Below are 72,089 nucleotides of genomic sequence, written 5' to 3'. Positions count from 1 at the left end.
TTCGAGACCACATATCCGAGTCAAAAAATAGTTAAATATTATTTTCTGTGCTTATGATGTGTGAATTAGCATGTGTGAATGTTTCGTATTAAAATTTAATCATATGTGTACTCAATTTGATAAAAGGGCCTAATCGCGTAAAATGTAAAAGTTGCCTACTGCTTGGTAAAAGTGGTTATTTGGCTTAGCTTTATAATTTTGAGGTCCTTATGTGGTTATTTGACCATGGTTTTGATTAAATGACATTGGTGGACATTAGTTGGTGGAATATTAATGTTATAATTCATGTATAAAATGGTAAAATGTTTATTAAAGTAATTAAAATAAAACAATAGCATGAAAATAAGTCATTTGGTGTTCTTCATTGCCAAAAATCAAAATAAAAGAAAAGAGAAAAGCTTTGCTAGGGTTTGGCACTTGCAAGCTTTGATTTAGGTATGTTTTTGCTTCAGTTTTTGATAATTTCTACGTTTTTGTAATCGTTGCTTCATAAATTATCAAGCCCATGCCTCAATTTCTGATTTTGATAATGAATTTGAAATGTGCTATGGATAAATTCATGATTTTTATGTTGTTATATGATGAAATATGAAAGTTTAATGTTGGGTTTATATGTTTTGTCTTTGAATTTTTTATGATTTTGAGTAAAATAGGCTAAATTATGAAATCTATAAATTGAGGGACTAAAATGTGAAATAAATGAAATGTGTGGACTTGTATGAGAGCTATGAAAATTCAGCTAAGCTTGTGTACAAGCAAACTTTGTGTATTTTGTGATTTTCTGAATTAGGGACTAAAGTGTCGAAATGCGAAAATGTGAGGGCTAGTTTGCATTATGCCTTAATTGTGTGTATATAGATTGGTTTGAATTATTTGGTGAATAAATGGTTAATTTTGAATACATATAGATCAAGAAAAGAGGAATTCGGATTTAGACAGAGGGAATCGAAGGTTATAGAGTAAACAATCCGAGTCGACAATTTTAAGTATGAGGTAAGTTTGCACGTAAAACATGATGTTACAAATATATTTTTGATGCTTGAATTATACATAGATTGTATATATAATTGATTATGGTTGAATATGATGATAAATCAAGTGTATTTGGCACTAAGTGTGCAATTCAAAATAGCTTCGGTTATGTGAGGCACTAAGTGTGCGATACCAAGATAGCTTCGGTTAATTGAGATGGCACTAAGTGTACGAAATTGTTCTAGCTTCTGCTAACCTTTAAAGCACTAAGTATACGGATGTTAAATCATGATTAATCTTCAGAGAGTCTTAAAATATTTGAACGATAGGTGAGAATGAAAATGAATAAATACGGGAAGGTTCAGGTATGTATGATACCTATGTGATAGATGATGTTATGCATATGAAGTTCATTAAATTGGTATAAATATATGAATTGTGTTGGCATAGAATTGATAGATGAATTGAGAATTAACAAGTACTCATGTGTTTATGTTTTATATTTTATAAACTGTTGATGATTTTTGGTACGAGCTTACTAAGCTTTTGAAAGCTTACTCTGTGTATGTTTGCATTGTTTTATTGATACCGAAGCTACTGTGAGCTTGGGGATCGTCGAGGATCGTCACCACACTATCGAATCCCATTTTGGTACTTTAAAAATGTATATATTAAAGTATGACATGTATAGGCTAAAAGTGTTTAGATTATGTTTTGTGATTGTATATATTTAGCCATGTGATATGGCTTGGTATGGATGTGATTATGATATTGTTTTGGTATATGAATTATGAGGCAATATGATATATTTAGTGTGTTTGTGGATGAATATAAGAAATGGTAAAATATGTAAGCTTTTGGCATGTGTTAGCTATGGTAATTGATATGGTTTGGTCATGAAATTGAAACTTATGTTTGGTATGATTTTATTTTAGATATGTTATAATTTGGTTGATGTATTGAGATGGAAATTTGATTGGCAATGATATGTCATGAATGGCTTATTTTTTGGTTGTGAATTGGTCATATAATGTTGTGCAAATATGCTTGGTTTGGAGCTTCTAGGTTTGACCCAATTGGGGTGGCAAGTTGGCTATTCAAATGGCCTATTTGTTGTCCACACGGGCAGGGACACGGGCGTGTGTCTTAGCTGTGTACGACACACGGCTTTGTTGCACGGTCGTGTGTCCCTTGGGGTACCCTACAATTTTAAGTCAGGCTCGAGCATAACCAAGGCACATGGGCGTGTGGCTAACCGTGTGGCCCAAGTCAGATTCGACCATGGCCAAAGCACACGGGCGTGTCTTGTGGCTGTGTGAGCAAGTCAGTATGTATGCCCTGTTTTGTCACAGCCTAGACACACGAGCGTGTCTAATGTTGTGTAAGGCACACAGCCTGTTCACAGGGGCGTGTGACCTATACTTGTTTGAAAAATATTTATATTTTGGAGAAATTTTGTATGTGTTCGGTGTAGTCCTGACCCCTTTCTAATGCATGTCTAAGGTCTCGATGACCTATATAAGGGACTCTATAGTGATGATTGATCTTTAATGCTTCGATGCTTATGAAATAAATGTTAATGTTCTAATTTGTCTGGTAATGCCTTTAACCCTAGTCCGGTGACGGATACGGGTTAGGGGCGTTACACCATTGTTGATAATGTGAGTTTTATGAAGTTTGATGATAGTAAATGAAAGATATGTGTTAGATTACTATGTTTTGTATTGGGATTTTTGATGAACTTGAGTATTTTGGACTAAATTGTGAAAATGAGAAATTGAGGGATTAAAATGTGAAATAAATGAAATATGTGGATTTATATGAACTACATGAAAATTCGGCTAAGCGTGTATAAGAAAATTTTGTGTATTTTGTGATTTTATGAATTAGGGACTAAAGTGTTAAAATGTGAAAATGTGATGATTGGTAAAATTCCCTAAATGTGTGTATATGGATTGTTTTGAATGAATGTGAGATTGAATAAGTCAAATTTGAATGTGTTTAGATCAAGAACCAAAGAAAACAGAATTAGACCGGGAAAAGCCGAAAGTCATTGAATAGTCGATTCCGTTCGTTTGAATACATACGAGGTAAGTCGATATACAAATAAATGTGTTAAATTGAATTATTAATTGTTTATATGATATTTGAATTGTGATGAATGGATTTGAGAGAAAAATATAAGAAATCCGAGAAAGTTTCAATAATACGATGACATCGAATGTGACAACCCGAATTAGGGCCTAATCGGAATAGTGGTTTCATGACCACAAATCCGAGATAGAAATAATCGATTTAATAATTATTTTGGGGTTTATGATATGATTTCATGATTCATGAAAATTTCGTGATGAAATTCTATGCATTTCGCGCTTAAGTTGAGAATAGGGACTAAATCGAATAAATTGTAAAACTCGTGTTTTAGAAGTTTTTAGTATGAAATTGCTTTGGGATATTAGTTAGGAGGTCTTAAATAGCAATTTGACCCATTCTTAAGTTATGGACAAAAGTTGGACATGGAGGGAATTTTTTTTGAAAGTTTAGTAGTAAGGGCATTTTGGTCATTTGTATATTAAATGAAATAAAATGGGAAAAATAACACAAAATTGGTTATCATCTTTATTAGTTGCTGCCGAAAATTGCTCTCCTCCATAGCTAGGGTTTCTTCAACTTTCAAGCTTCATAATCAAGAAAGGCGTGGAATTGACCTCGAACGGGGAAAGGAGAAAGTTTTGGACTAAATTGCAAAATTCCTATATTTTGCACCGAGGTAAGTTTGTATATAAATAATACATTAATTTCATTTACATTTTTATATTTCAGCCTATTATATATATTAGCTGATGTTGAAGTATAAATCGACTATTGAAAGAATGGAAATAAATAATAAAGAGAGAGATCCCGGTTGAACATTCGGAAAAATCGAATAAAATAGAGGGAGCGTAGCTAGGTCACATGTATGGTGCCGAGTGCACATCATGTGTACAAGAAGGCTACGAGATACTATAATGTAGCTAGGTCACATGTGTGATACAGGATGTATCCCATGTAGACAAGAGAGCTACGTGAGAGATAAATGTAGCTAGGTCGCATGAGTGATTCCAAGTGAAGGACACCATGTAGACAAGAGAGATACGAGATAAATCGGCTAGGTCGCATGAGTGGTACTAAGTGTTCACCATGTGTACAAGAGAGCCGAATTAAATGAGATATGATGGTGGGGCTGTGTGCTGAAACTATCAAGTATCGAGGATTATTCCGAATTGTTCAACGGGATGGTTTTGTGGTGACATTGTAGTCATAGACCTACACTTGTGATGTATGAAATGCGATGAAAATGATTTGTAGTATATATATATGTAAGTTAAAATGAGGTTAGTATAAAGGAGTGTGAAAGAATGAAATTAGCATTAAAACTGTTTTGGACAGTAGCAGTGACATGATTTTGGAAATTCACCAAAAATAGAAGGAATTTAATTAGAGGTTGAATGAGATGTGAAATTAAATATTAATGAGTCTATTTTCATATAAAAGAAACAGAGCAAGCAAAGGAATTCTATATTTTGAGATATTTACAATTGTGTGAGACTTGCTCAGGATGACTATGTAATCCCCTGTTTCAACTTTGAAAAATAATTAAAATTTGTACAAAACGAATTAAGAAATATAGTTTATATGCCTAAATTCCTTATTGAGTCTAGTTTTAAATGAAACTGGTTTCATGGTTATTTGAATTGTGTACTGAGAGAAATTAAATTCATAATGAACAGAGGTCAGATCAGTTGAGCTGTGTAACAGGGGAAATTTAACTAATAAACTGTACTAATTGGCTGAACCAAAAATTCTAGAAAAAAATTAGTAAGAATTTTTATGAGTCTAGATTCAGGGAAATTTTATAGATTTGAATTTCGAGTTTCGTAACTCGAGTTATGATTTATTTAGTGATCATGACGTAGGAGGGACAGCTTGATCAAATTGGAGTAAACAATAAAATTAAAAATATGATATAATTGAGTTATGTTGTAAACATATTAGATTTCTTATTTGTTATTTATATACTTACTTACTAAGCCATAAGCTTACTTTCTTTTCTCTCCTTTGTCTTATAGTGTCGTCCAGCTAGCACAGGACTCAGAGATCGTAGAAGATCCGCCCGCACTATCAATACTCTTGGTATCTGAACTCAACATTTTGAAATATGGCATGTATAGCAGACTTAGTTATTTTGTTACGTGTCATAATTGTCTAGGTTCAAATTACTACTTGTAGTATCAAACTAATCATTTTGTACGAAGCCTCTGAAGTTGGTTTGTATTGTTAATGGCATATGTTATAATGATCAAATTGCACGTCATATTTTTGTTGGGTTTTGTTTAATAGTATATACTATAATTTGTTAATACCTCGTACCCTGTTCCGGCGACGGATATGAGTAAGGGGTGTTACATCGAAAAAGTCTCGTACGAACCATAAAAATAGTTAGGATACATATGTCATGACATAAGAATTTCGATATATGATTTTGTGTAAGACCACGTCTGGGACGTTGGCATCGATTTGAGATTTATGTGTAAGACCATGTCTGGGACATCGGCATCGTATTTGATTTCCTGTAAGACCCTGTTTAGGATAGTGGCATCGATATTTGGTTACATGTAAGAACACATCAGGGATGTTGGCATTGTACGAGCTTTTCGAGCTATTCGCTTATCCTATTTGATTCTGAACGGTTCAACGGGTATTCCGAGAAATGAGTAACTACGTGAATGTGTACCCAAATTCAGGTATGTTTGAAAGGTATATTATAACAGAGAATGAAAGGTAAGCTTATGTTTATATGTGGATATATGAAGTATGTATGAGTTATATGAAAATGAAATGTGTTATGTGTTATGTATAAGAGATTTATGAACAAATGATCTATATGAGATTTATAGATATGTGGTTATATCTTGCCTTGAGTTATATGTAACAGCCCTAATTCGACCCTAGTCGGAATGTGGTTTCGGGACCACAAAACCGAGTCATAAGATTTAGTTAAAATTTTATTTGCATATCTTATATGTGTGATAGTACTTGTACAAAAATTTGATGTTTTAATTTTATATTAGGAATGTGAATTTTGCTTGAAAGGATCTAGTTGAAAGACTTGGAAAATTATGATAGATAAATAAGTAAGGACCAAATAGTATTAAAGTGGGAAAGTGTTGTCCTTGCATGTCAAATTAGCCAAACTAAAGCATAGTGGCCGGCCATGCTATGGGTGGAAACATGTCTCCAACATGTTATGCTAGTGATGTATGTTAAGAAAAATAAAATAATGAGCATGGTGATTAAATAATAAAAAGAAGGGTGATGAAAAAAAAATAATATGGTCTCATCCATACCCCTTGTTGCCGTGAATTGAAGAAAGAAAACAAAAAAAAGTGTTCATTCTTGAACATCTTTGGCCGAATAGAGGAAAGAAAGGAAGGGGAAAAGCTTGAGAAAATTGGCTATGGTGGTTTGCTAGACTAAGGTATGTTTGATGTTGTCCTTGAGATGCATGCATGTTTTAGTAATTGACTTGAGTTCTAAATAGCCCGTGTTCAAATCTTGAATCTTGTTGGTAACATGAGCAATCGGTCATGAGAAAGTGTTCAAGAAATGGTTGTTGTTCATGTTATTTGGATGAGAAATGGTGAGTTTTGTTGTTTCATGTTAAAGTTAGGTGAATGATGATAGAGGAGTGTTTGAACTATAAAAAGAATCGGCTACCTTGTTATGAGCTAGGGCCGAATGTGAGTTTGGTTGTGTTTGAATATTACATGCTTGGTAGAATGGTGGATGAAGGTGCCGAATGTATGTTGGATTGATAGAGTCTCCAAATTGATTTTATGTGTGTATGCATGACCGAATATACGTGGTCACATGAGTAAGGAAATGAGTTATTTGATATGTGGTAAAAGTTAAGTACTAAATCGAAGGTTGCTAAAATTGCCATTTCTTTAGCCGAATATGTGTTTGATCAATGAAGGAATTGTTGAAGAATATAGGTGAACTTGGTGAGAGTATTCGGCTTAGTGTATAAATGATATAAAGATTTTAGGGAATTTGTTTTGGTTAGGTGTATGTATGATTAAGTATATTCGGCAATATACTTAAAGTGGGTACATGATATTACATTATAATTATTGAGCTTAAGTATATGGATATGTGTATATGTGGTCATATAATGACATTTTGGTTTGAAAATTTAATGATATGTGATTGCCGAATGTGATAAATAAATTCATGTTATTGGGTTAAATATTGAATACTCTTATTTGTATTATTTAAGCTCAAGAACCTAAAGGAGAGGCGTCCAACAAGGGGAAATCGAAGGTCATCGAGTAGCCGACTCGGAATTTATTTTACCCAACATAAAGTAAGTCATTAAGCATATAGTTGGTATTAATTCAAATGGTCATAACATTTATGTAATGATGCTGAATGGAATGAATAAATATATATATATGAATGTACGTATGTGGTGATGAAAGTGTTGAATGAAAAGAAAAGAGGTGAGATGTATTGAGTTGTTGATCTCGGCACTAAATGTGCGGGTATAAACATTTATGACCATGAGATTGGCGCTAAGTGTGCGGGTTTAAATTGTGCAGCACTAAGTGTGCGAATTGAATATGTAGCACTAAGTGTGCGAGTTTGACTATGTAGCACTAAGTGTGCGAGTTGACTATGTAGCACTAAGTGTGCGAGTATGATTATGTAGCACTAAGTGTGCGAGTTGATTATATAGCATTGAGTGTGCGGACTTAATAAATATTCTTGAATCATTATGGACACTAAGTGTGCGACACTATTGAGTCGATCACGGATAGCGGATCGGGTAAGTATCTTGAGTTCATGGCTAATAGGTGCTATGTTTATATTTGGAGTTGAGCTTGGTAAGTTGAACCTATGTGACAAATATACTTGAAGTCACGTACATAAGATTTATCGTGGAATGGGTGAAAGGCCGTTTAGTTGAATGATTGTAACGAAAATAAAATGACTTATGAAAATGCCTCGAATATTCTATTGATGAGTATATGGAATGTGAATGCATGATTTGGTATGAGATTGAACCGATAGGTCGGAGGAACTATGGTATGGTTCGGTATGGATGGAGTAACTAGCCTCGTTCCATTTTGTTTCCTCTTGTGATAATGTTATTAATGGATGGTAGTGTATTGCTTATGACTTACTGAGTTATAAACTCACTCGGTGTTTCCTTGTCACCCATACTAGGTTTCTTGGACTCGTCTCTTTTTGCATGGTCGGGCCGTCATCGAAGTCATCACACCGGATAGCAAGTTTTGGTACTTTCTTCTTAGTTGGCTTAGGAGAACATTTCGGCTTGTATAGGCTATTATGTTGTGTTTGAACTTTGGTATGTAAGCTTTTAGCCATGCGAAAATGGCATAAATGTTCGGTTGGGTTTGGATTCATACGTTAGGTCGCAAATCTTGATAATTCGACCTTTTTATGCCATACGTCATGGTTGATTATTTTGGTGTTAAAATTCATGATATGGCAATAGTGTAGTAGGGGGAAGTTTGACAATGATTAGCCTTTGGCATGGTTAGTCATGATCATAATTTGTGATATGCATGATGAATTATTAGTTAGATCAAGGAGTAAACACGAAGTGGGCATAGTTGCTTTCGTAACAGATGCTGGCAGCAGCAGTGACATGAGATTGAAAAATCACTAAAAATAGTAGGAGTGGATTTAATTGATGAATAAATTATGTAATCGAAGTTCGATGAGTCTATTTTCATATAGAAGTAACGAAAGGATCATATGGACAGTATGTTAAGAGATAATCAGGTTCTCGTGGGACAGGGCCAGAACGGTTTCTGGATTCCCTGATCCGACTTTGAAAATTCATTATAAATTAACCAGAGATAATTAGGAGTCATACCATATATGTATAGATTCATCTCTGAGTCTAGTTTCTATAGAAACAAACGGCATCAGTATGGAAGTTCTGTACAGGGAGATATCCAGGTCATAATGCGCAAAGGTCAGTGTAGTCGACCCCAGTAACATGGGAGATTTTGACTAATAAACTGTACTAATTGGCCCGACCAAAAATTCTAGAAAAAAATATGTAGATGGGAATATGAGTCTAGTTTCAGGGAAAATTCACGGAACTGGATTTTGACTTCCAGAGCTCAAGATATGATTTTTAAAGCGACTAGTACGCAGATTGACAGCTTGTCTGGAAAAATTTTAATAAGTGGTTTGAAGTCTGTTAACACCTCGTGTTCGACTCCGGCGACGGCCTCGGGTTCGGGGTGTTACATTTGATTGGTATCAGAGCTATGGTTTAGTCGGTTCTAGGACTACCATAGCGCGTATGAGTCTAGCTATACATGCCTTAATGTTAATGTTTAAATGTGTGATGACTTCTGACGGTTAAAATGTTTTTGTTTTGATTAGTAAATGGACCCCGGTGTAGAAGGAACCTTAGCGGATGACGTTGAGGGCGTAGCGGCTGCTCCTGCACAAGGGACGCCGCCTGTTGAACCTCAGTCATCTGCGAATAATCAAGGTGAGGGGGCTAAACAAGCCTTCTTTACCATGATGAATGAATGGGTCGCGCAGTATGCCCGAACCAATCCGGCTGTCCAACAATTCCCGAATTTGAATAATCCACCGCCGGAGCCAGTAATGCCATCAGTTACTGATCCTGTGAGGCTGAGTAAGCCACCTGTAGACTTGATTAGGAAGCGCGGGGCTGATGAGTTCAGGGCCATAGTTACTGATGATGCTGAAAGGGCCGAGTTCTGGCTTGATAACACCATTCGGGTGTTTGATGAACTGTCATGCACACCCGATGAATGTCTAAAGTGTGCTATATCCTTGTTGCGGGACTCAGCCTACTATTGGTGGAGGACCCTGATTTCCATAGTCCCAAACGAACGAGTAACTTGGGACTTCTTTCAGACGGAATTTCGAAAGAAATATATTAGTCAACGGTTCATTGATCAAAAGCGTACGGAATTCTTGGAACTCAAGCAAGGCCGTATGACAGTATCTGAATACGAACATGAATTCGTAAGACTCAGTACGTATGCCCGGGAGTGTGTAGCTGATGAGGTTGCTATGTGCAAAAGATTCGAAGAAGGATTGAATGAGGATTTAAAGCTACTAATGGGTATTTTGGAAATAAAAGAATTCGTAACACTAGTCGAACGAGCCTGCAAGGCGGAAGAACTTGGAAAGGAGAAGAAGAAGGCTGAATTTGAAGCTAGAGACTACTGTAAAAGATCGACGGGTAAAGCCCCGTTCTCAGCCGTAAAGAAGTTCAGGGAGGACACTAATAAGTCGAGGACGACTGCGGGAATTTCCATCAGAGCAAGACCATCGACGGACTCCCGAGCTACTTCGGTAGCTAGTGTGGGCAATAATCGTCTAGAGAAACCTAAATGTCCCCAATGTGGAAGACGACACATAGGTGAATGTTGGGGTAAGTCTATTAACAGGGCCTGTTACGGATGCGGTTCGAAGGACCACTTCATTAGAGATTGCACGGAGCTTGATGAGAAGAATAAGATTCAAGGTGTAAGACCTAGTGGAGTGACAACTAGAGGTAGACCACCGAGAATTTTAGGAGGTATGGGTGGTAGTCAGAGAGGGGCCTCTGATACGGCTGTTCGAGCCGAGAACCGCACTCCTGCTAGAGCTTATGCCATCCGCGCACGAGAGGAGGCATCCTCCCTGACATCATCACTGGTACCTTCACTCTCTTTGATACTAATTTGATTGCATTGATTGACCCTGGCTCTACTCATTCATATGTATGCGAAACCTTAGCATCCAGTAAGACTCTACCTGTTGAGTCTACTGAGTTCGTAATTCGAGTGTCAAACCCTTTGGGTCAATGCGTATTTGTTGATAAAGTGTGTAAGAGATGCCCTCTAATAATCCGAGAATCTTGTTTTCCGGCCGATTTGATGCTTTTGCCGTTTGACGAATTTGATGTTATTCTTGGTTTGGATTGGTTGACCGCGCATGATGCGGTTGTGAATTGCAAAAGCAAGACTATTGATTTGAGGTGCGCAAATAACGAGATAATCCGAGTTGAGTCTGCGGACTTAAGGGGGTTGCCAGCTGTAATATCAGCAATGTTGGCCCAGAAATATGTGAGAAAAGCGTGCGAAGCATACCTTGCGTATGTACTTGATGACAAAGAGTTAGAAAAGAAACCCGAATCTGTGCCGGTGGTTTGTGAATACCCGGATGTTTTTCCTGAAGAATTGCCGGGTTTGCCACCTGTTCGGGAGATAGAGTTTGGTATTGAGCTTGTACCTGGAACTGCGCCAATTTCGATAGCTCCGTATCGTATGGCACTAACCGAGTTAAAAGAGTTGAAAGCTCAGTTGCAAGAATTGACGGATAGAGGTTTCGCTCGACCAAGTTTCTCACCTTGGGGTGCACCAGTATTGTTCGTGAAAAAGAAGGACGGAACCATGAGGTTGTGCATTGACTATCATCAACTAAATAAAGTGACGATAAAGAATAAGTATCCGTTACCGCGTATTGATGATTTGTTTGATCAATTAAAGGGAGCATCAGTGTTTTCAAAGATAGATTTGAGATCGGGTTATTATCAGTTGCGGATTCGAGATTCGGACGTACCCAAAACTGCTTTCAGAACGAGGTACGGTCACTACGAGTTCTTAGTGATGCCGTTTGGGCTCACTAATGCCCCTGCAGTGTTTATGGATTTGATGAATCGGATCTTCAGACCATATTTGGATCGGTTCGTAGTTGTGTTCATTGATGACATCTTGGTCTATTCAAGAGACGAGACCGAACATACTGAGCATCTGAGGCTAGTGTTGCAAATTTTGCGGGATAAGCAGTTATATGCTAAGTTCAGTAAGTGTGAGTTCTGGTTAAGAGAGGTTAGCTTCTTGGGTCATGTGGTATCCGCATCGGGTATTCGAGTTGACCCGAACAAAATCTCAGCCATACTTAACTGGAAACCTCCGAGAAATATTACTGAGGTTCGGAGCTTTTTGGGACTCGCCGGTTATTACCGACGATTTGTCAAAGGTTTCTCGATGATAGCCACACCAATGACGAAGCTACTTCAAAAGGATGTTAAGTTCGAATGGACGGAGAAATGTCAGAAAAGTTTCGATCAACTGAAAACTTATTTGACTGAAGCTCCAATTTTAGTGCAACCTGAATCAGGCAAAGAGTTTGTCATTTATAGTGACGCATCCCTACTCGGGTTGGGTTGCGTATTGATGCAAGAAGGTCGAGTTGTGGCCTATGCGTCGAGACAATTGAAGCCACACGAGAGAAATTATCCCACCCATGATCTCGAGCTAGCCGCCATCGTATTTGCTTTGAAAATATGGCGACATTATTTGTTTGGCGAAAAGTGCCATGTATTTTCGGATCACAAAAGTCTCAAATATTTGATGACTCAAAGAGACCTAAATCTACGACAAAGACGTTGGCTTGAGTTGTTGAAAGATTACGAGCTTGCCATTGATTACCACCCGGGAAAGGCTAATGTGGTTGCGGACGCCTTAAGCCGGAAATCGCTGTTTGCTTTACGAGCGATGAATGTGCACTTGTCTGTTCTACCCGACAATGTGTTAATAGCTGAATTAAAAGCCAAACCATTATTGATTCATCAAATTCGTGAAGCCCAGAAAGTTGATGATAAATTGGTTGCAAAACGGGCTGAGTGTGTTCCGAACAAGGAATCGGAGTTTCGAATGGATGATGATGATTGTTTGAGGTTTAGAAGTCGTTTGTGTGTTCCAAGGAATTCGGAACTTATTTCGATGATTTTGAATGAGGCTCATAGTGGCCGAATGTCTATCCACCCGGGTAGTACTAAAATGTACAATGATCTGAAACGTCAACTTTGGTGGTCGGGCATGAAACGAGACATTTCGGAATTTGTTTTAAGGTGTTTAATATGTCAACAAGTGAAAGCGGAACATCAAGTGCCTTCGGGATTACTACAGCCAATCATGATACCTGAATGGAAATGGGATCGAGTCACGATGGATTTTGTATCTGGGTTACCATTGTCGACGAGTAAGAAAGATGCGATTTGGGTTGTTGTCGATAGACTGACTAAGTCGGCTCACTTTATCCCTGTATGTACGGATTTTTCATTGGATAAACTAGCCGAATTGTATGTTTCTCAGATTGTGAGATTACATGGAGTAGCTATTTCTATTATGTCAGATAGAGACCCAAGATTTACATCGCGATTTTGGAAGAAATTGCAAGAAGCTTTGGGTACCAAGCTGTATTTTAGCACTGCTTTTCACCCCCAAACCGATGGTCAATCTGAACGAACAATTCAGATACTCGAGGATATGTTGAGATGTTGCGTCTTAGAGTTCTGTGGTTCATGGGAAAGATATTTGCCTTTGATTGAATTTGCTTATAACAATAGCTTTCAATCAAGCATTAAGATGGCACCTTACGAGGCTTTATACGGTCGCAAGTGTCGTACCCCATTATTTTGGACTGAACTTAGTGAAATTAAAATCTTTGGGGTTGATTTGATTAAGGATGCCGAGCAGAAAGTCCGAGTAATTCGCGAAAGTTTGAAAGCCGCTTCGGATCGTCAAAAGTCGTATGCGGATTTGAAAAGAAAAGACATTGAATATCAGGTTGGAGATAAAGTATTTCTCAAAGTTTCACCCTGGAAGAAGGTGCTTAGATTTGGTCGTAAGGGCAAATTGAGTCCGAGATTCATCGGCCCGTACGAAGTATCCGAACGAGTTGGACCAGTTGCGTATAGATTGATTTTGCCCCCTGAGCTTGAAAAGATTCACGATGTCTTTCATGTTTCGATGCTTCGACGCTATCGATCTGATCCATCGCACATAATTAGCCCATCAGAGGTTGAAATTCAAGCCGATATGAGTTATGAAGAAGAACCGATACGTATCCTAGCTCGTGAAGTGAAGGAGTTGCGAAACAAAAGGGTTCCGTTAGTGAAGGTGTTATGGCTCAAACATGGGATCGAGGAAGCTACTTGGGAAACCGAGAGCTCGATGAAAGAACGATACCCAAACCTATTTACCGGTAAGATTTTCGGGGATGAAAATTCTTAAGTGGGGGAGAGTTGTAATAGCCCTAATTTGACCCTAGTCGGAATGTGGTTTCGGGACCACAAAACCGAGTCATAAGATTTAGTTAAAATTTTATTTGCATATCTTATATGTGTGATAGTACTTGTACAAAAATTTGATGTTTTAATTTTATATTAGGAATGTGAATTTTGCTTGAAAGGATCTAGTTGAAAGACTTGGAAAATTATGATAGATAAATAAGTAAGGACCAAATAGTATTAAAGTGGGAAAGTGTTGTCCTTGCATGTCAAATTAGCCAAACTAAAGCATAGTGGCCGGCCATGCTATGGGTGGAAACATGTCTCCAACATGTTATGCTAGTGATGTATGTTAAGAAAAATAAAATAATGAGCATGGTGATTAAATAATGAAAGGAAGGGTGATGAAAAAAAAAATAATATGGTCTCATCCATACCGCCTTGTTGCCGTGAATTGAAGAAAGAAAACAAAAAAAAAAAGTGTTCATTCTTGAACATCTTTGGCCGAATAGAGGAAAGAAAGGAAGGGGAAAAGCTTGAGAAAATCGGCTATGGTGGTTTGCTAGACTAAGGTATGTTTGATGTTGTCCTTGAGATGCATGCATGTTTTAGTAATTGACTTGAGTTCTAAATAGCCCGTGTTCAAATCTTGAATCTTGTTGGTAACATGAGCAATTGGTCATGAGAAAGTGTTCAAGAAATGGTTGTTGTTCATGTTATTTGGATGAGAAATGATGAGTTTTGTTGTTTCATGTTAAAGTTAGGTGAATGATGATAGAGGAGTGTTTGAACTATAAAAAGAATCGGCTACCTTGTTATGAGCTAGGGCCGAATGTGAGTTTGGTTGTGTTTGAATATTACATGCTTGGTAGAATGGTGGATGAAGGTGCCGAATGTATGTTGGATTGATAGAGTCTCCAAATTGATTTTATGTGTGTATGCATGACCGAATATACGTGGTCACATGAGTAAGGAAATGAGTTATTTGATATGTGGTAAAAGTTAAGTACTAAATCGAAGGTTGCTAAAATTGCCATTTCTTTAGCCGAATATGTGTTTGATCAATGAAGGAATTGTTGAAGAATATAGGTGAACTTGGTGAGAGTATTCGGCTTAGTGTATAAATGATATAAAGATTTTAGGGAATTTGTTTTGGTTAGGTGTATGTATGATTAAGTATATTCGGCAATATACTTAAAGTGGGTACATGATATTACATTATAATTATTGAGCTTAAGTATATGGATATGTGTATATGTGGTCATATAATGACATTTTGGTTTGAAAATTTAATGATATGTGATTGCCGAATGTGATAAATAAATTCATGTTATTGGGTTAAATATTGAATACTCTTATTTGTATTATTTAAGCTCAAGAACCTAAAGGAGAGGCGTCCAACAAGGGGAAATCGAAGGTCATCGAGTAGCCGACTCGGAATTTATTTTACCCAACATAAAGTAAGTCATTAAGCATATAGTTGGTATTAATTCAAATGGTCATAACATTTATGTAATGATGCTGAATGGAATGAATAAATATATATATATGAATGTACGTATGTGGTGATGAAAGTGTTGAATGAAAAGAAAAGAGGTGAGATGTATTGAGTTGTTGATCTTGGCACTAAATGTGCGGGTATAAACATTTATGACCATGAGATTGGCGCTAAGTGTGCGGGTTTAAATTGTGCAGCACTAAGTGTGCGAATTGAATATGTAGCACTAAGTGTGCGAGTTTGACTATGTAGCACTAAGTGTGCGAGTTGACTATGTAGCACTAAGTGTGCGAGTATGATTATGTAGCACTAAGTGTGCGAGTTGATTATATAGCACTGAGTGTGCGGACTTAATAAATATTCTTGAATCATTATGGACACTAAGTGTGCGACACTATTGAGTCGATCACGGATAGCGGATCGGGTAAGTATCTTGAGTTCATGGCTAATAGGTGCTATGTTTATATTTGGAGTTGAGCTTGGTAAGTTGAACCTATGTGACAAATATACTTGAAGTCACGTACATAAGATTTATCGTGGAATGGGTGAAAGGCCGTTTAGTTGTATGATTGTAACGAAAATAAAATGACTTATGAAAATGCCTCGAATATTCTATTGATGAGTATATGGAATGTGAATGCATGATTTGGTATGAGATTGAACCGATAGGTCGGAGGAACTATGGTATGGTTCGGTATGGATGGAGTAACTAGCCTCGTTCCATTTTGTTTCCTCTTGTGATAATGTTATTAATGGATGGTAGTGTATTGCTTATGACTTACTGAGTTATAAACTCACTCGGTGTTTCCTTGTCACCCATACTAGGTTTCTTGGACTCGTCTCTTTTTGCGTGGTCGGGCCGTCATCGAAGTCATCACACCGGATAGCAAGTTTTGGTACTTTCTTCTTAGTTGGCTTAGGAGAACATTTCGGCATGTATAGGCTATTATGTTGTGTTTGAACTTTGGTATGTAAGCTTTTAGCCATGCGAAAATGGCATAAATGTTCGGTTGGGTTTGGATTCATACGTTAGGTCGCAAATCTTGATAATTTGACCTTTTTATGCCATACGTCATGGTTGATTATTTTGGTGTTAAAATTCATGATATGGCAATAGTGTAGTAGGGGGAAGTTTGACAATGATTAGCCTTTGGCATGGTTAGTCATGATCATAATTTGTGATATGCATGATGAATTATTAGTTAGATCAAGGAGTAAACACAAAGTGGGCATAGTTGCTTTCGTAACAGATGCTGGCAGCAGCAGTGACATGAGATTGAAAAATCACTAAAAATAGTAGGAGTGGATTTAATTGATAAATAAATTATGTAATCGAAGTTCGATGAGTCTATTTTCATATAGAAGTAACGAAAGAATCATATGGACAGTATGTTAAGAGATAATCAGGTTCTCGTGGGACAGGGCCAGAACGGTTTCTGGATTCCCTGCTCCGACTTTGGAAATTCATTATAAATTAACCAGAGATAATTAGGAGTCATAACATATATGTATAGATTCCTCTCTGAGTCTAGTTTCTATAGAAACAAACGGCATCAGTATGGAAGTTCTGTACAGGGAGATATCCAGGTCGTAATGCGCAAAGGTCAGTGTAGTCGACCCCAGTAACATGGGAGACTTTGACTAATAAACTGTACTAATTGGCCCGACCAAAAATTCTAGAAAAAAATATGTAGATGGTAATATGAGTGTAGTTTCAGGGAAAATTCACGGAACTGGATTTTGAGTTCCAGAGCTCAAGATATGATTTTTAAAGCGACTAGTACACAGATTGACAGCTTGTCTGGAAAAATTTTAATAAGTGGTTTGAAGTCTGTTAACACCTCGTGTTCGACTCCGGCGACGGCCTCGGGTTCGGGGTGTTACATTATATGGATGAAATGGTTTAGAATTGTTTATGTGACAAGTTTATTTGTATATGGCTTACTAAGCTTTGGAATGGTTACATTGTATTTTCAAATGTTTTATAGATATTGAAGCTACTGGGAGCTCGGGGATCGTCGAGGATCATCACCACATTATCCACCTCTATTTGGTTACCTTTTGATAATGTAAATTTGAAATATGGCATGTATAAGCTAAAATTATTTGAGATATGTTTTAAGTTGTGAAGTGTAAATTTAGCCATGTGATATGGATTAGTTTTGGATGTGTTTATATATGACTTTTGAGTATAAACTATGTGATGAAATATTGCTAATATGATGTGTTCATATATGGCCAAGAGAATTGGTCAAGTTGGTAAGTTTTTAGTGTGTACCTATTTTGAGATTTGGTAAGATTATGGCATGAGATTGAATAAGTAAATTAAGGTTATGAATTTTATGTTTAGGTATGACTTTGGCTTATGTTTTGGTATGTTTTAGTATGGATTAATAGCATGAAATTGGTTAATTATAATATGGCATGATTGGTGTATGATTTGGTTGTGAATTGATTGAAAATTTAGTATAAAATGAATTGGTTTTGATGCTTGTAGGGAAGACCCTTTATGGGTGGCATGTTGGCCTTGTAAATGGTATATTTTTGCCCACTCGAGCAGGGACACGGGCGTGTGTCTCAGCCGTGTTGCTCGAGGGTCATTTCAAAATGAGCCTGAGTATTTCAAAATGAGCCTGAGTAACCACACGGTCGCACACATGTGCTAGTTCGTGTGGCCAAGTCAATTTCGAGCACGGGCTAGACACACGGGCATGTGACTGGCCATGTGACCCAAGTCAGTAGCCTCCCTAATTTTCACATGGCCTGGCACACGGGCGTGTCTTGTGGTCGTGTGGAAAAGTCAGTATGTATGCCCCGTTTCGCCACAGCCTAGACACACAAGCGTGTCTATTGCCATGTAGGGCACATGGCCTACTCACACGGGCATGTGACCTTTATAACTTTAAAAATTGTTTAAGTTTCGAAAAATTTTGTATGCAATCGGTTTAGTCTCAACCCCTTTCTAAAGTATGTTTAGCTTGTCTGGTTCCCTTCTAGAAGCACCAGATACAGACAGCTCCTAGTCCTTATCTATGAGCTATCATCAACAACACTAAAGCAACCTATATGCTCTTTCAGTATTTGTTTTCGCCCTCATTTCTCATTTCTTTCTTTTCTTCCCAATTAGTTTTGGAGACAAATATTTGGATTTACGATTATCCAATCCACTTCATCTCCGGACACTTTTAGAAGATAAATGATTTTCTGGGTCTCGTATATTTCTTTTACATGCATCGTACCTATTCTCGCAAGAAGCTTCATATTTGGCCTCTGTTTATGCCCAGGTGAAAATTCTAGCGCCAGTGGATCACTTCATTTGTTGCACTTGGTATTCAGTTTGCCATGTTATGTTCCTATCCATGTAGTTGTTTGCTCTTTCAGGTTTTCCTTGACTTTGGGTTGGCAATTCCCAAGCTCAGTGTACGTGGGATGATAACCTCAGTCAAAGAACTTTTGGAGATGGCCCCCTTAAAGAAGGTGAAAATACTCGAAGGAAATATTGAGAGCCTTGTACTCTTTTTTTTCTAAAGAGTTTTGTCCCAGTTCTTCAGCACAGTGATAAAATATGAGTGTTTGTCCACAATATCCAACCAACCTCTCTTACAAGGGCAGTTGTGATATGATTACAATTTTAACTACCACATCTATGTTTCTCCTTGGTCAATATACTTAGCTTTTCCCTTACTGTAGTTAATTTGTAACCTCATCAATTGCATATGCTTCTCGTTGTTCGTAGAATATGCTTCACTTGATAGTGTATAGAAGGAAAAATTATGATTTCCTTTGTCACTTTGTCATATGCGATTTTTTTTCCTTTCCTTCTTTATTCCCACCAAATTTACCCTGAGTTGTTCCCGGAATAAGTTTCTGTTGCATTTTACACAGGGGAAGCTGTTAATATTTGATATAAAAGGTCTAATTTTTCCTTTTATATGTATGCTATGTTTATTTTACTGTAATTGATCTCAAACACAAAATTGCAGGTGATGTTCAGCACTGATGCGTATGCAACTCTTGAAACATACTACATAGGTCTGTAAGTTATCATCCACAAACATATCATCAAATAGCTTAAGAATGATTGTTCTTCTCAACTTGCATCTAGTTTTTAATGCATTCATTGTTAAAATTCTCATGTCGCTGTCCGATCACTCATAATGCCTTGAATATAATTTTTATTGATGGCTCTCGCTTTCACTTTTGTGTGTGCTTTGTGAGAGATCCAGATTCTTGACCTAGATAGTCAAACAAATTCTTGGTATTGCAAGAAATGATCAATTTTCAAGTTGAAAATTTTTGGTATTTATTGAAGATTCTGACTCCACAACACAGAATTACTCTTCAAAAATAACCCTTCAATATGATGATTGATGAAACCAGAAACTACTCAATTAGATGCTACTTTTGTAGCACCCCAAACCCGGCCCAGACGTTATGGCCGAATCCGACATGCCACATTGAAATTAAAAAAAAACCCATGTTCCCTTTTTAGTGTTTTAAAAGCCGACTTTTGTTAAGCTAACCAAGTGAATGGAAGCTGGGCACCAGGTAGGTATCCATAACAGAGGAGGTGAGCCATGAAGGCTGCTTAAGTACCAAGCTATTCGATTGGATCCAATCCTAGACATGCCCACATCCATTGCCACACTTGGTTATAACGGATTGAAACTTCTTTGAGTGGTAATCTTTGATAAATCGAATATTCGTGACGTCGTGTTATTTTAAAAACAAGTATCGTTTTGAAATCGTGCCCTAAGTCTAGCCCATTTGAATTATTATCCACCAGAATAAAGTTATTAAAAATAATATAATCCCAGAAAATCAAAGAAGAAAATAAAGTTAAAATGGCCTTATTACAACCCAAAAATTAAATAGTAATTAAAAATAGCTTAAGAAAACTAGTCTCTTTTTCAAACCCAAAAGCGTTCACCATGGCCACTCTGAATCCCCTCCGGCTCCAAGACACTCACATCAAGGCCCACTTGCAAGGTTAAAGAAGGGGTGAGTTTGGAAACTCAGTGTGTAACCCCAATAACAAACAAACAGTAAATAACACGGTATCAGTACAATCTGGGCCAAAGCCCTATTTTGTCTTGACATATATTGGGCCGAAGCCTTTCCATAAATCATATCACTGGGCCGAAGCATTTTCATAAATCATATCACTGGGCCGAAGCCTTTTCTTAAATCATATCACTGGGCTGAAGCCTTTACTGTAAACGGTATGGCCCTTAGGCCTATTTCAATATCACATGTAATATCAATGGATGTATGCAAGCCCATTTGGGGAGACTACTCGACCCACCATCCGCTACTCTCCACCCGTACCAACCAACACACCATGTGGGAAATAACTCAACCCACCCAACCAAACGCTCCACTGGAAGCATAGCTGCTTTATCATATAACTGGAGGCCTAGCCTCTTTTAATAACTGGGGCAAAGCCCTTTCTGATAAACTGGGCCAAAGCCGTTTTCGGTAAATTGGGGCAGAGCCCTTTTAGCACTTTCTCCATCAATATAACCCATATCCCATGCAATATGTCATGTATGCAGAATGTCATGCCCATATTTGAATCAAACAACCATAGTCAAGTCATTCATATCACCAACATATATTCACAATCAAATCCGTCAACCACACAGTCCAAGTCAGTCACTTGCCCACAAGGGCAAAACAGTCATTTTTCATATTATAAGGGTATTTTTGTAAATTTACCAAAAATCAGGTTTTTCCATGTTCATTACAATTGTCAATATTTTCGACTGTTTAAACAATGATCTTTAACCCACTTATCAAATTCGGGCTTTTGGGCCCAAAAACCCTAATGGGCCCTACGAATGCTGATTTAGCCCACTAAGCCTGCTTAACCCAAATTTTACAACAACAATAATCGTGTTAACATGTAACTTTTTCAAATTCCATTTTCTATCAATTTTACCCAAATGGGCCTAAAAGCCCATTTGGCCCAATTCCTGCCCATTGAGGCCCAACTTATCATCGTGCACAAAATTGAGTTCTTACCCGTTCCATCGATCCAAACACCAATCTTATCGTATTTGTCGCATCTATACCCACACGCAACATTACAAGTTCTCGAAATACTGGTATTTTAGCATTTCGGCTTCTCAGGAGATATTAATCTAAGCTACTACGAGGGTTAGTACACACCTGTTATGGGTTGAAGTTGAAACGTTTTCATAATCAATCACCTACAATAACCACCACCTGTCACTCAAACTTAACTAATCCAATATCAATAAATGTAAATCCTAAGCACATCAATTATACGGAACATAAGGGCATATTCGTCATTTTACCATACAAGGGTATTACGGTCACTTTACCCTACGGGGCTTTACGGTCTTTTTACCTATTAGGGGTATTTTAGTCATTTCATCCTACAAGGGTGTTTTGGTAAATCTACAAACCAAGGGTATTTCAGTAATTTAGTAAACCAATGGTATTTCTATAATTTTTAGAAAGTCAAGTGTATTTTTGTAATTTTATAAATTAAGGGTATTTTGGTAATTTTACAAATTGAGGGTATTTCAGTAATTTCACAAACCAGTGGTATTTCGGTAATTTTACAAATTAGGGGTATTTTGGTAATTTTAAAAACTAGGGGTATTTTGGTAATTCTATCCTATAGGGGTATTTCAATAATTTCACAATCGAGGGTAAAACGGTAATTTTGTAAATTGAGGGTAAAATGGTAATTTTGTAAATCGAGGTAAAACAGTAATTCTATAAATCGAGGGCATTTCAGTAATTTGGTAAACTAAAGTATTCTAAACAGGGATAACAATACAAATAGGCCTAAAGACTATTCTGAGCCCAAATGGGCCCACACGCTCGTGTGGCCCTTTTAGCCCAAATCTAGCCACAAATATGAGATTCACCTACCCTAGTCCAATATTTACTACACAATCAAACAACTTATCCAATTGGGCTCGTAGGCCCATTAGGCCCACATGACCCCTTTCGGCCCATCGCGGCCCGAAGTAGCCATCCTACAACTAGAGTAGTGAGAAAATACACACCTGATAGGAGACTAGAGTTAATCCATGCTCCGAGCACTCTTAGCCGACGCCCAACCCAAACGAGCACGCCATACAGCGAAAGGGATCAGCCAAGAAAAGGTGCATTTACTCTCCTCATGGTTCCCTCTATTTAAAGCCAGCTTCGCAACCACTCTTATGTTAGCTTCCCGATATGGGATCCCTCCAACATCAGAGTTTAAATTCAACACCAACTCTTGCCGCCCCCTGTTAGCAAAATAAATGCTTCTTTCTTGCCATGGGATTCGAACCCATGCCTCCCCTTAGATGCTCCACACGGTACTTGCCATTAAGCCACAAAGCTTTTTGTGTCATATTTTATCCCCAATTAATTATAAGGTCTAAAGGCCAAAGTCCAGGTTCCCTTAAAAAAAAACCAAAATAAATTGCAAGAGCCAAGGCTTGAACCCAGGCTCCTAGACAACCTTAATGACGCCACAACCTCTAGACTACAAGCTTCCTTGTGTCATTTATTTAACACAATAATTTAAAAACCCTCATCCAAGCATCCAGGTTTTTTTTCACTTAATACCAAAATTTTTGCTAAAGCCCAAGTTTGAACCCAAGATTTCTCTAACACTTCTTAGGGCCATTAACCACCAAAGCAGACATTTAATTGTGTTATTTTATTGCACAATTAAATACCTATATACAACCTCCTTACGGACCCGCACTCAAGGCCCAATACTTATAGGCCCAAATTCGGGGTGTTACAATTTTCCCCTCGAATGTTTATTAATGTAAAACATGTAGACATTTTGCTATGTGGATCTGTGTTTATGTTGGTTGTTTATGAACTATGCACAAATGTAAAGCTTATTTCTTTTTTGATCGAGTATGTGCCTGGCCACATGCATGAGTTTGGCCTGAACCTTTCATTCACCATGTGAGAAAAGAGACTAATTTGTTAAAGCATTGGAAAAGTATAAAGCCTTGACATATCAGTCTATTTATGTGATAAAACTTGTGAAGCATAAAAAGGAAGTATTCATTAGAAAGCAATTGATTCTTCAAGTTTTAGATCCCATAGCTTGCTTGAGTACATTCTTTATAACAATAGTGCGAAATGTTTGACCTATTCCTCTTTCAGGTGCCAAAAGAGCTCATGAGGTTGTCTTTTCTGTCTTACTTGATGCATACATCGACTGTGATCTCTCCATTTTTGAAGCTATTGAAGCATCTAATGATATATTTGCTCAGAATGCAATTCAGTTATACAAGATCAATATTGGCAGGGAACTTTTTTATTCAAAGGCTAGTGAATCTCCTAGCTATATGATAGGGACAAATGTTCCAGAGCATGGTCTTTCCCTTGTTTGTTTAGTGTTGGTTAACACTTCTGGACAACATAGATGCTGTGTAAGGTTTCCTTGCCTTACTATAGATATAAATCAATTATTCTTTGACTTTCCTTTGTCAATATCTTAGAAATGAGGAAAACGAAAAAAATTACTGGATGTAATTTCCAATTTATGATGAAATTAGAGATGAATACTCTAATGTATTGAGGAAAAACTCTCTCAAAAGTATATATTTCTTAGAAATATGTACAACTATATATACATGTAGGATTTAACAACTAAGGAAATAATATCTCTTAATTAGAATATCTAAAAATATCAGTTGTAATCTCTAAAGATACTATTTAATAATATCAAATAATCAAATATTCTCAACACTCCCCCTCAATTTAGTGCATAGATGTCTCGCATGCCTAACTTGCAAGGCAGATTATGATAAGTCTTACAGTTGAGCCCTTTAGTAAAAATATCAGCCAACTGTTTTTCAGATGCTAGGTAATATAGACTTGAGTCACCACTAGCTACTTTTTCCTTGATAGAATGACGATCTATTTTTTATGTGTTTGGTTCTATCATGCTGTACTGGATTTTGAGCTATGTTGATGGTCGCCTTTTTGTCACAGTACAAGGTTGATCCGTTTTCGTTCAACAATTGCAGCTATTCCAATACTTTTTGTAGCCATAAAAGCTCACAAACTCCTTCAGCCATGGCCCTATATTTAGCCTCTGTACTTGATCGAGACACAACACTTTGTTTCTTACTCCTCTAAATGACTCAGTTTCCTCCCACAAGAATATAATGACCCGTTGTATACCTTCTGTCATCAAGAAAACCAGCCCAATCTGCATCAATAAATACTTCTATCTTGAGATGACTATTTTTTGAGAAGAGAATACCTTTGCTCGGTGCAGACTTCAAATAGCACAAAATTCACAATATTTCCTGCATATGAGCTTCGTGAGGATCATGCATAAACTGGCTTACCAAACTAACAACATAGGCTATATCATGTCAAGTATGAGCGAGATAAATTAAACGTCCGTTGAGTCTTTGATATCTCCCTTTATCCATCATTTTGCCAATCTTTTCTTATAACTTGTGATTACACTTAATAGGTGATTCTGCTGGTTTGCAACCTAACATGTCAGTCTTTGTCAGAAGATCTAAACATATTTTCTTTAGGAAACAAAAATTCCCTCTTTCGATCTGGCCACTTCTATTCTGAGGAAATATTATAACTTTCCCAAATCTTTGATTTGAATTCCTGAGCCAATTGTTTCTTAAACTGGGTCATTTCTTCCTTGTAATCTCCTATCATAATTTTGTCATCAACATAAACTATAAAGAGAGTAATCTTACCTTTGTGATGTTTTATAAAGAAAGTATGATCAGCATTACTTTGTAGATATCCAAACGACACCACGGCCTTACTAAATCTGTCAAACCAGGCTCTAGGAGATTGCTTTAGTCCATATAAGGCTTTTTTCAGTTTACATACCTTTCCTTGAGTATCTTTATCCTCGAATCTTGGAAGAACTTTCATATACACCTTCTTCTAAGTCTCCATGTAAGAAGGCATTCTTTACATCAAACTGCTGTAAGTCCCAGTCAAGATTTGCTACATATGATAAAAGGATCATAATCGTGTTCAATTTAACGACTGGAGTAAATGTTTCTTGATAATCCACTCCATATGTCTGAGTGATTCTTTGTGATACTAATATGGCTTTGAGTCTTTTAATTGAATCATCAGTCTTATACTTGATAGTGAACACCCATTTGCAGCTACCCAATTTTTGCCCCTCAGGAGGATTAACCAATCCCCGCGTCTAATTTTTTGCTAAAGCCCTCATTTCTTCAATCATAGCCTTCTTCCATCTTGGATTAGTGATAGCCTCTCTCCAATCTTGTGGAACAGACATAGAGAACAAAGACAAAGCAAAAGCTCTATAGGATGGGGATAAGGAATCATAAGAGACGAAGTCAAAGATAGAATGTAAAGTGCAAGTTCTAACACCTATTCGTTGGGCTATTGGTAAATCCAAATCAGTAGTAGTTTGAGGTAAAGAAGACTCACCTGACAGTGAAGAGTCAGGGCATAAAGTAGATTGTATGATGACATCTTCTTTCTTGCTGACGAAACCACCCTTTTTAAAATTTCTAAAATTTTTAAATTTAATAAAAATACGAGGGGAATCGACTTTTGAAAATAAGACGTGTGGAGTCGCCACCGATCTTTTTGTTTTGGTGTGATCGGATCACCTAAAAATGAGGTTAGTTTAATAAAATATTTTGGTTTATTAAAACAACGATTTTGGTCTACGAAATATTGAGAAAATAGGTTCGGGAGTCGGTTACGCATGAGGAAGGATTAGCACCCTCACTATGCCCAAAATTGGTACTGAATCAATTAAATACTGTCCTTATGTCTAAAATTAAAAAGTTTTGAAATGTGGTTCTTTTTCATAACGTTTGAGTAACTCGAGTTGGTTGCCAAAATCTTCTTGTTTCGATGTCCGAAAGCTTATAATTCGAGAATTTCAAAAGGATGCCCATCTATTTAGTCCAACAAAAAATCGAAACCCAGCACAGTAGGTGATACGGGGTTGCGCGCGGACCAAGATCGAGTTGCCAAGTCACGAGAAACTCCTACGAAAACCCTAAACAATTAGATCTGAAACGAAACAGAAAATTAAAAGATTAGATTTTTGAATTTTCAGATCTGAAATAAAATCCCCAAATCAGCAAAGAATCAAATTGAGAATAGAAATAAGTGTTAGGGTTCTTGAAACCCTCAAGGAGATTGTGATTCTGCCCAATTGAACACCAAGATAGTTTTCCCCAAATTTCGACAATCTAATTTCACCCAAAAAGAGTATGGAAAAACCCTAGAAATTGGGGATTTTTGGGCTGATTCCTTAAGATAGAAAAAGGCTGAAAACACAATAAGAACAGAAAATAGATTAGATAATGATTCAGCACAAGTAGAAATAAAGAAAGAATTGACAGTAAGAAATTAAAAGATAAGTCCTAAGAAGCCTTGAAATCTCGAAAGATCTCACAACTCCCTTCAAACGGCTCTAATCTCCCCTCCAAAGAATATCAATGGCAAGAAGAAGGTTGAAGATGGCTCCCACAATCACAAGATTGTTAAAACAACTTCTAAAGAAAACTCAAGAGAAAAATCTTGGAGAAAACTCAAAGAAAATTCTGCTCTCAACAAATCTGAAATTTTAATAATAATGATAAGTGTTTAACAAGGTGGATAGCCATGCCTTTAAATAGGCCTTATAACTAGTCCTAATCTAATTAGAAAACTAAAATAAAAAAAACTCCTAATTATTTTAATATGGAAATTCGGTCAAAGGTCATTTTATCTGGGACTCTTGGACTGAATATTGACATAAAAATTTAAACTAAGTAAATAAATAAATAAATAAATAAAAATAAAACTTTAGAACTTGGGCCACTTTGACAATTTGGCCTGATTTTCAACTAAGTATGGATGGATTTCTTGATTGGGCTGGGAATTTGCTTATTGGGCCTCGCCTTCAAGAATTTGGGCTTTTGTGACTCGTATCATTCCCCCTTCCTCAAAAAGATTCGTCCTCGAATCTAAAAAATCAAATGAACTCGACTTTCCTCTATCGAACGGGACTAATGGCAATTGAGTCCACTGAAAAGAATAGCCATGAGATAGTAAATAGCAACGGAAACAAGCTTGTAGTCCAATCATAAGCATAACAGAACAGGTATAACGCATGTGAATGGACAGATTCAGATTACCATGCAAACAATCTAATTTACTCACCACTGCCTCGTCAAATATTTGAAACAAAGATGGACATGTTTTAAGGCATTCAGTCGTCTCACATTGTTCCCACAAACCATGAATAAATTGCGAGTAATAAATCAAATGGTAAACATAATCGTCACAAGTAGGTATTTGAAAAGATTCACATGGTTCACAGAGTTGCATAATCATACCATGCATTAATCGACGGTCTATAGATTCACTCACACATGCATTATCAAACACAAGAATCTTTTTATCAACCATCAAAACAGATATATCATCAATAAATAAAATAGGACAGTCAAGCACGTTTCGATCTAAGTGTTCATCAACACGATCTTTATCACTATCCGAGGAGTACAAAAGTGTTTCAAAGGTTTCAAGCATCTTACCTCGATAAGCAGAAGAATAAGGGTCGATTTTACCTTTTTCATTTAAAACAAACCTTCGCTCATCGGGGGCATAGTGTAGTTGAATCTCCGTTGTTGAGTTAACCTTTGTCAAATGGAACTCAAACTTCATGTACAACCACATAAACTGTTTAAGGCACGAATATAAATTGAAAACAAATTTGGAAAATTTCGTTACCTTATTCTCCAAAACAGATTTGGACAAATTCGAGGATTTTACACAAGGTAAATCAAGAGAATAACAAATCACGCTTCTTTTCGTAATGACTTTATCAACCACAATCGAAGAGTAACAATTAATCGGATCAAAATGAGGGGATCTTTTAAGAACTAAGTCACCAAAAGTTTTATCAATAATTTTCAAATCTGCAATGGACTCGGTTTCTAAAATTTCCTTACCTCGCTTACCTTCGGGATCATGTAGTGTGATTTCATCTTTGCCTAAGTTGATCGTATGAAAGCGTCTTTCATTTGAGAGGTATTGAAGTTGAAAGTTATCTTTCGATCTTTCAGGAACCTGAAAAGTAGCAACACAAGAAAAATTCATATCTTGGTTAGTGGAAACATTCCTCACTAGCCTTTCCTCGTCTTTTTCTTTTGTTTCTTTTTCTAACTCATTTTCTCTTCTTTCTTCAACTTCTTTTTCAAATTTCTTTTCTGTTTCACATTCCTTTTCACTCTCAATCTCTTTTTGCTCTTTTTCATTCTCTTTTTCTTTTTCCTCACTTGTTTTAACAGAATTTCTCAGTTTGATTTGGTCCTCATGGACTTGTTCCGGAGTGAGCGGCACTAAGGTAAGTTTCTTTCCTTGATGCTTGAAAGAATACCTATTGGTACGACCATCGTGAGTGACTTTTCGATCCAGTTGCCATGGTTCTCCTAGCAATAAATGGCAGGCTTGAATAGGTACTACGTCGCACACGACTTCGTCTTGATATTTACCGATAGAAAAGGCGATGCGCACTTGTTGAGTGACCTTAAATTGGCTTTCGTTGCTAAGCCCTTGTAGTTGATAAGGTCGTGGATGCTTGGTAGTGGTTAAGCAAAGCTTTTCCACCATCGTCGTGCTGGCTACGTTCGAGCAACTTTCACCATCAATAATAACTCTACAAAGCTTACCTTGTACATGGCAGCGAGTATGAAAGAGATGTTCTCGTTGCTGCTCGCTCTTTGGTTTTGCCAAAGAGGGTTGTCCACGATCATGAAGATCATAATCAGTTCTAGGGACACGCCGAGGAGCGCGCCTATGAGCAGGAGGCTGGTTATCCACATCGTCTTTAATTTGATCTCGATATTGAGGCTCTTGATTCAACCGCACCTCATTGATAGTAGCAGTCAACGCTCGAAGTGCAGCAGCCTGTTCGTCCAACTGTTGTTGGAATTTTTTAAATATGTCACTAGTATTATCACCTGTAGACATTTTTTTTTAAAACCTGCAAAACACTCAACACTCAAAAATAAAAGTTATCAAACCTCACTGTTAATCACTCAAAAAGAAAAAATCAAATTCTCAATGAGGTCGAATTCAATCTTGTGAGTTCTTTATCAGAGTTTATATCAACCAATTAGAGAGTGTGAACCAAACTACCAAAGAATCCTAATTTGCACTAGGATGCTAAAAACTGACGAGACACCAATTGATTCGTGTTGCACCGAGGAAGAAGTTGTGCACACGTTTAAATCCTACTAACACAAGAAACAAGAAGGTGTTAGATAACGTAAAGGAAGAATAAAGGGAAACAAATGAAAACCTACAGCTAAGAATCAATAAAAATTGCTGAAAACAGAAAACCCGAAAAACTGCGGAGTAACTTGACAACTTCGTTCGAGGTGTTCCCGATCTCCAAAAATCACGAAATTAAATCTGGAGTGTCCTTATATATTGAATTTTTTATCTGGAAATTTTGGGCACCAAATTCAACCCGCTAAATCTTTTTTTAAATTTTTACTGAATTTCGTATATTTTGATTTTTTTGACTTTTTTGACTGATTTTTTTGCGGGAATAATTTTTTTATATTCAATCACAGTGCCAAAAATATGTATGTAAAATTTCAGATCAATCAGACAACGTTTACCCACTCAAATGAATTTTTTTAAACAATTTTTCTGGGTAAAACTGCCGTTTATGCTTTAAAAAATAGAGATCAGTTTAGAAATCAACCAAGAACACCCAAAACGCCCAAAATCTGATACCAAATGATACGGGGTTGCGCGCGGACCAAGATCGAGTTGCCAAGTCACGAGAAACTCCTACGAAAACCCTAAACAATTAGATCTGAAACGAAACAGAAAATTAAAAGATTAGATTTTTGAATTTTCAGATCTGAAATAAAATCCCCAAATCAGCAAAGAATCAAATTGAGAATAGAAATAAGTGTTAGGGTTCTTGAAACCCTCAAGGAGATTGTGATTCTGCCCAATTGAACACCAAGATAGTTTTCCCCAAATTTCGACAATCTAATTTCACCCAAAAAGAGTATGGAAAAACCCTAGAAATTGGGGATTTTTGGGCTGATTCCTTAAGATAGAAAAAGGCTGAAAACACAATAAGAACAGAAAATATATTAGATAATGATTCAGCACAAGTAGAAATAAAGAAAGAATTGACAGTAAGAAATTAAAAGATAAGTCCTAAGAAGCCTTGAAATCTCGAAAGATCTCACAACTCCCTTCAAACGGCTCTAATCTCCCCTCCAAAGAATATCAATGGCAAGAAGAAGGTTGAAGATGGCTCCCACAATCACAAGATTGTTAAAACAACTTCTAAAGAAAACTCAAGAGAAAAATCTTGGAGAAAACTCAAAGAAAATTCTGCTCTCAACAAATCTGAAATTTTAATAATAATGATAAGTGTTTAACAAGGTGGATAGCCATGCCTTTAAATAGGCCTTATAACTAGTCCTAATCTAATTAGAAAACTAAAATAAAAAAACTCCTAATTATTTTAATATGGAAATTCGGTCAAAGGTCATTTTATCTGGGACTCTTGGACTGAATATTGACATAAAAATTTAAACTAAGTAAATAAATAAATAAATAAATAAAAATAAAAATAAAACTTTACAACTTGGGTCACTTTGACAATTTGGCCTGATTTTCAACTAAGTATGGATGGATTTCTTGATTGGGCTGGGAATTTGCTTATTGGGCCTCGCCTTCAAGAATTTGGGCTTTTGTGACTCGTATCAGTAGGGTACGATTCCTCGAATTTCCAAACATTGACCATTGCCTTACCTTATAAGATACATGTGAAATTCCAAGGAGATATTCGATTATTTTGGACAAATGAAAAAGCGCAACCCAACACGATAGGGCTCGATTCTCAAATTGCAAAACATCGAACATCGCCTTCATTTTGAAAGATTTTAGAAAATGTGAGTGAAATTCCGAAGGGATGTTCAATTGTTTCGAACCAATGAAAAAGCGCAACCCAGCACGATAGGGTACGATTCTCAAATCGCCAAAAATTGAACATCATCTTCGTTTTTAAGTATTTTTTTATAAACATGAGTGAGAATAGAAAGGAATGTTCGATCGTTTTGAGCAAACGGAAAATCACAACCCAGCACGATAGGGCATGATTCTCGAATTGTCAAACGCCAAATATTGCCTTTGTTTTAAATAATTTTTAGGAGATATGAATGAAATTTTCAAGGGATACTCGATTATTTTGAGCAAACGCAAAATTGCAACCCAACACATTACAGCACGATTCCGCAAATTGCTAAATATTGAATCTCGTCTTCGTTTTGAAGAATTTTAAAAGACATGAGTGAAATTTTGAAGTGATATTCAACTATTTCGAGCAAAAGCGAAATTGCAACCCAACACGTTAGGGCACGATTCTGCGAATTGCCAAACATCGAATCTCGTCTTCGTTTTGAAGAATTTTTGAATGAATGATTATAAAGCTAGCTTAAGACGTATTAATTCGATTCGAAATAAGGTGAAATTAATCATGAAAATTTGAATTTTATAAAACCACATTTCAAAAATTAAGTGGGAAACATTGATATGGGGTGACAGGCACGTATAATGGTACGATGCTTGATGAATAATAATATTAATCCACTAGCAGAATATACGATTAAATATAATTAATCTAAAGATCATAATCAAATCTCAATCACATACGAAGAACAATTAACAAATCATTAAGACGAATACCATGCAATGATTATATATATTCATGCCATAAAATATAAAGAAAACAACAAGATATGCGTGAAGCAAATGAAATGTAGAAATCAAAATGGTATAAGATCAATAAGCTAGATATATATAGGTTGACAAGCTTAAAAAATAGGGATATGTGTATATATTTTGAAATGGATATTAAAGAATGAGAATTTGAATCAAGTTGCAAGTAAAAAATTTTAAACACAAACATATTTTAAAGTTGACAAACTACATGACGATTTTAAATAATATGTCTAATATGGAAAGGAGTAATGAAGATATATGGCAAAAATATAATACACAAAGTACGTTCATAAAACAAATGTACATATAGATAGCTTTGAAAATAATCATTAGATTAATAAAAGGCTTTAACTTAGTCTAAAAAGTATATACATGCGTTTATATCAAAACGTCTAAATAAGGGACTATATAAAACACAAAGTAATGTAATACAAAGGAACATCCAAAAATAATAATTTTATGATTACAAAAAGAATGAGGTTTCTAAAATTCTTCCATATACATGCATAAAGAAAATACTTGATAACTCATATAGCAAAATGTTGTAAGTAGGAAAACCTATTAAAGTAATAATATCAATATATATATGTACATATGACTTTTGAAAATAATTACAAGTAAAATTACATAGAAAAGATAATACTCATAGGGCCAAATTAATTTTATAAAAAATTAAACAATAGATTAAAAAAACATGCTTTTGTGTAAAGAAAATGTATATATAAAATGTATAGATTTAGAAATATATATATAGAATATGTATACTAATATAAATAAGTATAAAATAATTTAAACTTACAAAATGTGATAATAATATAAAAAAACGTTTAAAATGATGAAGAAACAATTATTAAAGTGATTAAAAAAGGCAAAATAGTTGATTAAGAATAGAAAAGGGGATGAAACAAAGGAAAACCTAATAATAATTAAACTAAAATAGCAGGGACAATTTGAAAATAAAACAATAGCAGTAAAAGGACTAATAATCTATACGGGAAAACAGCTAGGGATTAAAACTGGTAATATAATAGATCCTAAAATGCTGCGTTTGGGCGCGGATCCAATTGCAAACGGGTGTAAATCACAGGGGTAAATTAAAAAAAATGAAACAAGAATACAGGCTGATCTGAATACATCACAAAAGGGAGGGACCAACATTGAAAATAAACCCTCACCACCAAAACGCCCGGGTCATCAGGGTCAGGAATCGGGTCGGTCGGGTCTAGCTTTGAACGCAGTCGTTTTGGAGCCATTAGTTTGGCTTAAAATGATGACGTCTAGAAGCCCTTTATGACCACCGAAAGAAACCCTAAAAGGGTCTGCAGCCATCTTCAAAGGGTGAGAAAGAAAAAAAGAACTAGGGTGCCCTCACCCTTCGTCGTTCACTGGTCTTTCGAAGGCCTGTTCTCCTGCCTCTCCTTTTGACTCATTCGAGAGTCAATCAAGGCTTCATCGAATCGAAAGACTCACGCGTCTTGCTCATAAACCCCGAATCGCCACTTGGTTTCAATCATAGCGAAGCAAGCGAGGGTTTGAAGGCATCAAACGTAGGTAAGCTTCGCTTCTCCCTTTTTTTTAGTATAAAACGATGAAGAAAAGCCCACTGAAATAAGTGAAGAACAGAGAGTTCAAAAGGGAAGGGAAATCACCTTCTCAGTTTTTTCGATTGCTTTCTATTGTCTCTGTATTCATACAATATGCGTTGATATTTCATTTTTTTGTTGCGTAACCCTTTACAAAGACTAAAATTCTAGCTTTATAGCCGAAAAAGAAAGAGGAAAAATTTACGAAAAATAAAAAATACAATGTTTTTCTTTTTTTATTTCCCTTTGCTGTTGTTGCTTGTTTGTCTCTTTGTAGGTGTGGGTGTGCTGGCGCTCGGGTACGGGTGGTATGTGAAGGCCGTACGGAGGTGTGCAGGGAGCCGTACGGAGGCGTGGGCGTGGCTGCTGGAGGGTACTGAGCGTATGGCGCAAGGGGGTACGAAGGCCAGGGGTTGCTGTGATGCAAGGAAGGGGATGACTTAGGGTTTCTGAAACCTGTTAAGGATATGGGTTTATTGGACCTGTTCTTGTAGTTGGGCTATCGTTTGGGCCTCTGGGGTATTGGGTTAGGTTTTAGCTATTAGATTTTAATTGGGTCTTGGGTTATGTTTTGGGTTTGTATATGGTACTTGGGGCATCGGGCCCATTGTATTTAGTTTTGGGTACTGGGCTGTAAAAAAGGACTGTTTATAATATCTGTTGGGTTTTTAATATATATATATTTATTTATTGTTGTATATTTGGGTTTCTAGTGGGCCCGGGCAAATTTGCCCATTTACAGCTGCCCCTCTTTGCTTATTGTCGTGTAACAAAAATAGAGCAAAGACTATAAAAAGGACCAAATTTGAACGGTCTGGCTAAGTCTCAAAATCTTGATCCTCTTCTTCCGCAAAGGTATTCTGATGTCTTCAGGAGTGTCAAATTGGCTATCCTCAACTCGTTTCTTGAGAACTCAGGAGCACCCATCTGTTATTTCCGATCTGCTCTCTGCCAACACTGAGATGCCAAATCTGCTATGTTCGATCCGCTCTCTGATAATACAGAGATGCCAAATCTGCTATCTTCGATCTGCTCTCCGCCAATACAGAGACACCAAATCTGCTATCTTCGATCTGCTCTCTGACAATACAGAGACACCAAATCTGCTATCTTCGATCTGCTTTCCGCCAATACAGAGATGCCAAATCTGCTATCTTTGATCTGCTCTCTGCCGATACAGAGATGCCAAATCTGTTATCTTCGATCTGCCCTTTGACAATACAGAGACGCCAAATCTTCTACCTTCGATCTGTCCTCTGACAATACAGAGACGCCAAATCTGCTATCTTCGATCTGCCCTCTGACAATACAGAGACGCCAAATCTGCTACCTTCGATCTACTCTCCGCCAATACAGAGACACCAAATCTGCTATCTTCGATCTGCTCTCCGCCAATATAGAGATGCCAAATCTGCAGGATTTGCCAATTTCGCTACACTGTCTTCTAAAGACATGATGTGTAGAATAGGTTTCCTGTATCTGTGTATGTCAAATAACTAGGATGCTATGATCGAGATGAATCAAATGTCCCTAACTAGATGTGGTGTTTATGTCAAATAATCAGAAAGTTATGATCGAAATGACTCAAGTGCTCCTAATTAAATGAATGATTATGGATGTAGAAATGTCATGAGAGTGATTCCTTTTTAAACGCTTAAGGTGTCATTGCTCATAATTCGTCCGGGCTCTATCACTGATAAGCTATCATGTCTTCTTGCTTAGCTGTTATCTCTGACAGAAAATTTGAAGAAATAGTCATAATTTGGACTACTCTTTTCTCATTGTTTTCCAACTTTGAACCTGGTTAGTCCTAACTAGTGGCCCTATTTCAGGTCCTTGTACCATTTAGAGACTTTCCAGAGTAATATGCATAACATCTTTTGTGTGAATATTACATGTTCAAAAATCATGATTTCAACAAAAATGCTCGAAAGAGATTATCATAATGGACCAGTGGAGTTTTATTAAGCAAAATTTGATGTGAATACATAAGAATACGAATCTGATAAGGTGCAAAAAATGAGAAAAAGGTGCCCCAGATATCGTAGCACGAGTTTCACTATTCTAATTTCTCAAAGGCTCCTTTGAACCAAATGTGTATTCAGGAGATCCTGCGTATCTTGTTGATGCTTCAATGTGTACTGTTCTTCTGTCTTATTGATTTTGGAAGGACAAGACTACCATATGCACCATATTCAAAATTTGAGCTACCCGTGTTCGGGTTTTCAACTCAAAAGCCCCTTTGGTTCCAAAGTGCCCTTTGCGGGTTTTCACCTTGGCCTCTCCATTTTTTTTTGATAATCTCAGAGCGCCCTTTGCGGGTTTTCACTCTGGCCCCTCTTTTTTCAGGTAAAATACTTCTTGACCGAATCCGAGTTTACAAGATTGGGCAAATTTCTACCGTCCATCTCGGCTAGGATCAATGCTCCTCCAGAGAAAGCTTTCTTCACCACGTAAGGCCCTTCCCAATTAGGCATCCATTTCCCTCAAAAATCCTTCTGTATGGGAAGGATCTTTTTCAAAACCAGGTCTCCCTCGTGGAATTCTCTAGGGCGAACCTTTTTGTCATAAGCCCGCATCATTCGTTTTTGGTACATCTGACCATGAGGAATAGCTTTTAGCCTCTTTTCCTCGATCAAGTTCAATTGGTCATATCGAGACTGGACCCACTCTACTTCGTCCAATTTTAGTTCCGACAACACTCGGAGGGATAGAATCTCAGCTTCGATCGGCAGCACTGCTTCCATTCCGTAGACCAAAGAGAAAGGGGTTGCCCGGGTTGAGGTTCTGATTGACGCTCGATAAGCAAAGAGGGCAAACGGTAATTTTTCATGCCAATCTTTATAGGTCTCGGTCATCTTCCCCACAATCTTCTTAATTTTTTATTGGCTGCTTCCACTGCCCCATTCATCTTCGGGCGATATGGTGACGAGTTGCGATGTCTGATCTTAAATTGACTGCAGACCTCCGCTATCGTACTATTGTTCAAGTTTAATGCATTGTCAGATATGATCCTCTCTGGCATTCCGTATCGACATATGATCTATTTTTTCAATAACCTGCTGATCGCTGACTTTGTAACACTAGCATACGAAGCGGCCTCTACCCATTTGGTAAAGTAGTCAATAACCACAAAGAGGAACCGATGCCCATTGGAAGCTTTCGGCGATATTGGTCCAATCACATCCATGCCCCACATAGAGAATGGCCATGGAGAAACCATGACATGCAGCGATGAAGGAGGTACATGAATTTTGTCTCCGTAGATTTGGCACTTATGGCATCTCTTAGCGTAATTGACACAGTCTCCTTCTATGGTGGACCAATAGTACCCGAATCTCATAATTTGCCTAGCCATTGTAAAGGCATTAGCGTGTGTCCCACAGACACCTTCGTGGACTTCTTCCAAGATTTTCTTAGCTTCTACAGCGTCTACACATCTTAGTAGCACTTGATCCTTTCTTCTTTTGTACAGGATATCCCCATCTAGGACATAGTCGATGGCCAATCTTTTTAGTGTTCTTTTGTCATTCTCGCTTGCCTGGTCCGGGTACTTACGATTCTTCACGTATTGAAATATATCATGATACCAAGGGTGATCATCTTTCTCTTCGTCTTCTTCAATATTGTAACAGTGGGCCAGAACTTCATAAATGCTCATCTGGATGGGTTTGACATCTTCTTGTTTGTTCACCTTGATCATGGAGGCTAAGGTAGCCAAAGCATCAGCCATCTGATTTTCGTTTCGTGGAAGGTAGTGGAAGGTAATGTCATCAAACTCTTTAATCAATTCAAGGACCAGCTTCCGATAATCGATTAACTTGGGGTTTCTAGTCTCCCATTCTCCCTTGAGTTGAAAAATCACTAGCGCAGAATCCTCGAACACCTCTAGCACTTTAATATTGTGATCTATGGCTGCGCGGATACCCATGATGCACGCTTCGTATTCTGCCATGTTATTCATACAATCAAAATCCAATTTACTAGTGAATGGATAATGATCTCCATTTGGGGATACCAAGACGGCCCCGATTCCATTACCCATAGCGTTTGACGCCCCATCGAAGTTTAGTTTCCAAGGAAGTTCTGCCAGAGCCCCCTCTTTAGTGGTAGCAACACACATTAGGTCTTCATTCGGGAAGTCGAAGTTCAAAGGCTCGTAGTCTTCCAAAGCTCTACTGGCCAAAAAATCTGCTATTGCACTTCCTTTTACTACTTTCTGGTTCACATAGACTATGTCGAATTCAGAAAGTAGAATCTGCCATCGGGCCATCCTTCCATTCAAAGCAGTTGACTCCATCATGTACTTTAAAGGGTCCAATTTTGGTATGAGCCAAGTGGTGTGATACAACATATACTGCCTCAGCCTTCGCATTGTCCAAATTAGGGCACAACACAACTTCTCTATCGGCGGGTACCTTGTCTCACATTCTGTGAACTTTTTACTATGATAGTAAATGGCCTTCTCTTTCCTTCCTGACTCATCATGCTGACCTAATACGCATCCCATAGAATTCTCGAATACTGCCAAGTACAGTATCAACGGCTTATCGGGGTTAGGTGGCATCAGCACCGAGGCGTTGGATAAGTACTATTTGACCTTGTCGAAAGCCCTTTGGCATTCTTCATCCCATTCATCTGGGTTATGTTTCTTCGGAGTTTTTTGCTGAACTGGCTTACACTCTTCTTTTATGGGAAGTCGATGCACCACGATATCAGTGTCCAACCCGGGCATATCTTGGTATGACCATGCGAAGACATCTTTGAATTCTTGAAGTAGTTCAATGAGGTCTCGCTTCATTTTCATAGTGATACATGTTCCGATCTTCACCTCTTGTCCTTCTCCTAAGCTCACAATTTCAACTGATTCTTTGTGAGGTAGGATTTGTTTCTCGTCTTGTTCTACCCTCCTCAATAAATCAGGAGATAGGTTATAGCCATGGTCATCTTCAAAATCCTGAGAATCATCCATATACACATCTTGCTCGAAAGGAAATTCTGAGTCGCTAACAGTGTCACTCGTATCATTAATATCTGGGGACCTGTTATGAGGATGAAGGCACATACAAAGAATCAAAAGAATTCGAAACATTTATTTGCGTGGTATGATTATGAATGACGAATGAAAGAATATTTAGAAGAATGTTTCAAGGATGAAAGAATCCAAAAGTAATCATTTGTATGGTTATGAATGAAATAGAGAGGACGAGAGAACATTTGCTCAAAAATGATAATAACCGTGCATTTTATTGAAACAACATTTTTAAACATCAGCCTATTTCAAAAAAGAACCTTATCACTCCTAGGCCTAGAGTAATAAGTGTGTTTTGGACATTACTCTGAATTCGTTCTAAAAACTAAAGGGATCTCTTCCGCAGTCCAGTTGTCCAGAACACTTCCAGGTGCGTAGGGGCCAATGTCTGATAAACTTTCTCTTCCAGTCTCCTCTTCGTACATGACGTTGATGTCCAAGCTTTCCAGCCTTTCTTCTATAGCTCCCGTCATTGGCGTGTCTCTCTCGGGATGAATGATTCCCCCAGACACAAATGTTTTTGATATATGGGGGAATATCATTGGTTCCCACTTGATTTCCTCCCCCGTTAATCGAGCTCTCCTTCTTTCTTGCTTCTTTTCCAGCTCCCTCCTCCTTTGTTTCGCATCCGGCTTAAATCCTAAATCGAAGCGGTCTCTCTTGTCTTTCAGCATTGGAGTTTCAGTCCTTCCTTATAGATGTTTCCCAAGTCCCTTTCCGGGTAGGGCTCCTTTTCCAATTGTCAACTGGAGGCTCATCCTCGTGGTTTTGGACAATTTCGGCACTAGAATTTTGCTTCCCTCAGTGATGAACGCCACATTAACAAATTCCAAAGATCGAAATGAGCATTCGATTGCTTCGTCATCCGACTCCAAATAGGGTGCATTATTGCTCACAGTTGCAATAATATCTTCTTCGGCCTTGATCGTTATCAACCTCCCTTCCGATACCGGCTTCAATTTTTGATGCAACGAGGAAGGCACTGCCCCAGCTGAATGTATCTAGGGCCTCCCCAATAAGCAATTATATGAGGGTTTGATATCCATCACGAGAAAATCCACCTCATATGTGTTTGGCCCAATCTGAAGAGGTACCTCGATTCTGCCCATCACCTTTCTCTCCGTGCCATCGAATGCCTTCACGATGTTCTGGCACTCCTTCATGTGAGAGCTGTCTATAGGTAATCTGTTCAGCGTAGTCAATGGCAGGACGTTCAAGGCTGATCCATTGTCGATCAGTACGCCAGGCAGCGTATACCCTTTACAGTGTGTGGTGATATGCAGAGCTTTAGTCGACCCCATGCCCCCAGGTGGTATCTCGTCGTCACTAAAGAAGATATAATTGTCGGCACTTATGTTGCTCACCAAATGGTCTAGCTTGTTAACGGAGATATCGTTGGCAACATATGTCTCGTTTAAGACCTTCATTAGCACGCTACGATGAACTTCCGAGCTTAGAAGCAAGGCCAGCACTGAAATGCGGACTGGTTGTTTATGTAGCTGTTCCACCACACTTTATTCGCTATGCTTTAGGAATTTTAAAAACTCCTTGGCCTCCTCTTCGTTAACTGGCTCGTTAACAGGTTTGGTTGCTTTTTCTTTCATTTCCTCGGCCATTAGGGCTTTTCCTTTTACGGGTTGTACCTCCTTATTTGCTGCATTTGAATCTCTCCCGCTACGTGTACAAGAGCCCTTGTCTTGACCCTCTTTTGAAGCATCCACGAGGCTTTCCTTCCCCAGCATCATCACACTGCAATCATAATTCCATGGGACCTTTTTGCTCTCCTTGTAAGGGAAGACTGCAGGTCTTTGGATTATGACCCTCGGTGGCATTTGTACTCCAGCTTCATTATTTTTAGGTCTCGATATGATAACCATAGGGTAGTTAGTCGTTTGATTCTGCGCCTTCGATTCTCCCTCCGATGCTCATATATCTCCCTCTACAGGGTCTTCGATCTCTTCATAGAATTCCATTTCCTTATTGTTCATCATGTTTTGTACTAGGGCCCTGAACTCCACGCAATCTTGGATTTCATGCCCCACCTCGTCGTGAAACTCACAGTAGTTTCTCTCTTATCGGATTCTTCCCTCAAATCCAACGCGATCAATCCTCTCTTGGCCATCTCCTTCCATACCCACCTCAACGGGGTTCTGACTTCTGCCACTTCATACTTGGTCTTCTTGTTCAAGCCTTCACTTATCCCATTCACTCCTTGGTCAGTATGATTGGGGAGTGGGTTTCCTGCTACATTGGGTGTGGCTAGGTCGTCAAATCTCACAATCCCCATCTTAATGAGTCTTTCGACGAATTTTTTAAACGCAACGCAGTTTTCGATAGAGCGCCCGGTGATTCTCGCGTGGTATTCACATTGGGCTTTTGTGTCATACCATTTAGGATACGGGGGCTGTAGTGGCTTCAGGTAGAAAGGGGACACCACATGAGCGTTGAACAGGTTCTTGTACAACTCCCTATACCTCATGGGTATAAGGGTGAATTGTGGCCTTTCTATGTTCTCCCTTGCATTGGATTCTTGTCTTACAGAGCTTTGCTGATTGGTGGTCACCGTCTTGGGTTGATTTACGGTGAATGACTTGGACTGACCTTTGTTGGATGTGCTCGTGTTGTTCACTTCATTGTCTCTTTTCCTCGGGGCTGACTTCCTGGACTTTCTCCGGTTTCTATCTTACCGCTTCTCATGGCATTTTCGATCATTTCCCCTGTTATCACTATGTCGGAGAAGCTCTTGGTGGCGCTTCCCAACATATGAGTGATAAAAGGGGCTTTCAAGGTGTTAATAAAGAGCATTGTCGTCTCTTTTTCTAGAAGTGGCGGCTGAACTTGTATGGCCACTTCTCTCCACCTTTGTGCGTACTGTCTGAAGCTTTCATTTGGTTTTTTCTCCATATTCTGGGGAGTGATTCTGTCGGGGGTCATGTCCATCACATGACTGTATTACTTCATAAAGGCCTGAGCCAGGTCCTTCCATGAGTTGATTTTAGCTCGGCTTAATTGGTTATACCACTTAGACGCCGCCGCGACCAGACTATCTTGAAAGCAATGGATTAATAGCTGGTCGTTATTAACATATCCCGTCATTCGTCTGTAGAACATAGTGATGTGGGCTTCAGGGCAGCTCGTTCCATTGTATTTCTCGAATTCGGGTATTTTGAATTTGGGGGGGAGGACTAAATCTGGGACCAAACTCAAGTCCTTGGCATCAATCCCTTGATGATGATCCGCGCTCTCCATGGGTTTGAATTTCTTCTCAAGCCATCTACACCGTTCTTCCAATTGTTTTTGCGATTCCATCCTCTCCTTTTCTTCTTCAGCAATTTCATCCAAGTCGGGAACGAGCGGATAGTTCGGGTTGTTGACAAAGTTAGAGCCTGAGCTGGTTTGGAAATTCATCGGTATTGAAGCTTCGGCCTGAATCTGCTGGGGCATGATCATGACAGATGGTTTCGGTAGATTAATCTCGGGCTTCATTGGTACATGTGTCGGAGTGAAGCCAGGGGGTATTGAGGATCCTCATTAGCTTCTTCAACTTTGTCCATGGGGCCCTTTCCCTTATCCGTTCCTATCAGCAGCAATTTGGATAACTAAGACATCATTTCTCTCTGAGACTTCATCATTTGCTCCTTCATTTCTCGTTGAATCTTGGCTAGCTGCTCTTGCATCTGAGACTGCATTTGATCTTGCATGTCCTTTTGCATTTGCTCCAATTTCTCGAGTCTCTTATCTATTGATTTTTTTCTTGTACCGTAGGGGTGCGTGGTTGGTTGGTTTTCGTTGGTTTCCAGGTTACTGAAATAATTTTTAATTAATTAATTAGAAAACTCTTATGGCCTTTAATGCATAATGATGTGATGTAATGCAAATGCATGAATGTAAAGGAGGCATCAATTTTGATTCAACTGCCCTTAGAAAATTTCACTTGAAAATAAAATCTTTTACAAAAAGTCGAGTTACAAATAAAATTTTGCTCTAACACTTAGAGTCCTAATTTTTCTAAACAACGAGGACAGCTCTTGTCCGCGCTCTGACTCCAACTCATACTTCACGCTCAGTGTGTGCGCCTGAACCGCTAAAGTTTGCAAATAATCTACTACCTCCCGAATCTGGGTTATGGCTTACCCCATGAGGTAATCTCTATTTCTGACTTGGTCTTGTGCATGGTGAAGCTGCTCTTTCCAACGATCCTCGTTTGCTTCAAAAAACTGGATCCGCATCTCGAAGTGTTGCAGAGACTTCTCGAGTTCTGCCACTCTAGCCCTTAATTCCCCTCGCTCATTTCTGCTTTCCGATAAACTCCTCTCCAAATCTTCGTTTCGTGCCTGAGTTTCTCAGAATTTCCTTTCCCATCGTTCGGTATTGGCCTTTTCTTCCCGAATTTCATGGCGCCATTGTTCGGAAGTCTTACCTAAACCCGCAGTCCTCATGGATAGGCATAGCTTCTTGTAGTCCGTCTTCAAGTTGTCTAGATCTTCTTCGGCCTTAGTTTTTCCTTTTCTCCACTTCTCAGCCTCTAACCTCTGAACATCAGCGTCTAATCTTAGGTGCATCTTCTCTTCCTCCAATTGTTCGATCTTCTTCCCAAACTCCAAACTTTTCTTCTCGAAATCTTGCCTTATAATTTCCAATTCTGATGGGGCGACTTGCAATTGTTCCCCGATAGGTCTAGCATTCTCCAAGCTTGGCCTAGGAATATTATCATTAATCCTTTTCTTAAACCATTCGTTATACTCGGGCATTACTATGGAACTGACGGCTAACCTCTTCATCCAACAAGTTTGCTTCCAAGCATCCGATAACTCCCGAACTCTCTTCTTATAGTGAGCACCTTTAAATGAGAATTCACTCTGAACAAGTCCGTAGGTCATGGGCACAAACTGCCTAGACTTGTATTACCTCAAGGCTATCAACGAAGTATACCCGGTAGCTCCCCAGATTCCTAACAGTGGCACCCAATTGAAGTTACCACATCGATACATGATCTCGTCAAGGACCATCCAATAAGCTCTCCACTCGATATCCCCATCCCTAAGGTGTTAAAGAATATCCATCCACTTCTCCTCTGAGATATCTTCTCTCCTCTGTATAGCTGCCTCTTCTTTCAAAGGGGAATAACCTTCGGAAAAGACTCGATAGGAAACCTTGTCTACCTTCCAAAAGTGCCCATGAAACCATACCATCAATAGTTGAGCACATCCAATAAACCACCCCTCGCCTGTCTTCCGACATGAGCTCAAAGACCTGAACGTTTCTGCCAATATTGCCGGTACTGGTGTGATTCCCTTTTCAAGGCGATCGAACAAGTCGATGACCGCCTCGTCCACGTGCCTCAAAGCCTTAGGAAAGATCACTAATCCGTAGATGCTTAAGGAAAATATATCGACCCTCTTTCTTTCGTCTGGATGCGTCAAGACCAAATCTCGCAAATTCTCCCAAGGGATACATTTGCTATCTCCTTTTTGCTAAATCCGAGCAGTGACCCAAGGCTCGCTCATCCCAGAAATGCCCATCAGCTTCTTCACGAAAGCCTGATTACTAAAAACCCGAGCATAAGTCTTCCGGACCTGAATCTTTGGACACCTAAGTAGCGTAGTGTATTCCTCCATGGTAGGTACCAAATCCACTTCTCCAAAAGTGAAGCACTTGTACGCAGAATTCCAAAACTGCACCAAGGCCCGGAACAAATGCTTATCCACTCTAATGTCTAGCAGGTAGGATATGTCGCCGTAGTTTTGGTAAAACAACTGCTTGATCCCTTCATCCCAACTAGCCCAAATGTCTCTCAACTCTTGCAGCTCATTTTGTACTACATTAACACGAGTGAAATCCTGCAGCTCTGATACATGCTCTTCTGCAAAGCTATTCCCTCTCTCTAGTTGTAGCCTCTCCGACCATGCACGAACGGCCGCATTATCCTCGACTTTACTAAGAAATTCATTCTCCATTTCAAATTTTCTAACTTAGTAATTGAATGCGGAGTAACGCCTCCTTTAATATGTAATGTCATGCAAAAAAGACAATCAAAACAAAACACCGGTTAGTATCAAATAATAGCGATAAAATGCAAGCACATAAACAATAATTATAGTGCATATACGGGTAAGTACTAAGGCTCGACGCGGCTCCACCGAAGGATAGCTCCTAAGGTTCACTATATGTGGTTTAGTTCTAGGGATAAGGTACCCGAACCAGCAGGTTCCTCAATCCTCACCCATTATAGGCTCATATAGATCGAGTTCAGTTCGAGGGGATACATTTCCCTATGACCATGCGGAGATGAAAATCTCACGAAATCATAGGTACGGATGTACCCCGGAAGCAATCCACTAGCCCATGCGGAGGTGAAAACCTCACGAAAGCGTAGTTTCTTACTCCCACTTAGGAGGCGTGACCACAGTGGTCATGCAATGAAATGCAGTGCTATTCTACAAGACCCGCACAAACATACAATCAAATGCAATCGAAAGATACATGATTTTTAAAACAAATTTTGATTTTTGACAAAAGGATAGCAGATAATCGATTTTTATGGCTCGACTCACAACCAGTCCCCAGTGGAGTCGCCAAGCTGTCGAAACCACCCTTTTTAAAATTTTTAAAATTTTTAAATTTAATGAAAATACGGGGGGAATCGACTTTTGAAAATAAGACGTGTGAAGTTGTGTGTGATCGGATCACCTAAAAATGAGGTTAGTTTAATAAAACAACAATTTTGGTCTACGAACTTTTGAGAAAACGGGTTCGGGAGTCGGTTACGCATGAGGAAGGATTAGCACCCTCACTACGCCCAAAATTGGTACCGAATCGATTAAATACTGTCCTTATGTCTAAAATTAAAAAGTTTTTGAAATGTGGTTCTTTTTTATAACGTTTGAGTAACCCGAGTTGGTTGCCAAAATCTTCTTGTTTCGATGTCCGAAAGCTTATAATTCGAGAATTTCAAAAAGATGCCTATCTATTTGGTCCAACGAAAAATCGAAACCCAGCATAGTAGGGTACGATTCCTCAAATTTCCAAACATTGACCATTGCCTTACCTTATAAGATACATGTGAAATTCTGAGGAAATATTCGATTATTTTGGACAAATGAAAAAGCGCAACCCAACACGATAGGGTTCGATTCTCAATTTGCCAAACATCGAACATCACCTTCATTTTGAAAGATTTTAGAAAATGTGAGTGAAATTCCGAAGGGATGTTCAATTGTTTCGAACTAATGAAAAAGCACAACCCAGCACGATAGGGCACGATTCTCAAATCACCAAACATTGAACATCGTCTTCGTTTTTAAGTATTTTTTTTATAAACATGAGTGAGAATATAAAGGAATGTTCGATCGTTTTGAGCAAACGGGAAATCACAACCCAGCACGATAGGGCATGATTCTCGAATTGCCAAATGCCAAATCTTGCCTTCGTTTTAAATAATTTTTAGGAGATATGAATGAAATTTTGAAGGGATACTCGATTATTTTAAGCAAACGTGAAATTGCAACCCAACACGTTAGGGCACGATTCCGCGAATTGCTAAATATCGAATCTCGTCTTCGTTTTGAAGAATTTTAAAAGACATGAGTGAAATTTTGAAGTGATATTCGATTATTTCGAGCAAACGCGAAATTGCAACCCAACACGTTAGGGCACAATTCCGCGAATTACCAAACATCGAATCTCGTCTTCGTTTTGAAGAATTTTTGAATGAATGATTATAAAGCTAGCTTAAGACGTATTAATTCGATTCGAAATAAGGTGAAATTAATCATGAAAATTTGAATTTTATAAAACCACATTTCAAAAATTAAGTGGGAAACATTGATATAGGGTGACAGGCACGTATAATGGTACGATGCTTGATGAATAATAATATTAATCCACTAGCAGAATATGCGATTAAATATAATTAATCTAAAGATTATAATCAAATCTCAATCACATACGAAGAACAATTAACAAATCATTAAGACGAATACCATGCAATGATTATATATATTCATGCCATAAAATATAAAGAAAACAACAAGATATGCGTGAAGCAAATGAAATGTAGAAATCAAAATGGTATAAGATCAATAAGCTAGACATATATAGGTTGACAAGCTTAAAAAATAGGGATATGTGTATATATTTTGAAATGGATATTAAAGAATGAGAATTTGAATCAAGTTGCAAGTAAAAAATTTTAAACACAAACATATTTTAAAGTTGACAAACTACATGACGATTTTAAATAATATGTCTAATATGGAAAGGAGTAATGAAGATATATGGCAAAAATATAATACACAAAGTACGTTCATAAAACAAATGTACATATAGATAGCTTTGAAAATAATCATTAGATTAATAAAAGGCTTTAACTTAGTCTAAAAAGTATATACATGCGTTTATATCAAAACGTCTAAATAAGGGACTATATAAAACACAAAGTAATGTAATACAAAGGAACATCCAAAAATAATAATTTTATGATTACAAAAAAATGAGGTTTCTAAAATTCTTCCATATACATGCATAAAGAAAATACTTGATAACTCATATAGCAAAATGTTGTAAGTAGGAAAACCTATTAAAGTAATAATATCAATATATATATGTACATATGACTTTTGAAAATAATTACAAGTAAAATTACATAGAAAAGATAATACTCATAGGGCCAAATTAATTTTATAAAAAATTAAACAATAGATTAAAAAAACATGCTTTTGTGTAAAGAAAATGTATATATAAAATGTATAGATTTAGAAATATATATATATAGAATATGTGTACTAATATAAATAAGTATAAAATAATTTAAACTTACAAAATGTGATAATAATATAAAAAAACGTTTAAAATGATGAAGAAACAATTATTAAAGTGATTAAAAAAAGGCAAAATAGTTTATTAAGAATAGAAAAGGGGATGGAACAAAGGAAAACTTAATAATAATTAAACTAAAATAGCAGGGACAATTTAAAAATAAAACAATAGCAGTAAAAAGACTAATAATCTATACGTGAAAACAGCTAGGGATTAAAACTGGTAATATACCAGATCCCAAAATGATGTGCTTGGGCGCGGATCCAATTGCAAACAGGTGTAAATCACAGAGGTAAATTAAAAAAAAAGAAACAAGAATACAGCTGATCTGAATACATCGCAAAAGGGAGGGACCAACATTGAAAATAAACCCTCACCGCCAAAACGCGCAGGTCATCGGGGTCAGGAATCGAGTCGGTCGGGTCTAGCTTTGAACACAGTCGTTTTGGAGCTAGTAGTTTGGCTTAAAACGATGACGTCTGGAAGCCCTTTATGACCACCGAAAGAAACCCTAAAAGGGTCTGCAGCCATCTTCAAAGGGTGAGAAAGAAAAAAAGAACTAGGGTGCCCTCACCCTTCGCCGTTCACTGGTCTTTCGAAGGCCTGTTCTCCTGCCTCTCCTTTTGACTCATTCGAGAGTCAATCAAGGCTTCATTGAACCTAAACACTCACGCATCTTACTCATAAACCTTGAATCGCCACTTGGTTTTGATCATGGCGAAGCAAGCGAGGGTTCGAAGGCATCAAACGCAGGTAAGCTTCGCTTCTCCCTTTCTTTTTTTTAGTATAAAACGATGAAGAAAAGCCCACTGAAATAAGTGAAGAACAGAGAGCTCAAAAGGGAAATGAAATCACCTTCTTAGTTTTTTCGATTGCTTTCTATTATCTCTGTATTCATACAATATGCGTTGATATTTTGTTTTTTTGTTGCGTAACCCTTTACAAAGACTGAAATTCTGGCTTTATAGCCAAAAAAGAAAGAGGAAAAATTTACGAAAAATAAAAAATACAATGTTTTTCTTTTTTTGTTTCCCTTTGCTGTTGTTGCTTGTTTGTCTCTTTGTAGGTGTGGGTGTGCTGGCGCTCGGGTACGGGTGGTGCGTGAAGGTCGTACGGAGGTGCGCAGGGGGCCATACGGAGGCATAGGCGTGGCTACTAGAGGGTATTGAGCGTATGGCGCTGGGAGGTACGGAGGCCAGGGGTTGTTGCGGCGAAAGGAAAGGGGACGACTTAGGGTTTCTGAAACCTGTTAAGGATATGGGTTTATTGGGCCTGTTCTTGTAGTTGGGCTATCGTTTGGGCCTCTGGGGTTTGGGTTAGGTTTTAGCTATTAGATTTTAATTGGGTCTTGGGTTATGTTTTGGGTTTGTATATGGTACTTAGGGCATCGGGCCCATTGTATTTAGTTTTGGGTACTGGACTGTAAAATAGGACTGTTTATAATATCTGTTGGGTTTAATATATATATTTATTTATTGTTGTATATTTGGGTTTCTAGTGGGCCCAGGCAAATTTGCCCATTTACACTTGCCTTTTCTAGTATTTGTCTATAAATCAGGCTTTTCCAACAATCGTCCACTAGTCTTCTCTTGAACCAAAGTCTCTGTTGGAACTAAATTCTCCCTCAAAAGATTAACAGAACAATGCGTCATCTCTTCATTTTCAACAACTTCCCCCTGAAGAGATGGTTGTGATGAAGAAAAATAGGGTTCATTCTCGCGAAATGTTACATCTATACTTACATAATACTTTCTAAATGGCGGATGATAACATTTGTAACCCTTCTGCGTGGGAGAGTATCCAATGAAAACACATTTCACTACGCGAGGATCCAGTTTGCTCTCATGTCGAAGATGAATGAAGCAAACACAACCAAAGACCTTTGGTGAGATTGGGTAATCCGTCTTGCCTTGTAAGGTTTCTATGGGGCTTTTAAAATCAAGGACCCGAAGAGGCATCCGATTAATGAGATAAACCGCAACCAAAATCGCATCCCCCCCCCAAAATAAGGCTTTGGGAGATTCATAGTGAATGTAAGTGATCTACCAACCTCCAAAGATGCCGATTTTTTTTCGGCAACACCATTTTGAGCACTTGTACCTAGACAAATAGTCTGATGAAAAATCCCATATAATTCCAAATAATTATTAAAGTTATACTCGGTTCCATTATCAGTTCGCAAAATTTTAACCTTAGCATCAAATTGAGTAGTAATCAATTTATGAAAAGAACGAAAACACGAGAAAACATCACTTTTGGATTTTAATAAAAGTACTCATGTCATCTGAGTGCAACAGTCAATAGAAGTAATAAGCCAACGATAACCAGATAAAGAAGTAAGGCAAGTAGGGACCCAAACATTCGAATGAATAATCTCAAAAGGAACAGTACTTCTATTATTACGCAAAGGATAACTGTTTCTTTTATGCTTAGCAAACTCGCAGGCATCACAAACTAATGAGTCAACTGAGTTCTTGAAAACAAATAGGAAACATCTTGGCAAGAACAGTAAATGATGAATATCCTAACTGTTTATGCCGCTGAATTATCTCCCAGTTGACATCTTCATTGTCTCCAAATAATGCTCGAGACATATTGGACGATCGATCTAGAAGATAAGCCATCACACAATCCACCACTGCCAATCGTCTTCCTGTCTGGAGGTGTTGAAAGACACATGATCGGGAAAAAGTTCAAGTTTACAATTTAAGGCTTTAGTGATAGTGCTAATAGATAAAAGGTTAATCGAGAATTGAAGGACAGGGAGGATAGAGGATAAAGTGATATTAGGAGTACAAACAACAGAACCTGCTCCAGAGATGAAAGTAAGGGAGCCATCGGCTAATCGCACACTATCTTTAGATGGACAAGTAGTATAGTTAAATAAACTTTTATTTGACCTTATCATATGTCTATTCGCACCGGAATCAATAATCCAAGAGTCAGAAGTAGATGGAGCAATTAGAACAATACCTGAGTTCAAATGATTAGACTTGGCAATCGATGTAGAGTCCAATTGAGACAAGAAGCATCGAAGATGTTGAATCTCGTCCAAGGTAAAACTTCTAGTAAAAGTGGATTTATTCTCTGTTGTCACAGAGGTTGACAAATTTGCCTAAGGCTGAGAATTACCCCCTCGTTTTCCACTACGACCATGAGTGGGGCGACCATGCAACTTCCAGCACGAATCTTTAGTGTGCCGAGCCTTACCACAGTAGTCACATGCCAAGTGATCCTTGGTAAACTAACCACCCGATGGGCCATCCTGATTAGCAATAAGGTTAGCTTTCTCTAAAGGTGGATTATAGATTGTAACACCACGACGACTCTCCACCTGTTGTACATAAGAGTATGCCATATGAAGAGAAAGAAACAGAGTCTTCTTAAGAACTTGAACCAAATCTAATCATACCTAGTATTCTACCCAGCTAAGAAATAAAAAACACGCCTTTTCTACAATCTTTTAAAAATTTTCGGCATCATTGGCACAACTCACTTGAAATCTTAAGAATCAAGTTCCTGCAACAACCCATTTAATTTAGAAAAATATTGAGAAATCGTTAGCTCCCCCTGTTTTGTAACATGGACCTTATTAAGAATTTCAAAAATTTGCACATCATTCCCAACATGAGTGCAGGTGAGAGTAGCAGCATTCCAAATCTTTTCCGCAGTATCAAGCAGCACATAGGTTTTGGAAATATGGGGTTGCATAGAGTTGATAAGTCATGTCATAACAAGAGAGTTCGTTGAATCCCACTGGCTAAAAGTTGAATCAGTGAGTTCAGGTTTCGACAATTTACCGGTGAGACACCCCTGCAAGCCACGAGCCTTGATAAACAACGAGGGGGACATTGACCAAGCTAAGTAATTATGTCCATCAAGCTTCACAAGACTAATTTGCAACGAAGGATTATCGGTTGGAATCACGAGATTCTCGTCTATGGACATAATGCTGGAAAAAAACAACTAACCCCCCAAAAAAACTGCTTGCACAATTAGAACAAAAATACCCCCAAAAAAAACACCAAATATATCCTTCCCAAAAAACTTAGCCAAAAACACACCGCCACTTAGAGGAGAATGACCGGAATAGAGTAGAGAGCACAGCGACGGAGTTGGAAAACACACGGCAGCAGCAGGTGGAGTCCACGCGCGGTGCGTGAAACGGAGCAGCAGAAGCTTGCGACAGCGCATGGGGCCCATGCGTGGGTCTTTTGGTCACTGGAGTCTAGGATTTTGCCGGCGAGTGGATTCTGACTCCAATGGTAGGGGCGGTGAGAAGAAAAAATGAGACTAGGGTTGAAAGTACCAAATTTGTGTTTATAGGGTTTGTGGGAAAAAAAATTTAAATCAGAAAAAAGATCTCAAAAATCGAATAAAAAATTCGATACCATGATGAAATTAGAGATGAATACTTCAATGTATTGAGGAAAAAAAAACTCTCTCAAATTATATATTTCTTGGAAATATGTACAATTATATATACATGTAGGATTTAAAAATTAAGGAAATAATCTCTCTTAATTAGAATTTCTAAAAATATCAGCTGTAATTTCTAACGATACTATTTAAAAAATCAAATATTCTCAACAGTTTGTATAAGCAAATCTTTAATTTTCAGAAGTGAGTTGATCCCCTCTTCCTTCTATTGATATCTGAAAGGGTAAACTATACTTTTTTTCTGTTTCTCCCTAATTTATTTAGCATTATTCATGTCAGAAAGAATAAAAATACATTTTAGTTCCATCTCCCTAATTATCTTTTAACATTTCAGGTTGTTCCAAAGAAACGCTTTGATGATGTTGTGAAGAAAAATGGTGTTGGTTTGACTTTTGCATGTATGGCTATGAGTTCGTCTATTGACAGTCCAGCTGATGAGACTAATCTGACTGCAACGGGTGAGATCAGGCTGATGCCTGATCTATTGACTATGAGGAAAATTCCATGGTACCATATATTCAAGGAATAAATAAATGGTTTTTACAATGTGAAGCATTTATATCTGACCTTTTAACACCTTCACATATTTTACATGCAATTATATCATTCCAATTTCTTATTGTGCTGTATGATCTTTGATGGTAATCATATTGCCATGACCGTGATCATCATTGGTACAAGCTAATTTTCATTATTTCTTCAAAACAATGTCATAGGAAAAAACAAGAGGATATGGTTTTGGCTGATATGCACCTTAGACCTGGTGAACCATGGGAATACTGCCCTAGAGAGGCATTAAGAAGGGTTTCAAAAGTTTTAAAAGATGAGTTTAACTTGGTATGTCAGGTTGTTTGTCATACTTGTCATAGGGGATTGTATTTCATGATGAATTAATAAATGGTACATGCACAGGAAATGAATGCAGGATTTGAAAATGAATTTTATCTCTTGAAAAAGATCATAAGGTGGTTATATATGTGGATTTGTTCCATTTATTTTACCAATCTGAGGTTCTGCACAATTTAAGAAAATTTTACATTGAAATTTTGCAGAAAGGAGATGGAAGAGTGCTGGGTGCCAATTGACTCAAAACCTTACTGCTCCTCTTCTGGATTTGATGCTGTCTCCACTTTATTTCAAGAAATTATTGTTGCTCTCAATTCCTTGAATGTTGTTGTTGAACAGATACAGATTAGAAGTCATATATGCTTGATATCTTCATTTGTTGGAGGCACTTTCGGTGTTATTTGGACTTGGGTTTGAGTGTTAGATACTGTATGTGCCCGACGTGGGTATTTTCAATTCTTTGAAAGTTTTTCATGTATTTGAAGGGTCATTATAGGGTTGTATTCTCATACCCATTTGCGAAAAAAATGTAGCAGAAATGAGTGTTAGACCCCAACACTTGAAGAAAAATGTAAGGGTTGGCGCAACATAACTTTCTATCAAACTGATCATGCGTGTGGCCCAGTCATATCCTTTATGATCATATTTAACTGACAACTAATTTGTCTTCATTGTGCAATTTATTTAGTTGAGCATCTCCATCAAGACATGAAATAATCCAATATAAGAATATATCGTGATCAACTTTGAGTTTGCCTGGATCAACACCAGTAGTAGTGAAAGCATCGAGCATGAGTGCATGTAATGAAGATCTTTTCTTTATGCATTACTTTCTAAAATGAAATAGAATTTGAAGATGGTTAAGTTTCTTGCTTTTCGTGTAAGTGGCTAGAGACAAAGGTCTAGTACAGTTTTTGATCAGTAATGCATCACCAATGACAAATAATTGCTTGCATATGATATAATGTAATAATTATCCATGAAACTATGTTCCTTTTTATTAGTTAATCTACTGATGACAGCATAAGTTTAGTTCCTATTTAACTCGTAGTAGAGACAGAAATCATTTTTTTTCTCTCTTTTTACCTTCCTGTGTATGCTGCATTGTGTTTCTTTTGAAGTGCAAGTGTGATTATTAGCTGCTTCTGTTTACTTTAGCTTTAAAATTTTGCAGTTGCATGCAGAAGCTGGAAAAGGTCAGTCTGAAATAGCTCTGGCGCACACTGCTTGTACATATGCTGCTGACAGTTTGATTTTTGCGCGCGAAGCTGTTAGGGCGGCTGCAAATAAGCAGGGACTGTTGGCAACTTTTGTCCCGAAGTAAGTTGCAGTTGTTTCTCTTATTTCAATCAATGCTTGCATCGCTGCCCTCATGGTCTACATCTATAGTTTCCAATATTTTGGGATAAGCAGATGCAGATAGAAAGACATAGGGATTTAAGAATGATGAATAGTTGTCCGAACATGGTTGATCATTATGATTATTATTTTTTGAATATAGTTTAAATGGTTCGTTCAAATTTGTGTTTGCTGACGAAGGATTCATTCAATTTCTATACGAATAATACTAATTTATTCTAAAATATTCAAACTTCCAAATTAAAACTAAGTGGTTAATATAACAATGTATAGATTGAAAGTTTACAAGAGAGCTTTTACTAAAACTGTTCTGTTATTATTAACTAAAAAACTGAACTTAAATAGAGAAAACAGTCCTAATCCTAATTGGGAAAATAATTTTCTTATTCTAATAAACTACTAAAAATAAAATAAAAATATTCCTAGATTATAAATAAAATTTATCTTCCTAAATAAGATTTATCTACCTAAATAAATTTAAAATATATACATATTTCAACACCCTCAAGTTGGTGCATATATATCAATCGTGCCCAACTTGCTTACAAGAAAATCAAAGCTTGTCTTAGAGAGTCCTTTGGTGAGTATGTCAGCAATCTGTTGTTTTAAAGGAACAAACGGCATGCACACTTGGCCTTCTTCAATCTTCTCCTTGATAAAGTGTCTATCAATCTCAACATGTTTAGTTCTGTCATGTTAGACTGGGTTGTGAGCAATACTAATGGCAGCTTTGCTATCACAGTACAACTTCATTGGTGAAGTTATTGGTTTCCTCAGCTCTTCCATAATTCTTTTTAACCACATCATTTCACAAATGCCTTGAGCCATTGATCTAAACTCAGCCTCTGCACTACTTCTTGCTACAACACTTTGTTTTTGCTTCGCCAAGTCACAAGGTTTCCTCCAACAAATGTACAGTATCCTGATGTAGATCTTCTGTCTATTATTGAGCCTGCCCAATCTGCATCTGTATAAGCTTCAATTCCTCTTTGCTCAGATTTCTTGAAGAATAAGCCCTTTCCAGGGGAACTCTTCAAGTATCTTAGAATTCGAAACATTGCTTCTTCATGTTCCTCCATTGGAGAGTGCATAAATTGACTCACTAAGCTCACTGCAAAAGCTATGTCTGGCCTTATACGTGATAAGTAAATTACTTACCAACTAATCTTTGGTACTGCCCTTTATCAACTATCGACCTTCTTTATTTCCGAATTTTACATTTGGATCAATTGGTGTGTCAACTGGGCAGCAACCACTCATCCTAGCCTCTTTTAAAAGATCAATCACATATTTTCTCTGAGAGACCACAAGACCCTTCTTTGATCGAGCAACTTCCATTCCAAGAAAGTATTTCAAAGGACCCAGGTCTTTGATCACAAACTCCAATGCTAGATGCTCTTTGAGACGCCTTATTTCATCCACCTCATCTCCTGTAAGAATGATATCATCGACATAAACTATAATAACTGGTATTTTACCTTTTTGTGTATGTCGATAGAACATTATGTGATTAGCTTGCCCTTATAAGTAACATTGTTTTTTAACAACTTGAGTGAACCATTCAAACTAAGCTCGAGGAGACTGATTGAGACCATATAAAGATTTCTTGAGTTTACATACTTGAGTTCCAAATTTTTCTTCAAAACCTAGAGGAGGATACATGTAAACTTTTTCTTCAAGTTTCCCATTTAGGAAAGCATTCTTCAAACTTCTTCTTCAAGTTTCCCATTTAGGAAAGCATTCTTCACATCTAGCTGCTATAAAGTCCAATCAAGATTAACAGCAATCGATAAAAGAACTCTGAATGGAATTTAGTTTGGCTACAGGAGCAAATGTTTCAAGATAATCTATCCCGTATGTTTGAGTGTACCCTTTAGCCACCAACCGGGCTTTGTATCTATCTAAAGATCTATCTGATTTGAATTTGGTTGTGAACACCCATTTACAGCCCACTGTTTTTTTTCCTACAGGTAATTCTATTGTTTCCCATGTACCTGTTTTTTCAAGAGCGCGCATTTCCTCTAAAATAGCCTACTTCTACTCAGGAACCTGTAAAGCATCTTTCACATTTTTGGGTATTTTTACAGTATCGAGACACGAAACAAAGGTTGAGAATGTCGAAGACAAGGCTTTATAGGATACAAAGTTAGACATGGGATATTTGACGATATTTCTAACACCTTTTCTTTTGGCAATTGGAATATCTAAATTAGAAAATTCATTGGCTGGATTATAAGCTTTACCTGGACTTTTGACAGGATCTTGCAGGTCGGATTCTTGGTGATGAATCCGGTGGATTCCACTTTCTTGATTTCGATTTTTTCTTGAGTAAACAATTAACTCGTTTGTTTGTTCTTTATTCTCATGATCAGACTCTACACCTACATACTCATTTTCATTAACATTAACATCAGTAATTTCTGTATTAATCATAAATTCACCTTCCCCATTATTAGAATCCCTATGTTGTATATTCCTAGTCTTTTCTTGATCAATTATAGAATCTTCCTTAGTATAATTCCCTCTCTGAAGATTAGAATCAAAATAAGATTGTGTTTTAACAAATGTGACATCCATGGTAACAATAATCTTCCTATCAATTGGATCATAACATTTGTAACCCTTTTTATTAGAAACATAGCCAACAAAGACACATTTTTTTGCTCTAGGATCTAGTTTACCTTGGTTGTGAAGATGAACAAAAACACTACACCCAAAAACTCGGAGGGATAAATCTGTGATCAATTTAGAGTTAGGAAAGTTATCTTTAAAGAGACGAAAATGAGTTTTATAGTTTAGAGTTTTACTGGGCATTCTATTAATAAGATATGTAGCTATTAACAAGGCTTCGCCCCAAAAATAACGTGGTACTTGACTAGTGAACATCAAGGCTCTAGTTACTTCCAAAAGATGTCGGTTTTTTCTTTCTGCAATCCCATTTTTTTGTGGTGTATTTGTACAAGAACTTTGGTGGACTATTCCATGTTTGGTTAAGAAAGCACCTAATTGGTCGCTAAAAAATTCCCTACCATTGTCAGTCCGAAATACTTCTATTTCACACCAAATTGTGTTTCCACCATAGCATAAAAAGACTAAAAACATTTTTAACTTCAGACTTATCTTTTAATAAAAACACCCAACAAATTTGAGTATGATCATCAATAAATGTGACAAACCAATGTTTTCCTGAAAAAGTTGAGACTCTTGAAGGTCCCCAAACATCACTATAAATTAACGAAAAAGGTTTGGAGGCTTTATATTTTTGAGGTGGAAAGAATGACTGATGATGTTTAGCTAATTCAGAAAAATCACAATGATATGAAGAAGGATATTTGTTTTTAAATAAATTAGGTAACAAATATCTTAAATAGTAAAAATTAGGATGTCCAAGCCTATAATGCCAAATCATAACCTTATCAAAATCAGAAATAGAATTTAAACATAAAGTAGTAGTTGGTTGACTTAGATGGTCGTCTTCAAGAAAGTAAATTCCCCCAAATTCTTTAGCATTGCCAATCATCCTCCCCGAGACCATGTCCTGAAACTTACACATAAAGGAGTCAAATATTACATGACAATTTGAGAGCTGGGATAATTTACTGACCGATATGAGATTATAAGCTAGATTTGGCACATGTAAAACATCATGTAAAACCAAGGAAGACGAAATTTTAACAATGCCTTTTCCGGCTATTGCCGAGAAGGACCCATCTGCTACTTTGATCTTTTTGTTTCCTGCGCAAGGTGTGTAAGTTGAAAAAAGAAAATGACTACTAGTCATGTGATCACTAGCTCCAGAATCAACGATCCACGTGTTTGTTTTACAAGGCTTGACACTGAGAAAAACAGAAAAATCAGTACCTGATTGGGCAAAAGAGGAAGAAGGATTGTTGGATGAGTTAGGAATAGAAGAATTCATCCGAAATTGTGGTGATTGAAAAAACTCGTGTAAATGCTCTAATTGTTCCTTAGTGAATGAAGACCCTTCCAGAGAACTTTGGCCCTCATAATTTCCATTAGTTGTTTGGAAAGCTTTGCTATCTCCTGATTGTGAACCACGACCATTGTCACTCTTTTTCCTTCTATTTGTCAGTTTCTCATGGAGCTTCCAACACGTTTCTCGAGTGTGCCAATATTTTTTGCAGTAATTGCACCAAGGTTTAACCATGATGTTACTAGAGATTTAACCTATCTCAGATGCCATGAAAGTTCCCAAGAGAGCTTTTAATAAAACTGTTATATAATTATTAACTAAAAAACTGAACTTAAATAGAGAAAACAATCCTAATTCTAATTGGGAAAATAATTCCCCTATTCTAATAAACTACTAAAACATAAAATAAAAATATTCTTAAAATATGAATAAAATTTATCTTTCTAAATAAGATTTATCACCTAAATAAATTTAAAATATATAAATATTTCAAAATAGATGATTATGGGAACACTCTTTTGCTAATCATTTGAGCTAAAGTCTATGTCAAATGTCTAAATCGCAACCATGAGGCTTTCTTGCATGTCCAGCTTTTTGGAATTCTAGAATGCCTAACACTTTTGACCTATTCCTCTGCCTAGGTACGCTTTGAATGACATAGGTTCGGGATCCCATGTGCATGTCAGTTTATGGCAGAATGGACGAAATGTTTTTACAGCGTCCAATAGATCTAGTTAGTACGGAATGTCGAAAGTTGGGGAGGAGTTCATGGCTGGGGTTTTGGCCCATCTTCCTTCAATTTTGGCGTTCACGGCACCACTTCCAAATAGGTTTATTCTATTCTTCTAAATATTATTATATTTTTGTAATAAATTTAAGATCGGACTTAACCTGACTGATATGATGGATTCTCCCCCCTAGCATATATTGGAGGGACTACCTATTCAATTTCTGGCCTCACTTTCATCTACTTAGGTCCTACTTCAACTTTTATTTGTCTTCAGTTATGACCGGATTCAGCCTAATACATGGAGTGGAGCGTATCAGTGCTGGGGAAATGAAAACCGAGAGGCACCTGTAAGAACTGCATGTCCACCGGCAGTTCCAAATGGTTTTGTGAGCAACTTTGAGATCAAATCTTTTGATGGATGTGCAAATCCACACTTGGGATTGGCTGCTATAGTTGCTGCTGGAATTGATGGCCTGCGGAACCACCTTCCTCTGCCTGAACCTATTAGTAAGAACTATTTGCATTTTTCTGTATTACCACTTGGGCTACCAAATGTTTTGCACCTTGAAATTTATAGGCATAACTCACAAATACCTATAATATCTCTGAGACTGAACAAAATGCACTCGTCCGCAAAGAATACTAGAGACTGTTGTGGCCATAACTCATAACAAGATCTTCATATATATGAAAATTTCTCATCCAAAGGTCATATGTAGGATATTATGAATTCTCAGATGATAAGCAGTTCTCTTAAACACCGTAAGCTGTTAAGCTCTTAGTACTGCAAAGATTGAAGTTAAGATTCTTATTTTCTTTCCAACGCATTGAATAAATCGGCTAAAAAGTTATGGTAATGGTTCCTTTGACTAAATGTTCACTGTATAAATTTTTATACAGAAGTCCCTGACAATAGTGTCTTGTTGTCTTTTATCAATGAAAAAGATGAAAATCCGGCTACACTCGACCAGAAACTACTAAGACTCCCAGCATCGCTTTCTGAATCCATAGAAGCTCTTGAGAACAACAATGTGTTGAGGGAGATGATTGGTGAAAAGCTTTTCACGGCTATAAAAGGAGGTCGAAATGTAAGTTCCGACCATGGTTTCCAAAATGTTAATATTTTAGATAAAGTTTCAATGCATAAACTGATGCCGATGAAATTAATACTTATATACAGGCAGAGATTCAGTACTATTCAAAGAACAAGGATGCATACAAGCAACTTATACACCGTTATTAAGATGCCGATGATATCGGTCTCTGTGCAGTTCCATTAGGCAAACTCTATGATCTCTGTGCTTGGTTATTCCCATTGTGTTTAAAAATGGAAACGGTGTTGAGAAATAACACGGAAAATAATCTTGAGGTTCTCAAACTTTAATCTCTTTTGTTTTAAGAGGTGGATCATATACCGTTGGGTATGTTGCATGTTGTGGAGTGCATAAACCTACGTGATATTGAGACTTCTGCTCTTTTACAAGGGATTAGATAATCTATTTAAGTACTCGAGTAATGAATATAATGTCGAAGATCACCTTTTAGAACGATTGTATTAACCAAGTTAAGTTCGAGTGGTATTTATGTAATTTGAGTACGGATAGCAACACCTACACTTTTTCTTTTGTCAGGGTGTTTTATCCATTGGGTGGAAAAATACTTTTGGTTAAAAGTGATTTTCATTAGAAAAACAATCAAAACATGTGACTTTTTATTCCAACCTAAAACTTGAGAATTAGATTTTTTGATTTTTAAGTTTAGAAGTGAAAATTATCAAATGTTTTTATTTATTTAATTATTTAAAAATATAAAATTTATATTTTATACATTATCATATTAAATAATTTAAATATTATTTATTTTAAATTATTTCAATCTTATTTGTTACTATATTTAACTTTTTTATTATTATTAATTTAACAAATAATTTATATTAATTATTTAAAAAAATTTAAATTTAAATTTAAATTTTACATTATATTAAATTATTTAAGTATCATTGAATTAACTCTTTTATTTCTATTACGTTGGAAAGGAACATTTCAACTATCGACTGTAATTTAAGATAATAGAAATTTCATTTATTGATAGAAACTTCTATTTATAGAAGTAAGAGTTAATATATTTTGGTTGGAATATTAGATTATTTCTTTTTGTTGAGTGAAATTTTTGAACAGTTGAGTTAGACTTTCTATTTTCAGTGTTTTTGGTTTGTGAGGTTTTGAGATTGATGAGCAAAAATTGAAATTGAGGTTTAATTGTGTTGATCAATTTTGGGATTAGATATTTCTTGGTTTTATTCATTTTTTATTGATTTTAACTGAGATTAAGACTGAAACAATTTTCAGTTTTCGTTCATTAATTTATTAAAGAAGAATGTTGTTTGTTTAAAATTTTCAATGTATTTTCAAACAAAATATTTTGTTTATTTTAAATTTTAGTTTCAATTTTCATTTATCATTTGAAGGTTTGATTTTTTTTATTGTTCGTCTATCAAGTTTTTTTAGGTGATGGACCTGATAATAAAGCAAAGTAATGACATTAATAATTGAGGAATTAAAACTTTAAAAAAATTTGAGAAATTAAATAAAAACAATGTGTTCCAAAAAAATTAGTGGAATATTAGCTCATAAAAAATATTATTTTACTCTTTTAGGAATTTTAATAAATTTTAATATTTTTGTATAAATTTTTAATATAAATAGATATTCTATTTAAATTTAGAGGGCTAAATTTGTTTTTAGACTAATAAACAAGTTCATGTTGGCACTTTTGTTAAATTTCAATGATTGTTAACGTTCGGTAGCAAAATAAAACTGATTTCAAATAGCTTAGTAACCAAAATAGAAAAAATTAAGAGTTCAGTGACCAAAATAGAATTCGAGCATTTTTGTACTTTCCTTAATATATATAAATGTATAAATGCACTTGAAGTGTAATATGATAAGCTCAACCCTATGATAGGATTCGAGTTTGATGTGTCACTAATCAAAATTAGACTAGCTTAAAGCAAAACAATTTGGTGGAAGCTCTAAAAAATTATTACAAGGTTATATATATAAAAATATGATAGTTGTGGTTCTATTGAAGTTTGAATGAAATTATTAACAGTTTGAAATAATGTTTAAGCCATTTGGCATACAAGTTCAAATCTAATAATTTCATTAAACAGAATACAATAATTTAAATCTAGACATTGATACTTAATAGAAATCCTGCAAAAATAAAGTCTTGTCAAAGTAGAAGTTCTTTATACAGATAATTTCCAAAACACATTTATATGCCGCCCCAGGAGTTATGCACGATGCAGAACAAAAAAATCAGCTCACAATAACAGTAACGCTCTAGCGTAGTTTTTCTAATAAAGTCTTCCTTTAGTCAGCAAGCCTGAAAATGAAGAGGTAACGTAGTAAGTTCATATGAACATAGTGAGTTTCGAGAAAGAAACCATACATATCATTACTTACAATACATGTAATAGCCCAAAATTGGGTCTAGTTGGAACAAAGGTTTCGGGACCACAAAATACGAGATAGAAATAATTATTTTATGATTATTTTGAGGTCTATGATATGATTTCATGATTGTGTGAAAATTTCGTGAAGAAATTCTATGCATAAAGTGCTCAATTTGAAGTTAGGGACTAAATTGAATAAGTTGCAAAACTTGCATTCTAGAAGTTTCTAGTATGAAATTGCTTTGAAATATTAATTAGGGGGTCTTAAATAGAAATTTGACCAATTTCTAAGTGATGGAAAAAAATTGGACATAGATGGAATTTTTGAAAGTTTAATAAGGAAGGGCATTTTGGTCATTTGGTAATTAAAAGAAATAAAAAGGGAAAATAAAGCCAAAATTGACTCATCTTTCTTATGGAGGCCAAAATTAGCATGGGGGAAGCCATGGCTAGGGTTTTCAAGCTTTCCAAGCTCAATAGTAAGCCCATTATAACCCTGTTTTTCAAGTTCTTTACGTTTTTGGAATCCCGGTAATTTGATTAAGCTTATTCTAACAATAATTTAAGCTAGGGTTCATATTTGGAAAAATACCCATAGGTGAAATGTGTTTATTTTTCTGTTTTATAATAGAATATGAGGTTTTAAATTATGTTAGACAACTTGTGCTACTCGGTTTTGAGTGAAAACGAGTAAAAGGGCTTAATCGGTAAAAATACCTAATAGTCATAAGTATATGTTAGAGTGAGAATTTGATGTTTCCATAGAAGGGAAAAGTGATCAGCATGTCATAAAACATAATAATAAGGGATGAAGTTTAATTCCCGAGCCTAGGGGCAAAAGTGTAAATATGCAAAAGTTTAGGGGCAAAATTGTAATTTTTCCAAAGTTTGAGTTAAGGAATGTTTTGAATATTACATTAATTAAATAAGTAAAATATAATGTTTTAGATCTCGGAAAACGAGATTTGAACCTAGAATGAGAGAAAAATCGAAAATTGGGAAAGTTGGTAAAATGGTCGTTTTAGTATCGAGGTAAGTTCATATGTATAATAAGCATTAATTTATGCATGTTTCAATGTAAAATTGATATATTCATTATGATTTCCGAGGTGTTGAAAGTATGTAAGTTGGTATGATAATAATACAACAATAATGCTGTAATTTATATTTGAAAGTTAAATTTAGTGAATTAATTGAATTATATTAAATTAAATGATTATGGTGCCAAGTTTATGAATTGATTTAAAAATATGTCTATGGTACATGAAGTGCATTGAATTATCATACATAAATGTGATTTCTATGATTATGGATATTATGGGAAATTGTAAGTTCATATGATTTTTAATAAGGCAATGTGTAATTTAATGTTATTGCCTTGATATTAAATGAGATGTAAGTTTATATGTAAGTAATTTATCAATATTACTTGTATTTTGATATTTTATAATAATATTAGAAATATGTTTGTGGATAATAACTTGATTGGTGAAATTGTTGGAAAGAGAGAGAAATCCCGGTTGAACCTTCGGAAAGATTGGATGATACAGATAGTATGTAGCTAGGTCACATGTATGGTGCTGAGTGCACATCATGTGTACAAGAGAGCTACAAGACATTATGATGTAGCTAGGTCGTATGGGTGATACTATGTGTACACCATGTAGACAAGAGAGCTACGGGATATATGTAGCTAGGTTGCATGCGTGGTTCCAGGTGAAGGACACCATGTAGACAAGAGAGCTATGAGATAAATTGGCTAGGTCACATTGGTGGTACTGAGTGTTCACCATGTGTACAAGAGACCCGAACTATATGATGGGTGGAGCTATGTGCTGAAACCACCAAGTATCGAGGATTGATCCGAAGTGTTCAACGGGAGACTCTCTATGTATTGCTTTGTGAGTTTTGCGATGAATAAGTGCAGGAACTTGATTATCTGAATGATGTGTTCATTAAGTGACCAGGATGTGGTGAGGTTATAAACAAGTAAGTTATACATGAGGATGATTTTAAGGTGACCTTGTGATCATGGGCCTATACTTGTGATGTATGAAATATGGTGAAAATGATTTGTGATATGTATGTTAAAATGAGGCTAATACAAAGAAAGTGTGAAAGAGTGAATTAGCAATAAAACTGTTTTGGACAGTAGCAGTGACGTGATTTTGAAAAATCACCAAAAATAGTAGAAATTGAATCAGAGACTTAATGAGTCTATTTTCATATAAAAGATACAGAGCAAGAAAAGGAGTTCTATATTTTGAGATATTTCTGTTTTTGTGAGACTGGTTCAGAATGATTACGTGATCCCCTGTTTTGACTTTGGAAAATCACAAAATTTTGGATAAAAATAATTAGAGTCTTAAACTTATGTTTTTAAAATCCTTAATGAGTCTATTTTCAAGATAAATCAACAAGAACATTATCCGAGTTCTGTACTGTGAGATAATTAAATTTTAGTGAAGAGAGGTCAGAACTGTCAGAAAGTGAAACAGGGGAAATTTTAATGAATAAACTGTACTAATTGGATAAACCAAAAATTATGAAAATTTTATGGTGGAAATATATGTGAGTCTAGTTTTAGGGGAAATTTACGGATCTTAATTTGGAGCTCTGTAGCTCGAATTATAAATAAGTAAGTGACTATGACTCGTGTGGAAAGTTTGATGTGAGCATTTACTAGTAAATTGTGAAATCGTACTTACAAGAATGTTATATACATTAAGGATGTGGAATGGAGAGGAGGAGGAGGAAAATAAATATATGTGGAATACATGGAAACTATGGTATATGAAATATTGATATAATGAAATAAATGATATGTGTTTACAAGAAAACAAAAAGAGAATGATATGTATCATGACATGTATATATATATGACTAGTCTCAATGTAATGCTTGTTGGGTATGGAGTTGAATTGAAATGTTTCAGGCAAACATGTTATTTTGCGTATCTGAATTGTGGTATTTTATAAAGATATGATCTAGTTTTAAATATGAATGCTTGATGATTAAGCTGAAGATATTTTGTAAGATGATAATCTTGGTATAAATGTATAAGTGGTACTATAATAAACAAGGTAAAATGAGTATGAGAGACACATGTATGATGACATACAAATGCTATGTTGGTGGTTTAATTGAGAATATTTAATCATTAAATGAATACCATGTTATATGCTTTTGATTTTGTATAAGTGCAAAAGCTTGGAAAATAGCCTAGGTATATTCCATATAGGCAGAGACACGACCATGTGTCTCAGCCGTGTATGGAACACGACTTTGGGACACGGGCATGTGGAGCCTTAAAGCATGAAATTTCCTAGATTTTCGTAAGTTCTCGGTTTAGTCCCAAACCCTTTCTAAAGTATGTTTTGGGCTTTGTAGACTCAAATAAGGGACTATGTGTAAGTGAATGAACGTTTTGAAATATGAATGAAATTTTATGGCCCGTATTTTAGTTTAATGTTTGTATGTTTGTCCGGTAATGCCTCGTACCTTATCCCGGCCTCGGGTACGGGTAAGGGGTGTTACAATACATCCGAACCTTTTAGGAACACTTACACACGATGAACATAGTATACCCGACGGTGTATGCAGAACACAGACAAATTGAGCACACCAACTTATCATAACACATGAGTGTATACTGTACCCAACTTAACATAACTTAGATAAACTATCTTCATGGCACCCACGTACCCAAAATGTAGAATTAAAAGCATATCATAAATTTTCATTTTCATACATTTACCCCCTTAACACCTCATATCATTTTCATTCAGAATAACATGTTTTATCGTGATATGCCAATTGATAGTCGTTAAACTGACTAAAAATTCAACTAAGGCAAGTGCACCTATTGAAAGTAGTATAGTTATGGTGAGACCGGAAATATCGTATCCACAAGGACTAAAAGTACTAGTAACTACTATCTTTTTATTATCTAGCCTAAGAATTAAAATGATGTTTTTTAAACTAAGATTAATGATCTAATTAACTAAGAACACGACAGAGATAAAAGTTGGAAAATACTTTTGGAAAATCGATGGAGAAGACAATACCCAAGGAAGAATCCACCTAGACTCCACTTATTACTTTTGAATTAGACGATTTATTCACTTAACTTAATTCGTAGAAATCCTTAGCTTATGTTAATATCTCTCTCGAGACTAAAAATAACTGACTCTAGGTTGATTTATTGAAATCTCTTTCTAATTAAAACCCCAATTGTCACATTAACTCAATCTATGGATTCCCTTATTAGATTTGACTCTAATTCGGCAGATTTATGTCGTCCTATCTCTAGGATTGCAATCAACTCCGCTTAATTATGGAAGATCTACTCTTAAACAGGGACTTTTGCACTAGTGAATAAGCACATCAAAACCTGAATTAATATCTTGAAATATTAAAGCAAGGATTAAAACTCATAATTAAGAATAAGAACAAGTATTTATCATATAATTCAAAAGATAATAAGATTCATCTTTGGTTTCATCTTCCCTAGGTATTTAGGGAATTTAGTTCATAATGATGGGGAAAAACATCTCAAAATTGGGAAAACAACAAAATATAAAGAAACCCAAAAAATTCAGTAGAAACTGAATGGAGATCTTCAGTCTTGAAGTAAATCCTACTTCCGAGCTGATTCCAATGACTGTCTTCGAGTATTTTCAACCTTCTACTCTGTGTGTCCCCTTAGATCTTCTCCTCGTGTGTTTAAATAGACTTTGGAATGCCCAAAATAGCCCAAAATTAGCCTTTTCGAGTAGAATTAAAATAGGTCTCGACAGGGACACGGCCGTGTGGTACACCTGTGTGATGGTGCTCAGGCCATGGGCAATTCTGATATGGTTTCAAGTCGACATGGCCATGACACACGAGCATATGGTCTGCTGGTGTGTCTCACACAAACGTGTGGATTACCCGTGTGGAAGTGTCGAGGCCGTGTGTAGCACTGAAATAAACCTATTTTGTCCCTTTTTTTGTCTTTTTCTTGCACTTTTCACTTTCCTATGCTCATCTAGATATAAAATATGAAATTAAAGGATTAGGAGCATCAAATTCACTAAATCTTATGATAAATCATCCAAAAAATGCCAAGTATGGGGTTAAAATATGTTACTTTTGAGGTTTATCAAATATCCCCACACTTAAGCATTTGCTTGTCCTCAAGCAAAATCCTCAACTCACAATTAAAATGCATTCTTCTCAACTTATAATTCTTATCAATAATGTTTCGAAATATTTCACAAATAATCATACATTGAGAATTCAACTAAAAGAACATCAAAGTTTCAAACAATCCAGTTGAGCATTTTAATCATAAAATCATAAGTATTTCCCTTTATCTAAATAATTATCTTTAATTCCAAATCGACAATAGTTGACATCCTCACTAAAAATTCACTCAAATCACTCAAAGTGTTGAAGGTAAATGAAGCACTCATTAGTCAAACATGAAAAGTTATTACCATAGGCTTGCATGAAAATCAAATCTCCACCACTATAAATGAGATGATACACAAATCAAAAGGTCTTTAGCAGGGTTGTAATGGGGCTTGGGTTAAAGGGGTGAAAAAAGCTAAAAAAGAAGGTTAGAATCAAGATTGAATTGATAAATTACCTAACTAGAAAAATAAACTAACAATAAATAATTACATCAATATTAAAGATAAACATGAGCTTCTTCTCAAAATATGAAATTAAATACTTAAGCTCAAAATAAAGAACTAATAATAATCAACATATATGTATACTTTTTTTCATTTTTTTAAATGAATGAATGAATAATGAGAGAAAATTATACAATTAAAATAAAAGAACATAGTTAGGCAATTAGCCAAATCAAATCTCGACAAAAAGTGGATCAATAAAATAGGAAAAATTCTCAACGAATCAAAAAGTATGATGTAAGGGTTAAAATTTAGGGTAAATTAAGAAATGGTTTGTTAAGCTCAAAGGGGTTCACTAAGGGTTAATTATGAAGGTAGGCTTTTTGTGGGGTAAGTGGGTTAAAACCTAGGTTCCTTTATCATCTCAGTATATCAAATCAAAGGTGTGGTCTCGATATGTATAATCGAAGCAAGTTCTAGAATAACAATTCAATATTGACACACTCATAACCAATAATAAAGTGAGCACAAAAAATATATACTCTAAAAGGCTCAAAATCTCACAAAAATTATGGGTTTTTGATGTCAATCCTGTAAATTTAAACTTCACGATAATACCTCATTTCAGGGAAACAACCTAACAATTTTAATTCTCAAAAATTCAACTTATCATGCTTGATTCTCTATTGTCTTAAGTTTAAATAATCAATGCACAATTACCTATGCTTTAATCCAAAACATATCAATAAAAATCATAAATCAATCAAAATTCATTCTAATAGTAATATGAGAAAATTATGTGAGAACAAAATATAATTCAGGGATTTTCTGAACATCATATAAATTACCTCCCCACACTTAAAATGTACATTGTCCTTAATGTACAAACAAATATAAATCATAATAAAGACAAAATATCATAAGATAAGGAGATGATTGAGACTGCCCTGAATGGTGGATGAATTTATTGTAAGAGTATGCCCAAAGATCAATCATGAGATGGTTGTAATAACATAGTTGATTTACCATGTTTATTAATATAAGGCGTTTCCATTATTATTTCAGTTTCTTTTCTGTGTGTATAAATAAACTGTTTTATAATAATGTCCTGAGAATAATATGATTGTTCTTAAAAGATCCTTAGTCAAGTATTATTGTTGACTAGGACAACAATAATGCATTAAGACTAACATGTAGTTGATTGATGATAAAGAGTTGTCATTGATATGGAGTGTCAAAATCAATGCATGAATATATGTGTTAGAGAACAACATATTGGACTGACCCGCTATGAATATGTTTCTTGCATTATTATGTAATTGTCACAACATTACTCATAGTGATTAATATGTATATGATCCTCAGACTTGAGATCATCATTATCCCAACATCGTGAGTTGTATATTTTGATACAGTCAAATGTACATCGTAACTAGTTGTTCTATAAAGGCTGATGTTGGATATACCACAATCTATGTAGAGGGATATGGTTGATCAATATAGAATAAGTCCCTGTTACATAATGGGAGTAATATCTTAGGCCACTTGATTGAGTGAGACTAGAAATGCATGGCCATGCTCAAATAAGTTGATTTGAGATGTCATACTTATTTGTATATCATAGTCTACTCAAGATATCAAGAAACATGAGATGGACTATGCAAGTGTGACTATTCGATGACTTGTGTTCATTCTAGAGATAAAGGACTTAAGGATTAATGCATGAAAGGTAAATCACAAAAGGTTATGTCGTATCATGACTTCTTGTAACTTAGGTAGCAATGATGCATTGCTAGATGCCACTCATTGTATTTGTATGTAACATTAGAATCGTTCTAGTATTACTGTTAACGTTACAAGAGCCTACAGGGTCACACCATATGGTTGAGATGATCGGAATAAAACATAGTTGGTATTGTTTTTGGTTGTCACATGAATTAAATTAATTATAGAATTAATTTAATTGGGCAATCAAATATCGAACATATTATATGTACAAGGATGTTGTACAAATAATGAGAACATAATTCTATTAATATATGATTTTGGTTCGTATATAAATTTAAATAAATATAGTTTACCAAAATCTTTGTTATAATTAATGTAATTATAATTTTCGGTTAAAACATTATCATATTTATTTATTTTAAAATTTTGTGAATTAAGATTCGTTATAAATATACCAATTAAAAAGGGGAGTTATATATAAATAAAACCCAAAACCTAGCTTGAGTGGTCTAGCAGTCGTCAAGTAAAGAAAATCTCTAAAACAATTTTGGGGACTTCTTCCGTTCATTGTCAATTGGGTGGATTACGTAGAGGTCGGCATCTGAAAAAGTTGTGACTTGGTTTGATAATGGTTTTGAATTCTCATTGCTCAGGCGTCGCTGTCTTATTAGATTGAAGTTTTGGTAATTTCGAAACCATTATCATAATTTTTTTCCCGATCCGTTCCTCGTACATGGATCCGTGGTTTGGATTACCGAAATTTTATTTTTCCGCTGCGCCTTGGGGGCACCGGCATTCCAGCAAATTTCCCATACTAGTGAAAAGTGGAGTTGTAGATAAATGTAGGGGTAGTGCAAAATTTTGAGTAACTAATAAGAAAATAAACACAATGCTAAAGAAAATTAAAGGGTTACTCGTTAAGAAAAAACCATAATAATTAAAATAAAGTTCACAACAGGAAAACAAAATAAAAATAAAAATAAAAATAAAAATAAAAATAAAAATAAACATAAAGATAAATGGACTCAATGGTCCTCATCATCAGACTGATCAGTGTCATGAGTCGGTGGTGCTGGAGGAGTGATATGAAGATACTGACAGATCTGCTGTAAAGTCACATCAATACTATCGAATCTCTGAGTATAGTATTGACGGAAACTAGCGAACTCCTCAGAGGATACTCCTAGGGAGCTAGCAGCAGAGGGAGCATGTCAGTGACTCGATGGTGGAAGTTGTGGTGAGTCCTCGTGATAAGGAGAAACATCATCAGTGAAGTCCTCTAGGTCATACTGAATGTCAGACTAGACTAGTCTGTACTGAGATAGGTCCATTCCATGTCACCGCTTGATCATCCTCATGTGGATCATGCTCAAGATGCCCTGAGGGGACATCTAACCAATGAGAGTAAGTGTCAAGGACTGCTTTGGTGTATTGAGAAGACCGAAGTGTCAGCAATGTGAGTTACGTAAGGGCCTAGACAGATGGGACCCTTCCTGTGGCAATCTGTCTGATGTCGAAAGGTGAGAGCGATGAAATAATCTAAGTAGAATATGTGGCCAGTCGCCATGCTCTAAAGATAGTACGCGTCAGTAGTACTTACAACTCATGTGCTCTCTCTTTCTTACTAGTCAAAGTGTGAGCTAATAAGGCGTAGATGTATCGTAGAGCCGGAGAAAGATATGTCGCCTTCAAGCGACTCGCGTCATAAGGGATCTGACTAGCTATGAGATCGGTCTAACAGTATGAAGGTGAGTAATGGATGTGACGGTGGAGATGAGGAAAGTTTTCAGCACCCATAAACTCATAGGTGTAGATGCCCAAAGCTGCGCCAAAGTTAGGGATGCTCATATGTCGCACCAAGCCACCAAGTCGGAATGTAATGGTACCGTGCTTGTCATGCAATGACATCATGCGCTGAAGGTAAAACATTGAGCAAAACTCCAAAGTAAGCTCCATATATGTGGGCTCGATGATATCAAAGAAACGGTTCCATGGTGCTGTGGCAATAAAAGTGCGGACCTCATCAGCTAATCCGACCTACTCCAACACGACCCAGTCAATGCATCGGCCCAAACCTAGTGGTCGCACTCGCAGGAGCTGGAATAAGTCCTTAGGGGGGTCCACAGAGAATCGAAGGTGAGGATGCCGAACCTCGTAGAGGCGCTCGAAGATGTTG

General features: G+C 36.6%; 1 long non-coding RNA gene and 1 pseudogene across 1 annotated transcript; both read left to right on the top strand.

Annotated features, from left to right (window-relative positions):
- The first annotated feature begins 18,562 nt into the window (after positions 1 to 18,562).
- LOC107939158 (protein fluG-like) lies at positions 18,563 to 60,732 on the top strand (annotated as a pseudogene).
- LOC107939160 (uncharacterized) lies at positions 48,216 to 49,281 on the top strand. The gene is made up of 2 exons (XR_001695068.2): positions 48,216 to 48,551; positions 48,865 to 49,281. It is a non-coding gene; the product is annotated as an uncharacterized lncRNA (long non-coding RNA).
- Positions 60,733 to 72,089: the final 11,357 nt, after the last annotated feature.

The sequence above is a fragment of the Gossypium hirsutum genome, chromosome A01, assembly GCF_007990345.1.
Source record: "Gossypium hirsutum isolate 1008001.06 chromosome A01, Gossypium_hirsutum_v2.1, whole genome shotgun sequence".
NCBI lineage: Eukaryota > Viridiplantae > Streptophyta > Magnoliopsida > Malvales > Malvaceae > Gossypium > Gossypium hirsutum.
This window is presented reverse-complemented; position numbering and strand designations above follow the sequence as displayed.